The sequence below is a fragment of the Theobroma cacao genome, chromosome 3 (genome assembly GCF_053813885.1).
Source record: "Theobroma cacao isolate CCN51 chromosome 3, ASM5381388v1, whole genome shotgun sequence".
Classification (NCBI taxonomy): Eukaryota; Viridiplantae; Streptophyta; class Magnoliopsida; order Malvales; family Malvaceae; genus Theobroma; species Theobroma cacao.
Genome location: NC_142641.1, coordinates 38,454,141 through 38,507,638, shown reverse-complemented (window position 1 = coordinate 38,507,638; position 53,498 = coordinate 38,454,141). Strand labels below are relative to the sequence as shown.

Sequence of the window (53,498 nt, the reverse complement as noted above, 5' to 3'; positions counted from 1 at the left end):
ATTTTTATTATTATATTTGTTGTTAAGTTTATCTATAAATTAGAATTATTGTCATTATTAAATTATTTGTGATTATATTAGTTAATTCTTTTAAATAAATTATTAAGATTGATTCTTTTGAATAATTTTTAAAATTTATTTATATAATTTTCATATGACTTTTTTTCATCTAAATTGCTTTATATTTTTGTCAACTATTGAACTTTTAGTATGAACATTTTATAGACATTATTTTTAACTTTTCGTCTCCTAAACACGAAATTTTAAGGGACATTTTTAAAAATAACCCTTAAAGATAAGATGTTTTCAAAAATAGCACTTTTTATAATTTTAACTATTTTTAATTAAGTTGGACAAAATTACCCTTAATGAAATTACATGCTATGATGTTACACGCCATGTACAAAAACATGTGACACGCCATGGTTAGATTGTTACACGTTACATTAAAAAAATATTGTTGTTACACACCATGTGCAAAAACATATTACACTTCATGGTTTAAAAAGATTGTTACACGTCATGTTGAAAAAAAAATACTGTTGTTACACGCCATGTTGAAAAAATATTATTGTTACACACCATATTCAAAAATATTTTGTTACACTTTAATGTCTAAAATATTGTTGTTACTTACGAACCAAAACTTCAAATCTTTTTAATGACAAAGACAAGGAGACGAACTCTCAACAACATAGAACATGTAAATGGGGAGTTCCAAGAGAAAGAAAACTGAATATGGATGCAACTATATTTGAGATAGCAGGTGAAAAGTGGCTAGGAGCTGGCTTTGTTGTTCGTAATGCAGCAAGGGAAGTCGAATTAGCTGGCACGGGAAGAATGCTCACGGGTCAAACGGTGGAGGAAGCTGAATTAGCTGCCTTAGTTTGGTCTCTAAGTTGCTGCCAAAAGGAGAATATTATGATAAAGGAGATTGAAATGGATTGCAAGGTGGTGGTTGATTGGATTAAAGGAAGACATTTGTCAGGTATCTTGGGCCATATTGTAGAAGACTGCCTTAATCTAATGGTGAGCATTGATTATGATGCTATTCTCCATTGTCCAAGAAAAGTTAATGAAATGGCACATTTGTTGGCTAAAAGGGCAAAAAACATGAGTGAAGAAGTGGTGGCATGGTGTGATTTATCACACATGCCTGATGATATTCAACTTGTTATTGTTAGAGAAGCCAGAAGTTCATTTGAAGATGGTTAGGTTGAGGATGAATGTTGTAATCCCAATGATTATATGGTTCAAAGGGTACTTTTTTCCTTTACTCATGGTTTTTGTCCCTTAGGGTTTTTCTATGAGAAGGTTTTTAATAAGGCTCTTTAACCATGTAAAGAGAAGATTTCCTAAGTATAGTGAGTATTAGTGATTGTCTCTTTATATATTTATATGTCAGATGTAATTTTAATTTGATGAGGTAATGAAATCATATTTCACTCAAAAAAAAAAAAAACTTCAAATCTTCTCAACTCTCTTCATTTTTTTTTTTGACAATTTGGCACCTATTAAAGTGTTTCTAATATATTTTCATAAATTAAAACATAAATTTCCTTATCTAAAACACCTATTTCAACTAAAATTTTTTTTTTCTTTGAAAACCTAGGTTTATAAATTTCAATTTTTTGAGTTTATTGGTGTCTAGGTCCTAAATTGATTCAATTAAAAGCTATTTTAAACATTTGTAATCATTTCTACTGTTTTAGTTTTACCCAAAATACCTAAAAATCAAATTTTCCAAATAGCCACTTACCCAAGCACATCAAAACTATTGCTTGATGTCTTGAAAGCGCAAGAAACATAAATCTGAAAATGCAGGAGAGAGAAATCGAAAGTATAGCAGATGAATGCTGAAGAGAGAAATCGATAAAATTTGAGAGACTGGGATGGTGAGAGAGAGAAATCAGAAACACAAATGGGGAGAAATTGTGATGAATGGTTTAATTTATTTAAAATAGTTTTAAGGGCATTTTTGTTAAGTTATGGCTAAATATGGTTAAAAACAGTTAAACTTATCTTGATGGTTATTTTTAAAATGTCCTTATCAAGAAATATTATTCCTCATAATTTTCTCTTTTTTTTTTAATATTGAACGATTAAATTTCATGACTTATACGTGTGACACTTGACAATTGTTTTTTTATCTCTCGAATGTTTTCTATATGTAACAAACAGGAGATGAAGACCCCGACCTTTGTAACAAGTTCAAGGTCCAGTCCTAATCAGTTGCATGCTTCTTGCAAGATTGCCTTCATGGATATAATCATTATTAAAAAAAATAATTTTCTTACTCTTTTCATTATTGAAGACAATTGCAAATGGAATTTATTTTAGATTAAATTCACAGTTAAAGTGATATAACTTGAATGAGTGATCCATAATAATATATATTATAAAAATTGATCAATAATTATTAAATGCTGACTATTATTTCAAATTAATTTTTCTTTTATATCCAAATTTATATTAAAGTAAAAATTTAAAACTTGTTAAGTTTTATTTTAATTTTTACGTAATCAATTCAATGATACGAGTTCTATTAATTATTGAATCTAATTTAATTTTTTGTTTTGAAAAGGATAGTTTCCACTTTCATTTAGCAAACACATTTCCAGTAAATGAAGATGAAAAATATTTTGTCAAACCAAATAAACAATTAGTTTTCAAAGGTACAATATCCTTACTCTCTTAAGTTTTAATCGAAATTTCAAGCGAACTCATTAATTTTCAAAATGGACACTTCGCTTCAAAAAAATCTCTTCCGTTGTGTCGTAACGTGCGGGTCCGGGAACCCGACCGCTAGACGCGAGTGAAAACTCTATAACTAGGAGTCGCCACCAATTTTTTTTACTAAGTGTGATTGATCACCTATTGACTTGATTCTAATCGACGAAGTCTTTAAATTAATTTTAAGCTCGCCGAAAGAATCTTAAACTGGTCTACGTTTTTCTAGATCTAGGTTCGGGAGTACGGTTACGCCCGGGGAAGGATTAGCACCCTCGGAACGCCCGTTCCATAAACGGTACCATTTTTAGATTATCCTATTAGGCTTTATTTTTAAGTTCATTTTATTTTCTTAGCTATTATTCACTTATTTTTTTTCTATTCAACCTAAAATGGAATGCAAGTGTGAAGCAATATGAAATGCATGGTGTGAGATAAAAATATGTCAAACGAATAACCTTTTATCGAGGACGTTCTCCAGGATTCGCCCATCATACTGGTAGGATTTGGGGTGTTCTCTCACCTAGGGAATTATCCGAGAAATTCGCCTTTGCAAATTCGATGAATAAATCCCATCATCGGGGTTATCGTACGTTTTTCTTTAAAAATAATATTTTCGTGAATATGAACCTATTACAAGCAAAAGCCTTTTTATTAAAGATGTTTCCCGAGCCCTCCCATCATACTGGTGAGATCCGGGGACATCCTTTCACCTAAGGAGTTTTTCGAGAGAAACTCGCCTTCACAAGATCTTCGAAAAATGCTATCATCGGGACTTATGCTCGCAAACAAAAAATATCTATATACAATGATATGCATGATGCAATAGAAATATATGATATGCTTTTGAAGTTTATTTTTTATTTTATTGTATTTTTTTATTATTATATTATTTATTTTTTCATTATATTTTTTATTTATTTAAACTTAAAAATCTTGAAACCCCAAAATCGAGGCCATCCCATCATACTGGTGGAACCTTATTTCGGATTTCGATCCTAGGGAAAATTAGCTCGGGATTATGACTTCTCGCTTCCCGACCGATCATCCCATCATTGGCATATTATACCTGTAGTTAATATTATGATATATTCATTTTAGAGTTAATTTTCTAAAGTCGATTCTCATACCTACCTTATTATAATTGTCTAACTAATTATACCATTAGAATTAATTATTATTATTCTCATCTTTGCATCTTTGTTTACACTAATATTCCAAATCCTAAAATGTTATTTAAAAATTTCAAAGCATTATACTATGATGATTGAGCCTTGTTGCATATCATCAAATAACATATCAAACCCAATCAATCTAATACATAACCAATTGTAAGAAAGAGATTAAAGTTCTACCTAGCTTGGGCTTATGAGGCAACCCAAGTGATTTGTTGCAATCTGCCAACGTCCTTCTTTCTACTTACATGGTTAGAAGATCAAAGAGTGGTTTTACTCCCTTTAAAACTGCACCGTTTAGAGTTTTTCTGTTCCAAAGATAAAGCTTTCTGCCTGCCCCCTTTACTCCTCTTTTTCCTACTCTTTCAAAAGCCGCCGAACCCCCTTTCTTTTTCTTTCTAATCCCCAAACAACATAATATCTTCCCTCTCCCTACTTGTACCGCCAACCAGATCTTCTCTCTCTCTCTCTCTCTTTCCTTTCGCTGGCCACCCGAACCAACTCTCCTTTCATCGACCGCCTAAAACAAACCTTCCCTCACCGCCCAAATCGAGCTTCGTACTCTCCACCGAACTTTCCCTCTTCACTTGCCCAAATTGGCAACGCTGACGATCAGCTTCCTACCCTCCAAACAGCGGCACAAACCCAAGGCTCTTTACCCTCCAGTTACCATAATCCCCTCCAAATCTCCCTAAAAACAAACTAAAAAGTCCCCTCAAAAACACAGTAATTGCTTACTTTCATTGTGTATTTTTTTGATGTTTTCTGATTTTTTGGTATTTCTTTGGTTGTGGATTGGTTGTTTTTGGTTGCTAGAAGGTCTAGGGTATTTTGATTACTCGATTCTTTTCTGAGGTTTTTGGCTGCCGAATCCCCCTTATTTGTGTGCTACAGTGCCCCCTTTACACCTGGTTTTGGCTTTTGCTGGGCTTCGTTCCACTACCCTGCCAGACGCGAGTTTTTCGTGTCTGGCACTGTAGTGGTGGTACTGGTATGGGCGTCCGCGCTCTGCCAGTACTTTTTTTTTCCTTTTTTTTAATTATTTTTTTTTCTTCTTTTTTTTTTAGTTTTTTTTAATTATTCAGTTAATTAATTTTTAATTAATATTTAACTTTTGTTTATTATTTGTCAAAATTTAAGTGTCTATATGTTGGACATATAAATTCAACCATTAGCAATCGTTAATGTTTTCATGAGTTTGATGATATGGCAATATTGAAATGATAAGTTTACCCTTTATTAATTTTAAAAATTACTATTATATAATTTTTATTATTTTTTATTAATTTTAAAAAAATAATGCTCCCATTTCTTAGGGAGCTAGGAGTACCGATCGGTGCTCTCTTTTTTTTTTTTAATTTTTTCAAAAAAAATAATTTTTTAAATTAATAAAAAAAATATTTTAGTCTTTTCATAATCTTTGTTAACGATATTTATACTTTTGGGACGAAGTGTCTATTTTAAAAACTAATAAATCCGTTTAAAATTTTGATTAAAATTTAAAAATGTAGGAATATTTTACTCAAAAATAAGATTTTTTCACATGCAGTTAACTTCTAACATTAAAGATAATAGATAAGAATATTGATTCTTTCAAGAAACAATATATAAGAGACAAACAGCACCCAAGTATTTGACTTGTTAATTGGTGCATGATCTCCTACCTAAAGAGCAGGATTCGAATCTTCTTCCTTTCAATTATAAAATATATATATATAAGAGACAAAGAGTGTTCTAGGCAGGGGATCTTGGGGTTGATCCGATGGTCTTGGAATGACTAGTGGAATGTATAGTGGTTGTTTTCTGACTTTCTTGAATTTCTTGTAGGATCATCATGGGTGGTTTTGAGTTGAATACTTCACTTGTAAGTCCCGTTTTTGTTCTAAAGGTGTTGCATTATGGGTGCATAGGTTGTTGATGATTAGTGCTGTCAAAATATTTTGAAGTGGCAGTGAACTTTTCTAATTGTACATATTCTCAGAACCCTTACCATCTTTTTATCTCATGAAAAGTTTTAGGTAGAGTATGCTAGAGACTTGATGATGATGTAATGGTAAAGAAGACTAATAAAATCAATACCTTTCAAAAAAAAAAAAAAAAGAAGAGACGAAGAGTGTTATTGCTCATTGAATGATGAGCTGGATTTTGTAAGAATATATTATGCATAATAATGAAGTCATAAATAACACTAGTGTTTTTAGTTACTGCTGCCAAATTCTTGTTTTAGTATAGTCACATGAAGAAATAAAATGAATTAAAGAGCAAGTACATGCAGTAGACACGGGGCCAAGTGACATGTCATCTTGCCCTATATGTATATGATTGATAATATGCACGATAGTAGCACTACCATAACCTAATTAAGAGACCCATGTGCAATTATTACTTCTGATCAAATCCGTATGACTATGTAGTTGAAATGAACAAAAACTGCAATGGCACGTTGAATTGATAATTAGCCAAATTATAAATGACTTGAAATAATTAGGTATATTGATATTAACTTGCACCAATTAAGAAAAAGAAAATGCTCGGCTAATTCTCAAGAAGGACCTTGTGGAAAATTCAACTTCCTCAGAATCAACTATTTCCATATGGTTCGAAAATACTTTGATAAGCCACTGGCTTAGCTCAAAGTAGTAGCCATGATGCATATTAACCTTGATAAAGTTTCGGTAATGGTCCACATTCATCAAAACGACTGCACATGCTTATTCTCAGTTTAAATTAATAATTGAAACTTTAAAATTTTCATCTTATTTTATGTGATGGAATATTTGTATATTTATGTTTGAGATGAATTCTCATTTTATGTTGTTGTTTGAGATGTTTATGTTTGTTATGTGTATGAGGTTCGCTTGGGTTGAGCGAGCTTGCCTACTTGGGTCTTTGTATCGATCATAACTCACGATTGGGTCGTAACACGTAACATGTTGATATGTTATAATAAATAATAATATGACATGTTGATATGGAATGATAACATGATCATGTAGCATTTTTCACTTTTCATATCAACGTCATGTCAACGTCACATGGTTTAAATATAACAAGTGACATTTTAACTAATGATAATTAATCGATTATTAACTATAAAGATTTATTTAACTTAAAATAAAAATATAAGAATTTAATTGAATGTAATAGAATAATAAATACTTAATTGAGTTAAAGAGCAAGTACAGGCGGTAAACATGAGGCCACATGACATGCCAACTTGTTATATATATATATATATATATATATATATATATATATATATATATATATATATATGTGGTTAATAATATGCATGATAATGGTACTACCATAACCTAAATGACCCATGTGTAATTACTTCTAATCAAATACTAATGACTAAGTAGTTGGAATGAACAAAACTTCAATGGCACGTTGAATTAATAATTAAGCAAATTATAAGTGACTTGAAATAATTAGGTATAGTGATGTTAACTTGCACCAATTAAGAACACGTGATGGATACATGATAGAATACATTACAAAGTATGTGACAAAACTTGTGGCAGAGAACATGAGAGAACATGTGGCAGAACACGACCCAAGCGGTTGACCTACAAATAATATGGCAGAATATTTTATAACTGATGTGTCAGATAAGCTATCGTGACATCAATACATGGACAATTGGAATGTGACACAGGAAAAGAGAAATCTTATGTTCTGAATTGTGGGTTTTACAAAGAGACTAATGAAGTATACATATACAAGGGTTTCTCAATGATTTAGTAGAGAATCAAACTAACAGTATGGTAATCATAATCTAAGAATTTCGTATTTTAATAGAATCACATTGATTTAACCTATAATATGTACAATTGCTATTTGTTAAACATCTTATTCGTATCCTTCTTTTGTGTTGGTCTTTTCTTCCAAAACGGAATTTGGGATTAAATCTAGCTATATTAACTCCAATCTTGTGATAAAAAAGCCATAGGATATTTCATACTGCCGTTTAGTTTTTGTTATACTAGCAAATCTGATAAATCCAAAATTTCTATCTCTTTTAGATCTTCTTCGTGCAATGGAAACATCTAAGACATTACTAAACTTTTGACAAATTGTCCTAAGCCATCCAATAAACTCTTTGAAGAAGATTATTGATAAATCTGGTTACTAGATCTTTTTAAAAATTTGCCTGACCTTTCATCTTTACTTCTTCAAGAGTTGCATCCTTTGTATTAGTTTAGTTTTATAAATTAAGGGTTACAATCTGAGTGAAAAGTCATGAATACCACATCAAGTTAAGATGTTGTGGTCTCAAAAAAAAGTCATAAATCTTACATTGATTGTCTATTAAAGTGAGATTAGATATTTAAGAGTTCATATTATCTTCAATTTCAACTTATAAAGTGTTTTTTGTAAAATAAAATCGTGAGACTAGCGAGCTTAAACGGACAATACTTTAAATGTTAATATAGAACGTAATACCAACTATATATTAATTATATAATTAATAATGCTTGTTATCCAATTTGCTAGGGAGGTAGAGCGTTGCCATATGGTTACGAGTCTTTAAGAGTAATAATTGATGCCACACATTATTCATTTATTTAACTAGAACGGCATTGAATGAAGGCATTAGTTTAGTCAGTCTGACGACGTTGATATATATACTATAGTATTATTATCATGATAAGATAACGGGCAATTCATCAAGCACTAATTTGACAACGTTAAACTTGTGGGTAAAGAAAATAAGCTGCATGTTGGATTTGAAAAAGATTAGAAGAGAGGAAATGGATTTTAGTTGTTTCATCCATGAGCTCTTTGGAAGTAAAGTTGGGAAATGCTATGTGCATTTGGAATCATGGAGGTATCCCACGGTTTTCCTTGTTGCTGTTTTTGCTTTGAACCACTTTTGTCACGCAGAGACAGGTATGAGACTGTCTTTTTCATCCTTTACACTGTAATCCTTATCCGATTATTATTTTATGCAGCAACTGTTGAATTCAAATTTAAACTTCAAAATATAGATGCTATTTTCATGGTTTGTTTTGTTTTCTCTTTCATGAATATTAATTATTTTTTTATATTTTAATCGAATTAACATGATTATGAAATGAACATATATAATTATACAAAATTAAAACCTTTCAACTATATATTGTGTTCATGTTATATCAAAAGATTGTATGCAAAATTATAAAGTATGTCGTCACCAGCTATATTTTTTGTGAATATTGACTTATTGAGGAATATACTACCACAAAGAGGACCACTTAATTTTGATTTGACAAGCCCTTAAACTCATCCATTTGATCTGTTTGATTTTTTTGGGCTAAAGTACTGAAAGAGATGGCAAATGGATGAAAATCAACCCTGTTCCAAGGCTATTACTTTGGATCTATGCCAGTTTTGTTAACACCGAACCCCGACATAAGGAGTTAAGGACCGTCAGTTTAGTTTGATGCATTATATTTAAGATTTGCATTTGTTCATGTACGTTGTCTTTGAAGCAAATGTTACTACTTCATTTATGTGACAACTTCCACATCAATAGATGGATGAATCTTAAGTTTAGAAGTAAAAATTTTTGTCTACCTAATAAGTATGTTTTTTGAATTGAAAATGTATGCTCATGACAAGTAATATAAGAATTTATTCAAATTTTTACTGATGCGAGACTCTCATTCGATATGAGATACCAGAGTAGATTCAGATTGAGGTGTGTCATTGTGAGACCTCTATAAGAGATACTAGAGTAGACTCGGACCAAGGTGTGTCATTTTTCTTTATGGGTGAAACAGTCAACGTTGAACATTGTACAATTAACTGAGGTAAAATATTACAAATCTCATAACTATAAAAGATGAGATAAATCTTAGGTTTATAGGTAAATATCTACTTCCACCAATAAATATATCTTTTAAATTGAAAACGTGGACTCGTTACAATTTCGAATTTATCTATAAATGATAAGTCAATATCTTATTCACTAACAATATTTAAAATCAATACAGTGATAGTACATCAAATATAAAATTTTATATTTATATTATTTATTTATTTAAGAAATTAAAGTTTTTACATTTTTAGCTCAGCAAAAAAAAATGATGAATTAGTGCCTTTGTTATGATTAGTTTTACAACATTTTATGGTGCCTCCACCTCTATAAAAGTCTTTACTTCTTACCTAATTTTGTAGCTTAATAATCCCTCAAATGTTATTAATTGTGTAATTAAGATTTCAGACTTTATTATATCAAATTTGATCACTTGAAAAAAAAAACTCGAACAATAACTCAGGAAAAAGAAGTGAATTGTTCTTTTTCCATCCGATCATTTATTTCATAAAAAGAAAAAGGAACTAAGTTCTACTAAAAAGGTTATCAAAACTCTAGACAAATTTAATTTCTTAAAATTTTCCAACGACCATCCACTAACTAACTATTGTGTTGAGCCAGCTGTGGTCCCCATATGGGCTTGCCAGCGCACGAGCTCTGTTTTGTCAATTTTAGCGCAAAAACATGGGCCACGTAGCTTGAATTATGACAAACTTGCCATAATCAAGATCGCCTGAAAGGGTAGATGAGGGGGCGGGACCCGGAAGGGTTTAGGTAGGTAACACTGTTCGAAGAGGTTACAATCGAAAACTTACTTTTTTGTTTTTTAAATTAAGAAAGGAGATTTGAATTCTATAATTATAATTATAAGGTGATTACGACATATATATAACAATTTGGATTTTTTTAAGAATTTCTTTAAATGTTTAATTTTTACAATCAAGTTTTTAAGAAATCATGGTTCATAGACCAAAAACTGCAATAATATAATATTTCTCTATAAATATTAAATTTAAATTTTTTTATTTTTTTGAGCCTATGAAAATTAAATGGATCATCTACCATACAAAAGAATTGTTCTCCTTATTTTCCCCCTAAATTAACATCACCACTTCATCAACATTTAAATTTGAGCTTTTCAAATTTAAAACCTTAGAACTCATTGAGCTTTATATTATATTATATTATATTATATATAGATAATACATACATTTTCTATATTTCAAACAAAATAAGTATACCTATTGGATTTTTTTTCTTTTATTTTTCATTTAAAAAAATTTGAACTTTACTTTTTGAATAAAATTTCTTTCGATTAGTAAGGAAAGAAAATTAATATAATGCTTCAAAAAACCCTTAAATTAGGTAAAAAAATTCAAATAAATTATTATTCTTTTAGTACATTTAATTAAGCTCATATACTTTTATTTGATTCAAATAAGCTATTCTAATTAATGTTGATTAATTGTCATTAGTCATTTTTGTTCATATAGTGTTGATGTTGAAAATGAAAAATATTAAATGATCATATCATCATATTATATTATCATCTATTATGACATATCAATATATTACATCAACATCATGTGACATCGAATATTAAGTGACATTTTAACTAAATTAATCATTAATAATGAAAGTTTATTTGACTCAAAATAAAATTAAGTATAAGGGTTTATTTGGTTTAAAATAAAAATATAAAAACTTAATTAAAAATAATAAAAAAATAAAGACTTATTTAAATTTTTTAAAATAATTTAGAAATTTTTTAAATATTATGTCAAGAAATTTTTATTGATCCATAAATAATAAAGTGAATTACAAGCTTTACAGCCAAATGTTCGAGTTTTGCATTCTTATGTCATGAAGAGGTGCGATACGATCCGATCCAAAGAATATATATTACTAGTAGCTAAAAGCAGATCAGTTTAACCTACCGATGATGAAAAAAAAGGAAAGAATTAATTGACTTGGCCACAACTGGTTGCTTTACTCCTTTGAAAATTGAAAAACGATAGTAGAACCTAATTAATTCTTTGTCTTTAACAGAGGCAAATTAATTAATTTAAGGAATTAAGAATCATGCAGTTGGAACGGGCCCGCCAATACGTACCTCTTTTTATTTGATAAAGCATGCCGCACCAATCTACCATAGATACCAAGATATTCGATCATAGTCAGGAGCAAGCAAATCAGTGCATAGTCTCTGTCAGGTAGGCTTTTAGCTCCCTTGATTACTATTACTTATTGACCCCCAATTTTCGTCGAGTGCTTCGCAGCCTGGCGTAAGGGTAGGGAGTTACAAGTTCGGGTCCGTATATGTATGGAAATGGCTATGAGACAGTGCCGGTCATGTCACACCTCGTTCCTGCATTTTGACAAAGTTGAAATGGGCACTGAATCTTTGAATGAGTGAGGTAGTGTAGATATTAATTGTTGTTGAACTAGAACTTCTATTTCTGCGAGTTAGACACCGGGGATTCTTTGTACCTAAAGAAAGTTAGGATTGCAGTAAGAGAAAATGACAGGGTCGAGCTTTCTTCTTCCATTGGGGATTTTTAAAAGGACAGCCGGATTGTCGGATATCTGCCATCTTTGATGAGTTCCTTGGCAGAAAAAGCTTGGCAAAACATGGGTTTGGGATCGTCGATGTTTCTTGCAGTACTGGTTTTTGTTGCTCATTTTCATTTCTGTTACGCAGTGAAAGGTAGTAATATTATTTTTTCATGCCATTCCCTCTCCCACACTAGCAGTATTATAGTACATAAATGTAGAACTTGGAAAAAAAATAGAAGAAAGAAACACAATCTTAACACGTACAGAATTCTCTTTTGCAGCTCCTTATTACAGCTTTGTCCAAGAATCAACCTCAGCTCCACAAGTGTCATTTTATGACTACATAATCATTGGTGGAGGAACCGCTGGTTGTCCCTTGGCTGCAACCCTCTCCGCAAGCGCAAATATTTTAGTCCTGGAAAGAGGAGGATCTCCCTACGCCAACCCTGGCAAGTCGGACAAAGAGAATTTCTTCCCAAATCTTTTAGACCACTCTCCCGGATCATATTCTCAAACATTCATCTCGGAGGATGGAGTCTACAACAGCCGAGCACGCGTTCTTGGTGGCGGATCAGTCATTAATGCAGGGTTTTACTCACATGCTGAAGCTGATTTCTTGAAGCAAGCTGGTTTGAATGAAGCTTTAGTTAATCATTCCTACCAGTGGGTTGAAAAAAAGGTAGCTTTTAAGCCACCTTTGTTGCAGTGGCAATCTGCTCTTAGAAATGGGTTGCTTGAAGCTGGAGTTTTGCCGAATAATGGATTCACCTATGATCATGTTTATGGGACCAAAGTTGGTGGAACTATATTTGATACGGATGGTCATAGACATACAGCAGCTGATTTGCTTGAGTATGCTAATCCATTGAATATTAAGGTTTACTTGTATGCTACGGTACAAAAGATCATATTTTCAACAAAAGGTAAAGAGTATATTTTTGTTGAATCAGTGAATTTGTTGCACCACCAAAAAACCATAGGTATGCATGCATAATTTGTTTAAGTTGCAACCCAAATATTGAATACAACTTAAGAAGTAAGGAGTAAGGTAGTAAAATAGTAACAATGAATTTTTTGCTTTGAGCAAAAACCTTTGAAATTTTACTTGTTCGCTGTTTCCTGATTCATCAAACATACTGTGTTGAGGCAGTTTTTTCAAGACCAAGAGCGGATGGGGTGATTTTTGAAGATGCAATGGGAGTAAGACATTCGGCATTCTTGACAAGAGACTCCAAAAGCGAGGTGATCTTAGCAGCAGGTGCCCTTGGAAGCCCACAAATACTAATGTTAAGTGGTGTTGGCCCTGCTCATCAACTTGAAGCATTGGGCATCAAAGTGGTGATGGACCAGCCCTTGGTTGGCCAGGGGATGGTCGATAATCCATTGAACGTTCTGTTTATTCCATCTCCTCTGCCTGTCGAGCTGTCACTCGTTTCCATTGTGGGCATCACCCGATTTGATAGCTATATAGAAGCCTGCAGCGGTGTGAGTTTTGCTCCCACTTGGACTCAAAGGGTTGCTAAAGAGTTGGCGTCCATCTTAAATCAGGTTGTTTTTCCCTCCTTTGAAGGTTTGCGGTGCTTGAGTTTAAATTATACTATACATGAGAAATTCATCCACCATCAATGAATCTCTAACACTATAACTCTGGCGGTATGTGTAGACTGAGGAGAGCTCTATGAGTATATTTCAGGAAGCAATAGCTAACTCTCGCTCCTTCCTTAACACAAGAATAAAAGGTGGCATTGTTTTTGAGAAAGTGAAAAACCCAACGTCGAGAGGCCATCTTGAGCTTCGGAGTACGAATCCTCATGACAACCCCAAGGTCACCTTTAACTACTTCCAGGCACCAGAGGACTTGAGGAAGTGTGTGCAAGCCATGAAAACTGTTATAAATGCTATCAATTCCGAAGCATTCTCAAATTTCCGTTACAAAATTTTATCAACAGAGGCTCTGCTAAACCTGATAGTAAGGCTGCCCCTTAACCTGAGACCAAAACATCTTACTTCAGCATTTTCCTTGGAACAATTCTGCATCGACACAGTCATGACCATTTGGCATTACCATGGAGGCTGCCTAGTTGGCAGTGTTGTCGATAAGGATTACAAGGTTCATGGTGTGGATGCCCTAAGGATTATAGATGGGTCTACATTTACTCGCTCGCCTGGGACTAATCCTCAAGCTACTGTTATGATGCTTGGAAGGTAACAATAACGCATTAATTTTGCAAAATTTATTATTTTTTCTTCCGGTGTAATTCAAAATTTTTATTTGGAATATTGTTGAGGATTATTAGCATAGATAATTGTTTAGAATAGGAGTTTTCTAATAAACTTATGATATGCAGATATATGGGACTGAGGATTCTGGAAGAGAGACATTTCTTGAAGAAGTAGAATAAATATTTGTACACGAATTCTTTAGCAGCTTGTCCTGCTGATTTCCTGGAAAAAGGGACCAAGGGGCTGCCTGGTAGCAGCTTAGCAGGCAATAAACTGAGTCCTGATGGGCTTGTAGCCGTTGTGGCTCATATGTTCTTTCTTTGGTTGCTTGGTTCAGTTAGACGCAAGACTGACAAAAAAATAATATTAGGGAAAGAGTTTAAGACGTATATCTATATCACTTTTTTTTTAACATTCTATTCGTTCATTGATTATTTATTTAAGTACGTGAAAGGATTACACATGATAAAGTTCAAGAAGATAATGAAACTTAATGATTTGCATTGGTGAAATTAATTTATTGAATATTTATCGATATATGATAAGATTATCAAACTTTTATAATTCTTTTTTACAACAAAACAACATAAAAGTAAGTTAAGAAGAATTTGGAGAGAATTTGCGAGAGTGATTGCAAATTTTTCGTGTTGATGTATTTTCAAAAATTTATAAAGTCTTTTTTATAGATAAAGATATGTCACTTTATGCAGATATATTATAACCTTTTGAATAAATATAACTGTTTGGAACAGATATAATTATTTAAAGGACTTTCTTCTCTTTGTTCTTTCATTATTATTGTTGAAAATATCCAACAATCTCTCACTATTTTCAACATAATCTAAATTTTTAATAATCTTGAAAATCAATTGCATAAATGAAGGTGCCATCCGATTGAACCTACTTAGTGAAAACATATTAAAATTAATCGAAATTATATAGTAGACTATATTTCAAAAAAATTATTCCATTCAATTAACCGAATACATCTCACACAATGATTTCAACACTTAATAAATACGTAGTATCCGAGGATACTTTTATTGCTTTGCATCAGTATCCTTCTTTCATGAGTGCTACTAGAGCCAAGCTCTTGAGCTGGTAGTAGCTACCACATTTCACACTTACATAGGTAGACCTAATCATGAATGCCCTCATAATTATAGCACTCAAATAAATTTATATTATGGATCTATTAAGATTATATTATTCATCATTTTCTTACCATTACGGGTACCTAACACTTTACTTGAGATAAAATATTAGATATCATATTTACAGTGCTAGTAGCCACATTAATTGTGTAATTAAGATTTCAGATTTAATTATATCAAATTGGATCATGTGAAAAAAACTCCAACAATAACTCAGGAAAAAGAAGTGAATTGTTCTTTTTCCATCCAATCATTTATTTCATAAAAAGAAAAATGAACTAAATTCTACAAATAAGGTTATCAAAGCTCTAGACAAATTTAATTTCTTAGAATTTACCGAGAACCATCCACTAACTAGCTAACTAGCATATTGAGCTAGCTTAGCAGGCAATACACAGAGTCCTGATGGGCTTGTAGCCATTCTGGCTCATATGTTACTCTTTGGTTGCCTTTTTCTTTAATGCTATAATAAGCATTTTGCTTTGTACTCAGCTACCATTTCTAAAGGGCAAGACAGGTTGAAATTTTTGTTTGCTGAACTGGTGCACTTTCTTTTGCTATTGCAAATTGACCTTAATTATATGGTGGTCTACACCTTCGGATATGTTATGCATAAACTTTTAGTGATGTTCAGCAATATTAAGATTCATAACAAAAAAAACTGAGAATCAATATTATGCAGAAACAATTTGGCACTAAAAGGACAGGGGAAAAATGAATCAAGCCAACCAAGGCCATCGAACGAGCAGGCAGCAAAATGAAAAGAATAATTCAGAAGAGAAAACATAGAAGAAACTTTCTAAAGCAGCCTTAACTTATTCACCTTGATTACATGGTGGAGAATCTCCACACTCAACTACCTTTTTCCTTTTCTCACCTTAAAGGCATGGACTAGGAGACCGGAACAATCTATTATGCTGCTACTGGAAAGAGATTTTACAAACCCTTGGATATGGGTAAGAAAAAGAAGCCTAGGATGGAATTTAGGCCTTCCAAAAGTCCTATCAAAGGCGCCCGTGCCGTAAAGTATATCCACTGTATAACCCATAAACATATGCCATCTCTTCGATCATTCAATGGCTTATTCTGTCCCTTCCAGACAGAGTGCTTATAAAAGAAGTTCAGAGGTCACCTGCAGAACCTAGAAGCTATTCCAGACAACTATCCAGCCAGAGGAAGTTGCTAGTAAGCAAACCAGTCATAGGGCACCTCTCACGTGTCTAGTAATGGTAATTATTACTGCATTAATTTTATGGGTGAAACCGCATTTGTTCCCACGACTTGCCAAAGGAGAGTTGCCCTGTGACTGCTTCAGCTTAGTATCCTCTACTGCTACATCTACAACTATCAATATACAGAGGAATTTGGTAGGGATCTTTTGACAATTGAAATGCTTTTAATTAGCATATTTCGGCCCAACTCATGCAAGTTTCCCTAGAAGGCATGGTGTGTAAGGATTCCAGCTCTTTATGTACATCACTGGCTTAATAGTCAGTTTAATGCCAGCATATGTAGCATCTGTCGCTGTTTATGGCATACGGTTCCTTATGTCAAGTTTTTATCAGCTTGGGTCAATCTTTGGCCGAACATTGATTTCAAATTGGATCATCATCAATTCATATGTATTCGGGTTGATGATCGAAGGCAAACAGCTATTCGAGAGAAACCCTCCTATAGAAATGCTTCCATCTTCCACAAAAACAAGACTCAATTTTTCAAATTGTGAGTTAAGAAATTTATTCAATACTAATATTTATTGTTACACGTAAATAATTGATTTTATTTTTAAATAGTAAGTATATATAAAATATAAAATATAAAATATAAAATTAATTGTCTCTCATTAAATTAAAAAATAATTATTATATAAAAAAAGATGATTAATATTTCAATTATATATAATTGAAAATTTTAGTAATATTAATTAATATATAAGATTTTCAACAATTAAGAAAATGTTATTTAATAAAAGTCAGTACAAATTAGTTAAATTTTATTAATATTCAAGATTAATTGTATATCCTTGTTGGCTCCGGTAGTTTCGAGTAAGGACCTAACTAAGAAGGGGAAGCCCTAAATTGTAAAATTACCACGCAAGTATCATTGTCAGATTGTGAGAGAATATTTTTCATTCAACTGCCTAATTTCCAAAAGGCAATACATGCTACTTTTGAATCCTAACTCTTGATCGTAGCTCCCTAAGCAAGTGAAAAAGTGATTTCCTACTTAGGGAAGAAAAAATTGAAATCGCAAACCAAATTCTCTTTTGCTCTCTTTGAACTTAAACACACGAAAAAGGACTAAATTAAAGCAGATGAAAAGGTAAAAGAATAGTATGACACGAGGATCATATGCTGCCCTTCATATATAACTCGTTATAAGGTTACTGTTGCTCAGCCATCTTCATTGTGGAGGAGCATCTTCCCTCAACTCTACTTTTTAGTCTTCTCGCCTACCACAACCGGACTAGCTAGAAAGAAGAGTAGAAGAAGATATATTCTCCTATCCTTACATTGAACGCTTATGAGACCAGAGGCAAAGGGCAGAGAAGCAAAAAGGCAAAAAAAAAGCAGCCTCAAGAGGATATCCATAGCATAACCCTTCAAGCATATGCTATTCTTCGATGGTTTATTCTGTTTCTTTAACCCATTGGAAGTGCTTATAAAGATCCTGATGATCAGATAGCGGTAAAATTCAGAGTGATTTCAAAATTAACCAAGAATATTGCGCTGCAAGACCTGGAATGGGGAGGCTTTAGTCAATAAGCAAACCAGTCAAAGGGCACCTCTCCATTGGCAGGTAATATTGTGATTACTGCTGTAATTAATTATGCAAAGTGGGACTCCCCGGCCCTGCACTTCATTTCACAGACTTGCCAAAGGAGAGTTGCCCTGTGACTGATTCAGCTTAATGCCATCTGTGCCTTTCTGTAGATTATTGTGCCCACGGTTCATGCCACAGGTAAGATGTCGAAACCTCTTACAGAAATGCAATTAGGCTTATTTCTTCCAACCATTACAGATCTCCCAATAAGCCATGGAAGCATTGCTTCAAACAGGAAAAAAACAAAGCGACAAAGTTGGCTTCTCATCATCATTTAGGTCGAGTTTGACGCCAGAAGGCCAGCTTCAGCAATCAACGCACAGGAGTCCTTTTTTTTTGCACTCCCATCTCTTGTAGTTGTTTGGAAACTAGACCGCACAGTCAAGAAGTAGATCCTTTATCCTTATACAAATATTTGTGTAGCTAAAACTAAAAGGGACGTGAAGATAGAGGGTAAATCAATCAGTTTGTTTTATATATATAGATATCTATATAATCAGTGTTTTTTTGTGTGGATAATATAAATAGTTTTACCGTGCTTGATTTCATGGTAGCAAGTTGAAAATTTGGAGATTGGGAATGAATTTCCTCTCTTCTTTGTTAATGGTGGGAACGTCGACATAGTCGTTCTGGATGCAATAATATACATACCATGCAGCTCTCGAATCTTCATCTTAGCCTTGGATTAGAGAAGACAAGTTCCCTTATTGGTCGTACCTTCCACCTGGTGCATGAGTTAGACCAATATAAATGGCGCGGTATTAATCAGGTAATCTTGGCAAATGGCAACGCTTGCGCGGAACTGAGTTAAACCGGAGATGGTAGCTCGTCGGTCTTCAAATGGTGTGCAGTGCGTATTGACCGACTGAGGTGTTTATTGACGGTAGCACAGAAAGCCGGTATGAGAAATGGGCTTGATGCGTAGATGTTCGTTTCTGGAACAATTACAGAAATGGGCCTGATTCGTAGGGGTAAATGGCAAGGACTATTGGATCAAGTTTCTAATGGGCTGAGGCTTATACATGGACCACAGTTTCCAGAAGAAAAAGACACAACTGAAGAAGTGAAAATGGGAGATTATCAAATTCCCAAGATTTCAACATTGGATTTTGACCTAAAACTCATGAAATCTTATCAATGGAGTATAATCCAAGAAATTACTTCTTTTTTCTTTTGTACAACAAAAAAGTCTGCTTTTAATTTGTTCCAGCCCCTCGATTGGTTCCACAATCCCATATTCCACATCAAACAATCGCTTTCCTTCCAGATAGCACTTTCAAATTTCTTGGTCCCAATTCTAAATATACGTTATGGGGTATTCGGCTAATAAGATATGCACCTGTACATAAAAGACAAAAATATTTTGGAAGCAAGCACTTTGGCTTTTATTTTGCCTTCTGTTTTTGGAGTATTGATGCATTGAAATTTGAAGTTTAGGCATCGAACCCTGTTTTACTTCTTCCTTCTCTACCACGCAGAGCAATCAAAATAAAGGGCAACTAATTTGTAAGACAATCCTTAGGCTTTTCTGCTGTAAAAAAGATGTAAACATAAATGCACAACCCTAATGATGAAATCCATCTATAAGACTTGTATCAATATGGAAATTCATAAACCTTCTTTTGGTGCTCCTAGGTAAAGGAAGTTTTTGTGTCCTTGAAAAGGTTAAGAAACACATAATAACTCCTTGAGTTGAAGTGATGAATCTCCGATAATAATTCCTTTCAGAAAATGGTACGTTCTTCACCACAAGAGGAAGAGTTCGGTAAAAAAATACTTTATATAATGCTCTATTTACTTTGTTTGGAAATCTGCAACCCTTGAATTTACTCTCTATAGTCGCTTGCTTCTTCTCTTCATTTGGCGTGGTTGTTCTTGGATTTGTAGACACTAAATTATAAACAAAAAAATGAATTAAAAAATATATAATAAAAATTAAAAAAAAAGAAATGAAAAAGAAAGGAGAGAGGTACGACTGGCAGGGTGCGGACGCACCCTGCCAGGCACCACTCTCACCTGCCAGACGCGAATTTTTCGCGTCTGGCAGGGTAGTGGAACTTGCCCCCTGGTGCCCAGGGATAAAGTAGTGGAGCGTGCCCCCTCTAGAGCCCAGGAACCGGGTATAAAGGGGAGGGGGCACTGTAGCATCCAGGGGGAAAACCTGCAAGCAAAAACAACCAGAAACCAAAAAAATAGCAACAAGGCATAACCTGCAAATCAAATCCCTAGTCTAATAGCCAAAACAAAATCCACAATCCAGAAATCAAAAAAATTGATACCAAGCAATACCAAAAGGAATCAGAAAATATGGGCACAAAAGAGTAGAAAACCCTGGGTTTTGGGGGTGGGAGTGATGCCGGCTCTAGACAAAGATAGAGAGAGAAGGAAGTCGGCAGAATAGAGAGAGAGAGAGAACTGATCGACGGTGAAGGGAGAGCTTGGGCTTTGAGTGCCGCTAACGGAGAAAGAGGCAGATCCGGTTGCGTAAAGGAACCGACGACAACGTAAAAAAGGGGGGTTTTGTTTGGGTAAAAGCAGGCGGTGCTGCCGGTCTTGGGTGCGACGTCGACAATGGCGGAGTGAACAAAGAGAGGAAGCTCGACCGTCGCGCCACCAAATCCGACGCAGGGAAGAGAGCGGAGGTACCCGATCGATGCCAAGGGGGTTGGCTATCGGTTAGAGGAGAGAAAGAGAGGGTTAGCCGGTGGCATAGCTGGCTTTGGATGTTTGCCGATCAGAAGGGAAGCCGGTGAAAGAACAGAGAGAAGGGAGAAAGAGCCGGCGGGTAGAGAGAGAAAGTAAAAAAGGAAAATGAAAGAGAAGAAAGGAAATGAGGTTTTTATAGCTAGGGCTCAAAGGGCTTAAACAACGTCGTCCAGTAACTCACCCAAAGCCCGCTTTATTCCCTCTAAACGGCGTCGTTTTGGGCGCACCAAGGGCTGCTGAACAAGACACCGAAACGGTGCGTTTTGGGAGTGGTTTGAAGGCCTTGGGAAGCAGATCAGTTGGAGTGATCCGGTTATCTTGGGCCACTTTAGCCCATAAAAGGTAAATTTTTCTTCTAATTTGGTTTTTGTGGTTGTGTTTGGCCCAATGTTTGATAAAATGGTAAAATTAGTTTTAGTATGTTATTAGGTAAAATAAAAAGATAAAATACTTTTAAAATGATTAGATGTAAAGAGAAAATAGAAATAATAATACAAAAAAACAAAGAAGGAAAATATAAAAATCAAGGAGGATAAAAATAGAATGTTTAACGATATATATAAAAAAAAAAGACGATATATAAAAAAAATAAGAATATACCTATATATTTGTTTATATAACAAATAATAATAAATCAAGTGAAATAGCTATTTAACTAAAAAAATACCCAAGCATAATATATATAAAGAAATAAATAAACATTTAATTATTTAAAGAGTAATGAATTTATTTAAGTAGTAAATATGGGGAAAAGTAAACATTTAATGATAAAAATAGATTTATTTAGATTGATAATATATGCACATAATTGGATTTAGAATGTTTGTTTAAAAAATATACAAACGTGGGAAAAGATGAAATGTGGAACATATTTACGAGATACATAGTCATGAAAATTTATGTAGAGATAATAAGAGTGAAAATAAATTAGGAAGAATTAGAATTAAAATATGATGAAACAAAATATGGAAAAATCAAATTAGGTGAAAAAGGTAGTTCTATATAAATGGAGAGAGAATGAAAATAGGATAAGATAAAGAACTATTTAATATAAATAAGATAACTGCTTAATTTGATGCCGATGATGGGATGATTGGTCTGGACGCGAGAAGTCGCAATCTCGGGCTTATATTCCCTAGGTTCGAAATCCGAATCAAGGCTCCACCAGTACGATGGGAGAGCCTCGATTTCAAGATCCCGAAATTTTAATAAATAAAGAATTTGACTATACAAAAATTATTAAATACAACAATAATAATAAAATATAAAATAATAATAAAATTCTTGTTCACTAAAAATAACACGGAATCATAAATAATTTATCTAATTATAAAAGGAAAACATAGGAGAAATCTAGAACAAAAAATGTAAGGTATAAAAAATAATAATAAGGAATAGAATAGAAAAACATGATAATATAAAAAATAATAATAAAATAAAATGAAAATAACAATTAAACAATAATAAATCAAAAATAGATAATTGCATTAGCATAGCATATATATGTTACATCATGCATATCATCGCATATAAATATTTCTGTATTCGAGTTTAAGCCCCGATGATGGGATCTTCCGGGGATCCTGCGAAGGCGGGTATTTCTCGAAAAGTTCCTTATGTGAAAAGATGTCCTCGGGTCCCACCAGTATGATGGGAGGGCTCGAGAACCATCTTTAATATAAGGCTTTTGCCCGAATTAGGTTCATTATGCACAAAAATATTGTTTTAAAAAGAAAACGTACGATGACCCTGATGACGGGAATTATCCGTCGAATTTGTGAAGGCGAGTTTCTCGGATAATTCCCTAGGTGAGAGAATATCTCGAGTCCCACCAGTATGATGGGCGGATTCGAGAAAATATCCTCGATAAAAGGTTATTCGTCCGGCATTTTTATCTCACGTCATGCATTCCATCTTGCCACCCATTTGCATTCCATTTTAAGTTAAATAGGAGATAAAATAAAAAAATAATAATTAAGAAAATATAGTGAAATTAAAAATTAAAGCCTAATAGGATAATCTAAAAATGGTACCGTTCATGGAACGGGCATCCCGAGGGTACTAATCCTTCCTCGGGTGTAACCGTACTCCCGAACCTAGATCTAAAAAAAAAAAATCGTAGACCAGTTTAAGGTTCTTTTCGGTGGGTTTAAAATTAATTTAAGTTTTCATCGATTAGAATTGAGTCAATAGGTGGCCAATCGCACCTAGTAAAAAAGATTGGTGGCGATTCCTAGTTTAATTTTTTTTAGTGAGTTTAATTTATCTTCACTTTCGCGTCTGGCGGTCGGGTTCCCGGACCCGCACGTTACGACAGCTGGCGACTCCACTGGGGACCGTCGAGAGTCGAACCATTAAATAATAATAAGTTATCCAAGGCTTTAAATAATTCAATATTTCCTTAGTGTTAATGATTTGTTCTGCATATTTTGTTTGGTGCATTAGTTTATTTCCCATTTATTACTTTATTGCTTTTAATAATTGTAGGGATTTAGGATAGAGGGATGTGAGATTATTACTTTGAACTCATGATTTCCTTCACACACACAGCACATTTTGCATTCATGCATAAACCCTTCACCCGGGTTATGTCCTTTTTAAGAGGGAGTTTAGTAGCTACGCTCTCGTGAGGTGATAACCTCCGCACGGGCTAGTGAAGACTCCCACTCAAATCGAACCTAGTCCGTTTGAAGCCTGTAATGGGTGAGAACCGGGGTGCCTTACTAGTCCGTGTGGACGACAGTGAGGAACGATTTGGGAACCTTAGCTCTATTTATAAACCCCGCTCAGCATATAGAGTACCGAGAGCAACTTAACCCTAGAAAGGGCCATACCCGTGAGAATATACCTTATAAATAGGTACACATGAAGGAATTTCTTTCACTCCCTCTATTTTAAATCATGCCACGAGATAATAAAGTATCGTGGAGTAGACAATAATACCCATGATATTGCTTGTTATTCTCTCATTATTTTTAACATTCCATTCTTTCTTTTTACCATACTAACTTAAGTTTATTTTGCTTGTCATGCACATGTTACATGTTCATTTGCATGCATCGTAATTGCATATAGGAGAAATATTGGCTACACAACATTCAACCTAAGAGATCCCGATTATATCCATGGCATCGTCATCAGCAGGTCCGCTCAACATATACAGAAATGACTATGAGATAGAGTTACAGATGGGGCAGATCCAACAAGAAAAAGGAGACTGTTTGACCCAAGGACATGTCCCAATTTTACCCGAGAGAGTTCACTTGGACCTTCAGCAGAATGACTTTACAGAGATGGTAGGAATTTGGGAACAGTGGAGATGTGCTCACCGAGACAATTTTCAGAACAAGTATGGACACATTGCATGGCTCCTATATGTGCCTGTCGATGACCAGATGCTCCGAGCCATTGTCCAGTTTCGGGATCCCTCATACCGTTGCTTTGTCTTTAACAAGGTGGACATGACCCCTACCATAGAAGAGTACTCCTCTCTGCTCCGGATAGACCACATGCAGCCTGACAAGATCTATTGGAGGGCCCAGAAGACGGGACATCGACGAAAGTTGGCCAAGTTGTTAGGAATGACTACGGTAGAAGTGGATCAGCATTTGAAGAAGAAAGGAGACACAGAATGCCTTCCGTGGAGTTTCTTAAACGGATATATTAAAAAACACATGGAGGATGAACAAGGTTTCTTGGCTTTTGCGATGGCAATTTACGGCTTAGTGGTCTTCCCGAAGGTTCTAGGTCATGTGGAGGTGTCAGTCATAGACTTTTTTGATCAGGTGACAAGGAGCATTAACCCGGCCCCATCCATCTTAGCTGAAACCTTTAGATCCTTGAATTTCTGTCGATGCAAAGGTGAAGGACGATTCATCGGATGTGCTCAACTCCTAACCATATGGATAAAAAGCCACTTCGAATGCAAAGAGAGCAAATTTCGAAAACTTTATCTATCTGCGAGTTGTCCTATCCTTGAGTTCTGCGAAAGTGAATGGCCCGACTGTAAAAGGAAAGAAGAGTGGGTCGTAAGGCTCCGGAGGTTAATGAGCATTGAAGTGACTTGGAGAGCTCCATGGATGCCACGAATGCAAGTAATGTATAAATGTGGGGATAAGTCGTGGGTACCACTGATGGGACCATGGGGAGCCATTAGCTATGCCCCGATAATGGTACGGAGACAGTTCGGATCTGAGCAATTCGTGCCCATGACTCACCAGCTCGACCAGTTAGAGTTTACATATGGAGAGCCGAAAACGCTAAAGAGAATTGAGGAAATTGCACAAGACTGGAAGAAAACTTGCCGAGTAGATCAGGGAAGGGTTACCGATGAAGTCACCACAGGATATCATACTTGGCACGACCAAAGGGTGAAAAATGTCATACGCCCCCCGAAAAATCCATCAAAACATCCCATAAACCCAGAACCTCAAGACGTCCTGCTGGAGAGTGAGTTGACGAGAAGAAGACTTGAAAATGAGATGATGAATTTGAAGCGAAGACACGAGGATGAGCTAGAAGAAGTGAAGAAAGAGACTGCAAGAAAGGTACGGGTGGCTTTGAAAGAGCAGGATGAGTGGCAAAGCAAGTTTGAGAAAGTGAGCATGGCAAATTCTTCTCTGTTAGCCAGAATACAAGAACTCCGAAGTGTCAATAATGCTTTGCAGCACGAGGTACGAAGACAAGGACAAACCATACAAGAGTTGAAAAATGACTGTGACTTGTTGGAAACTGCCATGGAGGGCTACAAGGCACAGTACGAAGCAATAAGGCAAGAATATTTCCAAATGAGGGAAAGAAACGATTCATGCACACAAAGCCTTCAAAGGAAAGAAGCTGAGATGCAATGGATACTGAGACAGATGAGAGAAGTGGCATTTATAGCTCGAGTAATGGCAGACAAGACCGAAGAACTCAGGCGAGAGATTCTTCCCAAGGATGAATTGAGTGAGCGGTTGATCGATCACCTCAAGATGGTTAGGGACCAATATGACAAAGTCGGTTTTTCTTTTTAGTTATGTATGGTTTTAGACAATGATGTAATCAGATATTTAAGTTTTATGGATGCGGATTTTCTTATGGTAAATGTTGGATGGCCAATATTTTTCCTATTCAAATACATTTCATTTGCATCATAATGCATGATTCAAATAAAAGTAATAAATAATAATGCACTCAACATAAAATTCTAACTTATTCCTTGAACTAATAGAACAAAATTCCAGAAAAACAAATTCTCCACAGATACAATACAAGAGCCCGTTCTAAGATCATGGGGGACGAGCATTCAGAGAGGATGGATAAGATTGAGAAGAAGCAAGAAGAAATCATGGGTCAGTTATCAAAAATTTTGGAGTTAATATCTACAGATAAAGGAAAGAAAGCGACAGGGAGTTCTGGTACCCCAGAAGACGTTCAACAGATAGAAACCAATACAGACCCCGTGCATCCACCAGGATTTACACCTCCACCTGCAAGGAATGCGTCTATTCCCATGCCATCCGTGGGTCAATATCCATTTTTTAGGATGCCAATAGGACCACCACCGATTTATGCTCAACAAAGGCCAATTGGAGGGGCAAGTCCTTCAGATCCCATCTCTGTACCTGATCTGGATGATTCAAAGGAACAAGAAAAGCTCAAATGTGGATCCGTTGAATCGAAAAATAATCCCGATACCCATAAAAAATTTAACCTTTTTGAGGAAAGACTGCGCATGGTAGAAGGAATTGGAATGTATTGTTCTATGGATGCAATTGAGCTTTGTCTGGTTCCAGATGTGGTTATACCCCCAAAATTCAAAGTTCCAGACTTTGAGAAGTATGATGGAACCAAGTGCCCGGTCACACATATCACCATGTATTGTAGAAGGATGGCCGCATATGCTCATGATGACAAACTCTTGATACATTGCTTCCAAGATAGCCTTACTGGAGTTTGTAGCTCAGTATAAGCACGTTACAGATATGGCTCCGGATCGCCTTTCTTTACAAAATATGGAGAAGAAAATCACTGAAAGCTTCAAAGAATACGCTCATAGATGGAGGAATGTGGCCTCTCAAGTTCAGCCACCATTGACTGAGAAAGAAACCACTGTAATGTTTGTTAACACCTTGCGAGCCCCTTACTATGAACGATTAGTTGGTAGTGCCATAAAGAACTTTGCTGATATGGTGATTTCAGGAGAAATGATAGAAACTGCCATTAAGCAAGGGAAGATAGAAGGAGGTGATACAGCAAACACAAGGAAAGGGGGAACTTTCAAGAGGAAAGAGGGAGAAGCCCAAGCCATCACTTCAGGACAACACCAATGAGGAACATACAACCCTTACCAGCCATACCTACCATACCCCTATTACCCAGCTGTGAACAACACTTCACAAAGCCCATACCTATACCCGCCTATGCCAAATGCCTTCCCTAACCCATACCCATATAATCCCATCCAACGGACACTTTACCCCACAAATATTCACCCACCTACTTCCACACCTGTTACAGCTTCAACCACACAACAAACAACACCTTCAAACAACCATACACCAGTGAATCAAGAGGATGGCAAAACAAGCAAGAGAAAGTGCAGTTTGACCCAATCCCAATCCCTTATGCTGAACTCTTCACTCAGTTAGTTGCAAACCATATAGTAGCACCCTTATACATAGAGCCATTAAAACCTCCGTTTCCGAGATGGTATGACACTTTCGCCCACTGTGATTATCATTATGGAATCGAAGGTCACTCGATCGAGAATTGCACGACATTCAAGCATAAGGTGTAAGGGTTGATCAAGGCAGGAATCCTGAACTTTGAAAAAAAGCCAGAACAGAATGTTAACAACAACCCACTGCCAAATCATGCTAGGGCAGGGGTAAATGCAATCGAAAGGGAGGTGTATGTCAAAAGGAACATTCGGGAAGTGGAAACCTCCATGGAGAAAATATTTGAAGCCTTGGTAAAAGCTGATATGCTCGAGGTGTGGCCTGAATGTCCTAATGTGAATGACTCAGGAGATATCCAAAGACTATGTTGCTTGTATCACAAAGGATGTGTGGGGCATTCAATCCAGGATTGTAGTTCTTTCCGGAAGAAAGTGCAAAGAATGATGGACGAATCAAAGATCGAGTTTTATGCGGAAGCTTCAAAGTCAGCAGTAAACATGATATCCAAGGAGTCCACTCACCCAATGAAGATAAAACCTTTAACCATTTTCTACGAACCAAAAGGAGAGTTTGTGGAGGACAAAACCCATGCCAAGATGATCATCGAAGTCCCTAAACCCTTCCCCTACAAAGATGACAAAGCTGTCCCATGGAACTACAACTGCAGTGTACAAGTTTCAAAAGCGGAAAAATGGATAGCTGAATCTCAAGATGATGCTGCAAATATAACTGGTGTTGGAGGGATTACCCGCAGCGGACGTTGCTATTCACTGGAAGCATTCGAGAATCTCAAGAATGAAAAAGGAAAGGAAAAAACGCGAAGTCCGAGAGAAGAAAAGGTACAACCTCCAAAATCGACAGATGACTCAAAAGGATCGGTGACGGAAAAAGAAGCTGCCGAGTTCCTTAAGTTCATCAAACATAGTGAGTACAATGTAGTTGAGCAATTGAACCGGTTGCCCGCTCGTATTTCACTATTATCTTTGCTCCTCAGCTCAGAACCACATAAGAACTCTCTGATGAAGATTTTGAACCAAGCATATGTGGATCATGACATCTCAGTTGAAAATTTAGACTACATCGTTGGGAACATTTCAGTGGGTAACATAATATCCTTTAGCGATGAAGAAATTCCTTCTGAAGGTAGAGGAAATTACAAAGCCTTGCATATCACTACCAAGTGTAAAGGTTGTACTGTCGCAAAGGTACTGCTTGACAACGGATCATCCTTAAATGTGATGCCCATGAGGACCTTGGCCCGTTTACCCATCAACATGTCCTACATGCGAAAGAGTCAGATGATCGTGAGAGCTTTCGATGGAACAAGAAGAGAAGCAGTAGGGGACATTGAGATACCGGTAGAAATTGGCCCATGTACCTTTACCATTGAATTCCAAGTTATGGATATTGCTCCTTCATACAATTATTTGTTGGGAAGACCTTGGATACACATGGCTGGGGCCATACCTTCATCTCTTCATCAAAAGGTCAAGTTCATCGTGGAAGGGAAAATTGTCTGTGTTAACGGGGAAGAGGACTTACTCATAAGCAAGCCAGTAGATACGCCTTACGTGGAAGCGGCGGAAGAAGTGCCTGAATGTTCCTTCCGATCCTTCGAGTTTGTTAACACCACGTATGTTATAGAAGGAACCACACCGCCTATTCTGAGGTTTTCCAAAATCACCAAGATGGTTGTCAATCAGATATTCGGAAAAGGATACCGAACAGGGGCAGGATTGGGAAAAGAACTATAAGGCATTAGAAGTCCCATACGTACTACCAAAAATGAAGAAAGGTTTGGCTTGGGGTACAAGCCAACTAAGAAGGAAAGAGAAGAAATGATAGCCGAAAGAAGAAAGGAAAGGTTGGCTCGCTTTAAGGGGCATGAGTTGGAAATCCAAGGAATGACATATCCTCATCTTTACGAGACATTCCGATCTGGAGGTTGCATCTTTCCTGAATTACTCACCGTTGGAAACCGAGAATCAGTGTCAGCTTTAGGGGAAGCCTTTTCTGATTTATCAATATGTGCAACGGAGGAAGGTGAAGAACAGTCAAGAAATGTGGATGGGATTCCTACTACATACCTCGGGCCACCGAATCTAAAGTTGAGCAGCTGGACCACCATGAGTTTACCAGTCACTTGTGATTCAATTTCAAAGTAATGCAAACTAAACATCCATGCTTATGCCCAAGAGCATTGGAATTTTATGTATCAGGCTTTTTATCATTTATCATTTTAATAAATTGACATGCGTAGTGCATTTCTCATATCTCTTCTCATAATTAATCATTTCCATTCGTGTCATTTCATCCCTTTATTTTAACTATTTACCTATACAATAGCTCTACATATTTCAATTCCCTTTACCTTCCAGGATTCCAAATAATGAATGCGAAGATGATAACGACAGTGGTTTTGAAGTTAATTTTGAAAAAGGTACAAGTGTCAGTGAACTTGACAATACAGAAAACATGAAAGATTATGATTTAACTCCGGACTTGTTAAGACTAGTAGAACAGGAGGGGAGACAAATTGTCCCATATCAAGAGACACTTGAAACGATTAATTTGGGAAATGAAGAAAATAAGAAAGAAGTTAGAATTGGTATGACGTTGGTGTCAATGGAAAAAGAAAAACTAATAAAGCTACTCCATGAATATGTAGATGTGTTTGCATGGTCTTATCAAGATATGCCAAGACTCAATACAGACATTGTAGCCCATAAACTGCCTTTGAAACCTGAATGCAAACCGATTAAGCAAAAGTTGAGAAGAATGAAACCTGAAATGTTGTTGAAAATTAAAGAAGAGGTGAAAAAGCAGTTCGATGCAGGATTCTTGGAAGTAGCTAAGTACCCTGAATGGGTTGCAAATATTGTCCCAGTACCTAAGAAAGACGGGAAAGTGAGAATGTGTGTGGATTATCGGGACTTGAATAGAGCTAGCCCAAAAGATAATTTTTCTTTTCCCCACATTGACACCCTTGTTGACAATATTGCCCGTCATTCCATGTTTTCCTTTATGGATGGCTTTTCAGGGTATAACCAAATTAAGATGGCACCAGAGGATAGAGAGAAAACTACCTTCATAACTATGTAGGGGACCTTTTGTTATAAGATAATGTCATTTGGTTTGAAGAATGCCGGGGCAACTTATCAGCGAGCTATGGTGACTCTCTTCCATGATGTGATGCACAAAGAGGTTGAGGTGTATGTAGACGATATGATTGTAAAAGCTCGTAAAACAGAGGACCATGCGACCAATCTTGAAAGATTATTTAAGAGGTTACGAAAATTTCAACTCAGATTAAATCCGGCAAAGTGCACTTTTGGAGTCACTTCAGGAAAGCTACTGGGTTTCATCGTCAGTGAAAGAGGAATAGAAGTTGACCCGGATAAGGTTCAAGCAATCCGTAATTTGCCTCCTCCTAAAACGCAAAAAGAAGTTAGAGGATTTTTGGGGAGATTAAATTATATAGCCCAGTTCATATCACAGCTCACACTCAAATGTGACCCGATCTTCAAACTCCTTCGCAAACATAATCCGGGGGTGTGGAATGAGGAGTGCCAAGTTGCTTTTAACAAGGTTAAAGAATATTTGTTGAGTCCGCCAGTATTGGTACCACTTGTGGTCGGGAGACCCCTCCTCTTATACTTGACGGTAAATGAAGGATCCATGGGATGTGTGTTAGGACAACATGATGAAACTGGTAAGAAAGAAAAGGCAGTTTACTACTTGAGTAAAAAGTTCACTGAATACGAGTCCAAGTATTCCTCGTTGGAAAAGATGTGTTGTGCTTTAGCATGGACGGCTCATCGACTCAGGCAGTACATGCTATATCATACCATTTGGCTCATTGCGAAGTTGGATCCGATTAAATACATCTTCGATAAACCTTCCTTATCAGGTAGAGTGGCAAGATGGCAAGTGTTATTGTCCGAATATGATATTGTATATGTGTCCCAAAAAGCTATCAAAGGAAGCGCAATCCCAGATTTTCTTGCAGAAAGGGTGGAAGAGGATTATGAACCAATGGAGTTTGAGTTTCCAGATGAGGACTTGATGTCAATATGCCAAACAAGTGGGGAGGAATCGAAGAAAAAGAATTGGAAGATGTTTTTCGACGGAGCTTCGAATGCCTTGGGGCATGGCATAGGGGTCGTGTTAGTGTCACCAGAAGGAGATCATTATCCCGTCATAACTAAACTTAACTTCTATTGCACCAATAATGTAGCTGAATATGAAGCTTGTGTCATGGGTCTTCAGGCAGCAATCGAGAGGAAAATTCACATTTTGGAAGTGTATGGGGACTCGGCTTTAGTTATTTATCAGTTGCGAGGAGAATGGGAAACACGTGACTTGAAGTTAGTTCGGTATCACAAGTATGTTTCAAAGCTGATTGAAAATTTTGATAAAATTTGCTTCACCCATTTGCCCCAAGAAGATAACCAAATGGCCGATGCATTAGCCACGCTGGCGGCAATGTTCAAAGTTGGTACCAATGTCAAGATCCAACCCATCATGATTAATCTTCGAGAGTGCCCCGCACACTGCTCTAGTGTAGAAGAAGAAATAGACGGGAAACCGTGGTACCATGATATTGTGCATTATCTCAAATTTCAGCAGTACCCAAATCAAAGCTCAGAAAATGATAAGAAAACCATTAGAAGGTTGGCAATGAATTTCTTCTTGGATGAGAACATCTTATACAAGAGAAGTAGGGATCAAACGCTTTTGAGATGCGTGGATTCAACCGAAGCTCGGAGAATAGTGGAGGAAGTTCACGAAGGAGTTTGTGGAGCACATGCAAGTGGACATAAGTTGGCAAGACAGGTCATGAGGGCAGGGTATTACTGGCTCACGTTGGAAACGGATTGTATAGACTTCGCTCGAAAGTGTCACAAGTGTCAGATATATGCGAACAGAATCCACACCCCTGCTAATTCACTGCATGTATTGACATCACCATGGCCATTATCAATGTGAGGCATGGATGTGATTGGGTTGATAACCCCGAGGGCATCAAATGGGCATCGGTTTATTCTGGTGGCAATTGACTACTTCACTAAGTGGGTAGAAGCAGCATCTTATGCCAATGTGACCCAGAAAGTGGTTTGTAAGTTCATCCAAAAGGAAATAATATGCCGCTATGGTCTCCTGGAAAGGATCATCACGGATAACGCTAGTAACCTCAATGGTTCGATGATGAAAGAGGTTTGTGCCAAGTTCAAGATCAAGCATCACAATTCAACGCCTTATCGCCCAAAGATGAATGGAGCGGTGGAAGCAGCCAACAAGAACATCAAAAGGATAATTGAAAAGATGACAGATATATATAAAGATTGGCATGAGAAGTTACCTTTTGCTTTGCATGCTTATCGCACAACAGTCCGAACTTCCACGGGGGCTACACCGTTCTCTTTGGTATATGGGATGAAAGCAGTTTTGCCAATTGAAGTAGAAATTCTTTCCCTTCGGGTCCTTAAAGAAGTACAGTTGGAAAAAGCCGAATGGATTAATACTCGTTATGAGCAATTGAATCTCATAGAAGAAAAAAGGTTGACAACACTTTGCCATGGGCAGTTATATCAAAAGAGAATGATGAGGGCATATGGCAAGAAGGCACATTCTCGACAGTTCCGAGAAGGAGAATTAGTATTGAAAAGAATTCTCCCGAACCAGCATGATCCTCGAGGGAAATGGACACCGAATTGGGAAGGACCATTTGTGGTGAAGAAAGCTTTTTTCAGGAGGAGCACCAATTTTGGCGGAGATGGACGGAAGGGAGTTTTCCAACCCGGTGAATGCCGATGCTGTCAAGAAATATTTTGCATAAAAAAAAAGAAGAAAAAGAAAATTTTCAAGTTGAAAACCTGAAAAGGCGGCTTGAATCTGGGAGATGTGTTTAGGGCGAAAACCCGAAAGAGCGGTCTAGACACGGAAGAGGTCCAAGTACTACAAAAGCTTAACACAGAAAGGGTGAAGATCATGATCCGAGATGTTCATACAAAAGACAAGGGAGCTGACAAATGTGCCTATTTCGGGATAAAATTTTGAGACTACTGTTAATATCTATCGAAACAGTCATTAAGAAAGGACTGTATCCCTTTTGTATTAATCAACTTTCCCCTGTTCCTAGTCATTATACTTGATTGTAAAAACTTCACTTTTTTCTAATGAAAAGTAGCCTTTCTGCTCCCAACAATGCCATCATTTTCATTCTGCCAAAAGAGGAGATATGAGTACATTGCATTGCATTTGTCATAAAATTGGAATGATACTTAATAAAGAGCATGATAAAGTAAGAAATATTTGCAATATTTTGAAAAAGGATCGTAATTGACAGGGAATGAAATGGAGTCTGGTAATGTAAAAAAGGAAAGAGAAAAGACTAAGAAGAGAAAGAAAGAAATGGAATTAGCAATAGAATGGAGCACAGTAAAAATGTGAAGAATGATTAGACCATGCATATGATAGAGGAAGAAAATAGTTATGAGCAATGAATTGGGGAAGACGAGAGATCGAAAGCGTAATCGATTCATCCCCCATTGATCAAAGAGAAGGCTCTAAAAACACAAAAAAAAAAGGGAAACTGATGAAGATGAATTGACATGTTCAAAATTTTAAAACAATTGAAAAAGAGGGAAATTCATCTTTAAAATCATATGAATTTCAGATGAGGAATTGATTATTTTTCACCACACCAAAAAAAGAAAAAAAAGTTTCGTTGCCTCAGTTTTGAGGGGTTCACTTTTTTAAAGTCTCGTTGCCTCAGTTTTGAGAAGTTCATTTTTAAAGTCTCGTCGCCTCAGTTTTGAGGAGTTCATTTTTAAAGTCTCATTGCCTCAACTTTGAGGAGCTCACTTTTAAAAGTTCTCATTGCCTCAGTTTTGAGGAGTTCATTTTAAAAGTCTCGTGGCCTCAGTTTTGAGAAATTTATTTTTAAAAAATATATATATATATATAAATAAAATAATAATAAAAATTTGGTAAGAGAATTAAAGAATTTAGTCAAATACAGTGTCTACGTCTTTGCACTATTTCGAATTTTCGAAATGCTCAAAGAGGGGCAGCTGTAGACACTAAATTATAAACAAAAAAAATGAATTAAAAAATATATAATAAAAATTAAAAAAAAAAAATGAAAAAGAAAGGAGAGAGGTACGACTGGCAGGGTGCGGACGCACCTTGCCAGGCACCTCTCTCACTTGCCAGACACGAAAAATTCGCGTCTGGCAGGGTAGTGGAACTTGCCCCCTGGTGCCCAGGGATAAAGCAGTGGAGCGTGCCCCCTCAAGAGCCTAGGAACCGGGTATAAAGGGGAGGGGGCACTGTAGCATCCAGGGGGAAAACCTGCAAGCAAAAACAACCAGAAACCAAAAAAATAGCAACAAGGCATAACCTGCAAATCAAACCCCTAGTCTAACAGCCAAAACTAAATCCACAATCCAGAAATCAAAAAAATTGATACCAAGCAATACCAAAAGGAATCAGAAAATATGGGCACAAAAGAGTAGAAAGCCCTGAGTTTTGGGGGTGGGAGTGATGCCAGCTCTAGACAAAGATAGAGAGAGAAGGAAGTCGGCAGAATAGAGAGAGAGAGAGAGAACTGATCGGCGGTGAAGGGAGAGCTTGGGCTTTGAGTGCCGCTAACGGAGAAAGAGGCAGATCCGGTCGCGTAAAGGAATCGGCGACAGCGTAAAAAAGGGGGTTTTGTTTGGGTAAAAGTAGGCGGTGCTGCCGATCTTGGGTGCGACGCTGGCGACAGCGGAGTGAACAAAGAGAGGAAGCTCGACCGTCGCGCCACCAAATCCGGCGTAGGGAAGAGAGCGGAGGTACCCGATCGATGCCAAGGGGGTTGGCTGTCGGTCAGAGGAGAGAAAGAGAGGGTTAGCCGGTGGCATAGCTGGCTTTGGATGTTCGCCGGTCAGAAGGGAAGCCGGTGAAAGAACAAAGAGAAGGGAGAAAGAGCCGACGGGTAGAGAGAGAAAGTAAAAAAGGAAAATGAAAGAGAAGAAAGGAAATGAGGTTTTTATAGCTAGGGCTCAGAGGGCTTAAACGACGTCGTCCAGTAACTCACCCAAAGCCCGCTTTATTCCCTCTAAACGGCGTCGTTTTGGGCGCACCAAGGGCTGCTGAACAAGACACCGAAACGTTGCGTTTTGGGAGTGGTTTGAAGGCCTTGGGAAGCAGATCAGTTGGAGTGATCCGGTTATCTTGGGCCACTTTAGCCCATAAAAGGTAAATTTTTCTTCTGATTTGGTCTTTGTGGTTGTGTTTGGCCCAATGTTTGATAGAAGGGTAAAATTAGTTTTAGTATGTTATTAGGTAAAATAAAAAGATAAAATACTTTTAAAATGATTAGATGTAAAGAGAAAATAGAAATAATAATAAAAAAAAAACAAAGAAGGAAAATATAAAAATCAAGGAGGATAAAAATAGAATGTTTAACGATATATATAAAAAAAAGACGATATATAAAAAAAAATATAAGAATATACCTATATATTTGTTTATATAACAAATAATAATAAATCAAGTGAAATAGCTATTTAACTAAAAAACATACCCAAGCATAATATATATGAAGAAATAAATAAACATTTAATTATTTAAAGAGTAATGAATTTATTTAAGTAGTAAATATGGGGAAAAGTAAACATTTAATGATAAAAATAGATTTATTTAGATTGATAATATATGCACATAATTAGATTTAGAATGTTTGTTTAAAAAATATATAAACGTGGGAAAAGATGAAATGTGGAACATATTTACGAGATACATAGTCATGAAAATTTATGTAGAGATAATAAGAGTGAAAATAAATTAGGAAGAATTAGAATTAAAATATGATGAAACAAAATATGAAAAAATCAAATTAGGTGAAAAAGGTAGTTCTATATAAATGGAGAGAGAATGAAAATAGGATAAGATAAAGAACTATTTAATATAAATAAGATAACTGCTTAATTTGATGCCGATGATGGGATGATCGGTCAGGACGCGAGAAGTCGCAATCTCGGGCTTATATTCCCTAGGTTCGGAATCCGAATCAAGGCTCCACCAGTACGATGGGAGAGCCTCGATTTCAAGATCCCGAAATTTTAATAAATAAAGAATTTGACTATACAAAAATTATTAAATACAATAATTATAAAATATAAAAAATAAAAAATAAAAAAATAATAATAAAATTCTTGTTCACTAAAAATAACACGGAATCATAAATAATTTATCTAATTATAAAAGGAAAACATAGGAGAAATCTAGAACAAAAAATGTAAGGTATAAAAAATAATAATAAGGAATAGAATAGAAAAACATGATAATATAAAAAATAATAATAAAATAAAATGAAAATAACAATTAAACAATAATAAATCAAAAATAGGTAATTGCATTAGCATAGCATATATATGTTACATCATGCATATCATCGCATATAAATATTTCTGTATTCGAGTTTAAGCCCCGATGATGAGATCTTCCGGGGATCCTGCGAAGGCGGGTATTTCTCGAAAAGTTTCTTAGGTGAAAAGATGTCCTCGGGTCCCACCAGTATGATGGGAGGGCTCGAGAACCATCTTTAATATAAGGCTTTTGCCCGAATTAGGTTCATTATGCACAAAAATATTGTTTTAAAAAGAAAACGTACGATGACCCCGATGACGGGAATTATCCGTCGAATTTGTGAAGGCGAGTTTCTCGGATAATTCCCTAGGTGAGAGAATATCTCGAGTCCCACCAGTATGATGGGCGGATTCGAGAAAATATCCTCGATAAAAGGTTATTCGTCCGGCATTTTTATCTCACGTCATGCATTCCATCTTGCCACCCATTTGCATTCCATTTTAAGTTAAATAGGAGATCAAATAAAAGAATAATAATTAAGGAAATATAGTAAAATTAAAAATTAAAGCCTAATAGGATAATCTAAAAATGGTACCGTTCATGGAACGGGCATCCCGAGGGTGCTAATCCTTCCTCGGGTGTAACCGTACTCCCGAATCTAGATCTAAAAAAAAAAAATCGTAGACCAGTTTAAGGTTCTTTTCGGTGGGTTTAAAATTAATTTAAGTTTTCATCGATTAGAATTGAGTCAATAGATGACCAATCGCACCTAGTAAAAAAGATTGGTGGCGACTCCTAGTTTAATTTTTTTTAGTGAGTTTAATTTATCTTCACTTTCGCGTCTGGCGGTCGAGTTCCCGGACCCGCACGTTACGACAGGATTAATATGAAGAAACATTTAAAGGACAAGTTGATCTTCGGCTTATTTTTCTAGACCAAGTCGCTTTGCCATTTTCCACTTTGCATCAAGAGTTTTAACGGTTTCTCTCTTGTAAGCATACCACGGCAGCCGAAGCAGCGCATGTTCCACCAATTAGTGTTTGTCATCTTATCTAAAGAGAGAACAATTTCATAACATATCTGAAATATCGATCCGAATAGTTTGAATAAAAGGGTATTTATTATATTTTTATCTTTAAAATATGTGTTATTTTTATCTCTCATTTTTTAATTTGGAATGTAGCACATCCAGATATAAACTTAAGCATATATTTCTGGTTCATTTATTACTCGAAAAGTTATGTGGTTACGTTTTATTTTTCTTTTTTTTTTTAAAAAAAGAAACACAAATATGATAAGTTCCCATATGGCTTTTATCATTTCTATTTTCCTTTTTTTTTTGGTTTTAGTCCAAGTAGAAAAGGAGTCAAAATTTAACACGGTTTCAATTATATTAATCCTATGAATCACATTGATTGAAAACTTTGAAAATCATAAGATTATAAGCTCCACATCGTAAAGTGGAAAAAAGTGTGGCTTCCAACAAATTTAATGGTGAAGCCATGAGCAGGAAAAAATTTCAACTAGTACCCTCCTTTCCATTTTCTCGGTTTACCTTTTCTTAACTTTTGCTTTTAATCATTGCCTAAGACCAATGATGTTCTTTTTCCCACTTTCCCTGGCTGATAAAGGATTTGTGCCCATCATTCCTTGGACAAACTTTGGCTCTCGCACGCTAAATTTCCAAGTTTAATACCTCAAGAAAACTATGGACCACAAAGGGACTTGACTCTAAATGCAAGAAACCAAAAGCTAATTGATTGAATATAATTAACTCAAGGTCAGGAGGGACAAAAATAGAAGTTTGATATGTTTTTCTGATAAGAATTAGATAAGATTTGGTTGAATGGGTTTTTGGGGATGGGCGTTTTTATGTTGTTTTTGTACAATAATGACCCCGTAGTCACAATCCGTCAAGAAACTCACTTGGACTGAATCAGAGAGCGATGCTAAGAAATGGGGCCAAAACCCCTTTGGACCTCAAAAGCCTTCAGCTTGAAGCAACTTAGAAGCATTCTAAAGAGGCTTTTTCCTCTAACAATAAGCATCAATAATGCTGGCAGAATTAAAGGCGGTTCTGTCGTCCACTAACAGTTGTTGCTTTCAGTTTCCCACCTCTACCGTTCAAGGAAGTAATGAAAGATACCGAAATCCCTGTTGGGAGGATGGGCATCATCATGTGACAACTACCTTTGGTTCTATTTGTTTCAGTGATATGATCTTGTATGAACATGACCACCCTGTTTCATTTTTTGGGCACCCGTGAATTTCCTCCATGGTTGATCTTTTTCAATGAATTGCTGATTGATTTGTAGCATTTAACTGATAATGATGATGATGATGATGATCAAGGGGCTGATAGGGGTGGTGTAAATGAGGATAACGACCTTCAAGTAGGGACATGTGGAAGTCAACTTCAAAACAGAGGGGAGACGAGGTCAACTTGATCAAGTGACTTGGTCTATGACTTCATTCACACTGACTCATCGGCCACCCCCGTCTATTATAAAACAAGTAGCACATAAAACAAATTAAAACATCCATTTGTAGAGTGTAAATAGTGCTTATAAAACCATGAAAGCTGATTTGAAAGAAGCCAACAATGAAGAAAAGGGTGGAGAAAGAGAAACCAATGAAAAAATATCAAGATCAATGATGGAAGAGAACAGAAAAACGCAATCCGCTTGCCTAAAAGAGGAATCGCAAGTATGCCTCCATGGCTGCTGCCCATTCCCTTTCCTCAGCGCACATGAGCCTCAGAGCAGAGCCTCCAAACCCACAAGCACTTCCGCAGCTTGTCGCCGTGACTTTGCATCGAAAACTACTTCCTCCATTTTCCCAAACACCCAATTCACCAATCATGAATCTCTTCCATCTGTGCAAGAATCGCTTGCTGAATTCACCAAAGCTTATCCACAGTACTCTGACACCTATCAAGTTGACCAAATACGAGCCCAAGAATATTATCATCTCTCGCTCTCCAACCGTACCTGCCTTGATTATCTTGGCATCGGCCTCTTTTCCTATTCCCAACCACAAAAACACCAGTCTCCAACATGTCGAATTGCCTCTTCTTCCTACCCTGTGCCACCACAATCACCTCCTCCAATTTTGGATATTCCCTTCTTTGGTGTGTCTTACAAGACAGGGAATCTCAAGACACAGCTACTTCATGGTGGACCAGCATCAGAGCTGGAATCTGCGATCAGGAAGAGGATCATGACTTTTCTTAATGTTTCAGAAAATGATTACTGCATGGTTTTCACCGCGAATAAGACATCAGCTTTCAAACTTCTTGCAGAATCTTACCCCTTCCAGTCTAATAGGAAGCTTTTAACAGTCTATGATTATGAAAGTGAGGCAATTGAAGCCATGAACAATAGCTCCGAGAAAAAGGGGGCTAGAGTGATGTCAGCAGAATTCTCATGGCCAAGACTGAGAATTCAGTCATCAAAACTGAGAAAAATGGTTGAGAGCAAGGAAAAGAAGAAGAAAAAAAGAGGTCTTTTTGTCTTCCCGCTTCATTCAAGGATGACTGGAGCCAGATATCCCTACCTCTGGATGAGCATCGCACAGGAAAATGGGTGGCATGTGTTGATTGATGCGTGTGCATTGGGACCAAAAGACATGGACAGCTTTGGCCTCTCACTCTTTCGTCCAGACTTCCTCATTTGTTCTTTCTACAAGGTTTTTGGAGAAAACCCTTCAGGATTTGCATGCCTCTTTGCCAAGAAATCAACCGTTTCGGTATTAGAAACTTCCACAAGTTCAGGGATGGTAGGTCTTATTCCCGCTGAGAAGCTGTTTCGTTCAGTAACTGAATCTTCCGGCACCGACTCTGAAGTTGAACAGACATCTAAGCCCAACTTACTAGTAGATAAACCAGCTACACCAAGCTCCATCTCAGGCCCTATTCCTGTCCAAGCTTCACAATCTGGAAGATTTGAAGTGGGGAAAACTTATGAGATTCAACATGCAGATATTGCTGAAAAACTGAAAGGCTTGGAAACGACTGAAATTTCAGAATCAGAGAAGGCTATTGATATAATTCAAGAGGATTATCTGAAACAGGAAGGAGAGGTTGAATGTAGGGGCTTGGATCAGGTGGATTCATTAGGACTGGTAACAATTAGTAATAGAGCAAGGTGCCTCATCAATTGGCTTGTTAATGCTCTGTTGAAACTCCAGCATCCTAACACAAAGGGGATTCCCCTAGTTAGAATATATGGCCCAAAAATAAAATTTGATCGGGGACCAGCAATCGCATTCAATGTATTTGATTGGAAGGGAGAAAAAGTTGAACCCGTTCTTGTACAGAAACTCGCGGATCGTAGCAACATTTCTCTCAGCTATGGGTTCCTACACCATATATGTTTTACAGACAAGTATCAAGAAGAGAAGGACAAAGTCATTGAGAGAAGAAGTAATGAAGCCAAGGGTCTGGATGGAAACAAGGGAAAAGATAAAAATGATATGGGAATATCTGTAGTTACAGCTGCATTGGGGTTCCTAGCCAATTTTGAGGACATTTATAAGCTTTGGGCCTTCATTGCTCAGTTTCTGGATGCAGACTTTGTGGAGAAGGAGCGGTGGAGATACACAGCTCTAAATCAGAAAACTTTTGAAGTGTAAGCTCTAAAATTCAAAAAAAACTGCAGTCAACTCAACATTGAAGCCAAAGGTTTAACTACAGAATCGGAATTGCCAGATGAACAGAGGTACATACCCTGAATTTTTTTTTCAAGGTTATATGGTCAGAATCGCCACCAGATGATGTTACATTAAATATGCATTTTCATTTCATTATTGTATTCTTGTATGCACATTTCAATGAGAGAAAAGCTATACTTGATAAGAACAATGTAAGAAACTTGACATACATGATTGCCGTTGCAGTCCCAAAATCTGTCCTCTGCTCACTTCCTTTTGTTCTGTTTTTGTGCCATTCAGCTTTGAACTCCTTCACTCAGGAGTAAAGCACGAAATCCAGATTAATGACAGTTCGTACATTATAGTTCTACTTCAGAAAACAGTAGGAAACAACTGCATCCTCCTCATTACATTATTGGTTGATTTATTGAAGAAAAATTTGACTCACTATAGAAGAAGACTATTTTAAAACCTCATACCTCCAAAATCTCCAGAATCTAAATTACTTTCCCATCCTAGCTCATATTAGACTTGTCCGAGTAGTTTATCAGATGTGTGTGTAAGATTGGCATCAACACCTGGAACTAATTAATTAAAAAAAATATTGCTGTCTGATAAATCAAATCAACCGTCCAAAACATTGTTGTTTTTAAATGAATGTGGAAACAACTTTCATACAAGAGTGAAAGTCTGCATCAGCTTAGCTACCTTCACAAGCAGGACTGCTGCACTTGATTTCTGATGCTAAAAGAGGCAGGCTTAAAGAATTTGAAGTATTGCATCTCTATTTTCAGATACAAAAAGTCAGTAGAAAACTGTAATCTTCTTTAGTACTACTATATATTTTGAAATGCGACCATAAATTGTAAGAAATGCAGAAGCCTATTAAATGGATTCTGTTCAGAGGGTTAGCGGATGCTTAACCTATTTATCAACTGTATCTTACATCTAGACTTAAAGTTGATCATCGTTTTTTGATTTGAGAAAATCCTAGATGCCTTGCCAATGAAGTAAAAATGGCAGGAAGACTTTATTAGTAACAGGTGAAGAAGCTGCACTCTTGCTAAACAGAAGGCTCAGTCTTCAGCTTAACCACAAGGAACGTATTTTCTTCACCAGGTACTAGTCAACAATCACTGCCACAAAACTCTCATTAGACTCAGGTTGTAGGAAATTGTCTAGTAAGGTTTATTGGGAGAAAGCTACAAACCTGCTGCTGGTTTTTATTTCAAGCATAGTTTTATCAGCACCAGAGGACCAAAGTTTCATCATAGAGTTTAGTCCTGCAGAGCAAGTCAAGGATGCACCCATATTTCATTGTGCTTTGTACTCTGGGAGGGATTGAAAAGTGGATCTATTATGAGTAATTGATTTGCCTTACTCAAATACTCATTCTCGACATAACTGTCCATGGGAGCAAAACTAGCCTCCAAACACATCAAAACGCTTGCCTTACAGTCAATCCATTTCCAATTATGTATTGTATGCCCCTTTCCCAAAATTAAATACTCCCCGGCGTCTAAGGCTTGACTAGAGTGATTGATAAAAAAAATCCTTGTTTCTCCTGTTTTTGGGTCAACAAGTCCACATCCATTCTCTAAACAAATCTATAGTCATACATAAACAACCCCCAACCCTGACGAACCCAGATATAATACCAATAATGAAGTCATATCAACACTACCAAGCTTGTATGTATGTCACTTGGTGTCGACATGATACATGAGCTTAATGCTTGCATCTATTAATGAACACTAGTTCTAGTCAATGTCAATCACGTACGGCCTAGCTTTAGGATATTTTTATTATATCAGCTACTTATTAGTATGATAAACTACTATCCCATGTTAGATCACAATAAATGGACTGCTAGCAGTTTATACTCCAATTCTTTCGGTCATTGCTAGCAAGGCAAATTCCTTAGGCTAATGAGGTTTGTTCCGATTATAAAATGGCATGGTCAGCCAACGGCAGCGACGCTAGGAAAACAAAGTTAGGTTACTAGTATTCGCTTTGCTTTAAATTCTAAAAAAATGGATCAGCAACTTAGAGCGAGAGAGAGAGAAAGAGAGCTTAGAGCGAGAGAGGGAGTGGGGGCGAGACAGAGTGGTCTAGGTAGAGATGTTTGGCATGCTCAGAGGATCGCGAACCCAAACCAGGCTAAGGGCGATAGGGATCAGGAGCATCGAAATACAGTTGGAGGTAGGAAAAGGGATCCTTGGGAGTGGAGAGATGGAGAAGAACTCTGTTCACGGCCTTTGTAGGAAATCTTCAACAGAACGTGGAATGGAGGCAACTAAAAGGTTCTTTGATGAATTTGGAGTGGTGGTTGATATCTTTCTTCCTCACCCTAAGAGAAGCACGGCAACCAGGTATGCTTTTGTGCGGTACAAGGAGGAACGGGAACTGGCAAGAGCAATCTTCTTGGGCATGGTTGAAAGATAAATGGGAGGCGGATAAGGGTACTGAAGCCGAAAAGCCAAAAGATCTGAAAGCGAACAGAGATGGTGATGTGCTGGAGAATAGAATCTTAAAGGGGAAGGGAGAGAACAGCAGAACCTTTAAGGAAACACTGGTAGCAAATACTCCGATGGGTAACAAAGGGGATCAAGAGGAACAGTCGGGAAATGAAATTGTTAACAGAAAAATCACCAGTGTGGTCATAAAGGAGGAAGATCTTGAGTGGTTGGGGAGAAGTGCTTTGGGACAACTAAGAAGCCCAATAAATTGTGGTTCAGTGGAATGTTCGTTGTTCAGGGAAGGAATTTTGGTACAGGTCCGTCCAGTAGGAGGGCTCTTCGTCTTGGTAACGTTCAGAGACAGACAGAAAATGTAGGATTACTTGGACAGATGCATGGATTTGTTTGAACCGTGGTTTGCTTCCCTGTCACCGTATTGTGTTGGTCAAGATGAAAGGAGTGTCAGTGTCTGGGTCAAACTTGAAGAGATTCCACTTCATGTATGGCATGAAAGTAGTTTCAAAGCTATAGGGGGCACGTGGGGAAAATTCATAAAGGCCGACAAGGACACCAAGGAAAGCTGGAGACTTGATCAAGCTTTAATTTGTATGGAGGTTAAATCTTTGAAGCAGATAACGATGTACACTCATCTCAAGGTTAATGGAAGAGACTATTTCATCATAGCTACGATAGTGAACGTTATTAAAAGTGAACCAAGGGTGAGAGCTTCCAGCTATGGTGAAAAGACATCAAACTCTAAGCCGCAAGTCGATGGTCGGAGGAAGGCCAACATGTAGATTGGGTTGAGTCCGGTGGTTGCACACCAATCGAGGAAAATTGTATAAGGACTGTTGCAAGAATGAGAGAGGAAGAAAGTTTGCAAAGCCTACTAGCTAGGCCTATGAAAAATGGCCACTTTAGTGAGGAAAGGTCTGACGAAAGAGAGTCAGAGATAGAAAGGAGGTCAATGTTTGAAATGAATTGGGCGAAAAAAGAGCATATTTCAAATTCAAACGGAGAATGGATAGGCAAGGAGGAGGACACGAGTCCAAGTGAAAAAGAGGCAGAGGAGAAAGATGGGGCTAAAAAAGTGACCCAAGAAGGAGTCAAAGCAAGTGAGACGGGCCAACAGCTGGGGTCAAATAAAAGCAGTAAGAGAAAAAAGGCGATTAAAGAAAAGAAATGTCCTGGTCAGCGGGGGTACAGCCCAGCGAATAGTCGGGGAAGCGAGAATGGATTGAATGGATTTGAAAAAAGGGCCCAAAATGCTCATGAGAAGTGTAAAGGCATAGATGGAAACACTAGTGCTAAAGAATTATTTGTAAGTGGGGAAAATTTGGGCAGTTGTGATGAGGCTACCCAAATGGAGAGAAAAAGAACGAAGGGAGAGTCCATCCTGGCAGAAGGCAACAGAGGCTCGGTGAACATAATGGGTGAAGATTTGCTAAAGGAAAAATGAAGTACAATTATGCTTGACAGCAATGTGACACAAAGTACATCAATGCTGAAAAATCTAATCAGGAAAGGAAGGAGCAAGATTGGGGGTAAGTCAATAGCAGAGAAACAGAAGTGGATCAGAGAAGGAGATGTGGTGAGTTATAAAAACAGAGGAAGGAGCTGCAAAATTGAGGGAGAATCAGAAGAAACCATTTTCGATATTTATCGAAGGAACAAGTCCAAGGTAGGACGGGAAAGGAAAACAGTAAGTCAGAAAAATAAGAGTGCAGAGCAAAATAGGGGCTTTGGTCACACGGAGGAAAGGTTTTGAGATCGGGGGAGGCAAGTGAAAGAAGGAGAATTAGAAAAAAAAAAAGAGGGATCGGTTATAATACGGGCTAGGTGACCCCCAAGACTCACATGATGGAGGCGAAACAAAAGGAGAACAGCAGGAGGTCAGGAAGAGAATGGAAATAGAGGCAAAGAAAAATTGGGAAATGGGCAAAAGATTAGGCATGCATTTCCAAAAGAAACGGGAAGACGTTTTCAAGATTTTGTCTGAAATTGAAGCTCAAGATCATAAACTGAAACGAAACAAAAATTGATAAATCGATGGAAGCCATGTATGTGTGAGACTTTGTGTTTTTTAGTGATAGTCATTTCTTAGAATGTTAGAGGATTAGGGAGAACAGAAAAAAAAAGGATGGTTAAGAAATTAGTGGCAAAGAATAGTCCAAATGTGTTATTTTTTCAGGAGACAAAGTTGCAACAAGAACAAATTGAAATTTACAAGAGGTTGTGGGGGAGAGGTAACATCAGAGGTAAATTAGTTTGTTCAATGGGCAGATTAGGAGGACTCATAAGTATATGGAGGGAAGACTTCATAGAGATTGATGAATGTATTGAGAATAAAAATTTCATAATAATAATCGAAAAGGTTAATCAATTCAATAGAAAATGTGGGTTTGTGAATGTTTATGCACCAAATGAAGAAAGGGCAAGAAGAAGTCTGTGGTGTGAATTGATTGATATAATGATAGGGAGGAAGCTGATGTGGTGCTTAGGAGGGGATTTTAATACTGTTCGAAATGAGTATGAGAGAATTGGAAATGGTGAAATTGGCAAATCAATAAAGGCGTTTGGTGATTTTATTGATTCAATGGCTCTTGTGGATTTACCACTAATGGGGGATAAGTACACATGGTGTGGGTATCGTGAGGGATGGGTCTTCAGTTGCCTTGATCGTTTCCTTTTGACAGTTGAATGGGTGGAATACGTCCAAGAAATCATACAGGAATGTCTCCCTAGTTCACTTTCTGATCATAGCCCTATCATTTCGAAGTTTAAAAATATGGATTGGGTACCTAAGCCGTTCAAGCTTTTTAATTACTGGATGAAGGAAAAAGGCTTCAAAGAGCTAGTGGTAGGAGCTTGGGGGAAGCAGAATTTTTCAGGGATGGGAAGAAGGGGGATCTGGCATAAACTCAGGGAAATGAAAGCTGAAATAAAGGATTTGAAGGAGAAAAGTTTAGGGAACACTCAGCTTAAAATTCAGTGGGCTGAAGAGGACTTGAAAAATTTACAGATGCAAGCGCAAGAACAAGATTTCGATCAAAGAGTGAAGGAAGAGACTGTTGCAAAGAAAGCATAGTTATGGGCTCTTTACCGTAGGGATGAAAGAGAATGGCTTAAAAAATCAAGGGTCAAATAGGTGACTGATGGTGATCAAAATACAAGGTATTTCCATGCGATGGCATCAGCTAGAAGAAGAATTAATCTTATTGAGAAAATTCAGATCGATAAGGAGATGAGAGTAGATCCTAACAGTATTAAAAATGAGATTGCAAATCATTTTGAAAGTTTGTATTGTCAAAAACAGGTAATTGAATTAGAGGACATGGATTGGCGTTTTAACAAGCTCAACTATGACTCAACGCATAGGTTAGAGACTCCGTTTGGGGAAGAAGAGGTGTGGGAGATGATTCAAGGATGTGATGGCAACAAAGCTCCAGGTCCCGATGGTTTCAATTTGAACTTCTTCAAAAATCATTGGGAAGTTGTGAAGGCTGATGTGATGAATTTCATGGAAGATTTTTATAAGAATGGACAGTTAGGAAGAGGGATAAATTCTTCATTTATTGCACTTATTCCAAAGGTGCAAAATCCTACAAATTTGGGTGAATACAAGCCAATCAGCTTGGTGGGTAGTTTGTATAAGATAGTGTCCAAGACTTTAGCCAACCGCCTACGAAGGATAATTGGTGAGGTCATTGGTAGAAATCAATTTGCTTTTATGAGTGGAAGACAGTTAATGGATTGTTCGTTAATAGCAAATGAAGTAGTGGATTGGCTGAAAAAGGAAAGGTCGGGAGGGTTGATTCTCAAAGTTGATTTCGAAAAAGCTTATGATAGTGTGTGCTGGAATTTTTAGATCTCATAATGAGAAAAATGGGGTTTGGAGAGAAATTGAGAGGATGAATCAAGGAATGCATTACCACAGCGAAGATCTCAGTTCTTGTCAATGGTTCACCGACGAAACAATTTGGTATGGAAAGGGGATTAAGGCAAGGATGCCCGTTGTCCCCCTTTCTCTTTAATATGGTGGCGGAAGCTTTGAGTTGTATGATGAATAAAGCAGCAGAGTTGGATTTATGTAAAGGGGTAGAGATAGGCAACAATGGTTTTATGATTACTCATCTCCAATATGCCGATGACACAATAATTTTTAGTGAGTCGTCTCTTGAAAACATTTCAGTTATTAAAAGAATTTTAAGGTGCTTCCAAAAAGTGTCTAGGCTGAAGATAAATTTTCTCAAGAGTCACTTGATCTGACTTGGGGTCGAACGTGACATGGTGTTGAGTTGGGCAGACCATATTGACTGCCAAGTGGGGTCCATTTCGACAACTTATTTAGGACTACCATTAGGTGTCAATCATAATTCGACTAAGTACTAGAAACCAGTGATTGATAGAATGGAGGCAAGGTTAGCGGGTTGGAAAGCCAAAATTCTGTCTATGGGAGGGAGAGTCACGGTTTTGAAGTCAGTTTTGGCAAGTCTACCAATTTTCTACATGTCCCTATTCCAATTGCCTAAGAAAGTGAAATATGAGCTCGAGAAATTACAAAGAAAATTTTTATGGGGATGAGCGGAATAGAAGAGAGGTATTCATTATGTGAAGTGGGAAAACGTTTGTAATTATAAGGAGTGTGGTGGGATTGGGCTTGTGGACTTGGAGGTCAAAAATAGGGCACTTCTCAACAAGTGGATTTAGAGGTACGAGAAGGAAAAAGATAGCTTATGGAGATAAATTCTGGTCCAGAAAATAGGTTGCGATTCTAATGAGCTTTTGCCAAACACGAGTGCAAATAGGAGAGTGTCAACTTTGTGGAAAAAATTATTAGCCCTCTTTCCCCTTCTAACAAATTCTTTTTGCAGGTACATTCAAATTTTGGGCTTATTGTAGGGAATGGTGAAAACTTGAATTTTTGGCAAGACGAATGGATTGAAGGTGTTGTATTGGCTGATGTTTTCCTAAGGATGTATGCTCTAGCAGTGAAAAAAAGTGGAAAGGTTGCTGAATTTGGCATTTGGGAGGATGGGAGGTGGGCATGGAATGTTCAATTTCGGAGGCAACTCTTTGACTGGGAGGTGGAGCAGTGGGAGCAGTTTCACGACAACTTTAAAGAATTCCACTTTTGTAAGGATTTCAAAGATGAACTTGTGTGGAAGAGAGAAACGAGCGGCAACTACACAACAAAGTCTTTTTGCAGGTACGTCCATGTATCGAATGAGAATGTTGATAGAGTATGGAATTATGTGTGGGCTAATTTGGCTCATTTTAGAATTAAGGTCTTTATGTGGCAACTGTTGCAAGGAAAAATCGGGGTCAAAGATGAATTAGCCAAAAGGGGTGTGAATTTGAAAAATATGCTTCAATGTGCTTTATGCAATGTTGTAAGGGAAATATGCGATCATCTATTTATTACATGTAGAAAGTCTTGGAAGGTTTGGATGGGCTGGTGTAGAATGTGGGGTATGGGTTGGGTTTTGCCAAGCAATGTTAAGGATTTGTTTGCTATGTGGAATGAGTGGCAATTAGGAGGTTTGGATGGCAGGATTTAGAGAATGGGGTTTTTTGCGATTGCTTGGTCTGTGTGGAAAAGCAGGAACGAAACTGTGTTTCAAGGCAAAGAATGGAATACTGATCAAGTGCTGGAGCTTGCAAGGATTCGAGTGGCAACTTGGGTGAATGCAAAATGGCCAAGGGAGTATCCATCAGCTCTTAATGTTTATAGACAACCCACGATTCAATGTCAGCTGCCTAAAAAGGGACAAGAAAGGAAGGGAATACAATGGGACAAACCAAGGTACGGGCAAATGAAGTTTAATGTGGATGGTGCAGCTCGAGGTTGTCCGAGACCGATAGGGATTGGGGGAATATTAAGGGACCATAGAGGAGAAGTCAAAATTATTTTTTCTAAACCGATTAGTGAGACCGATTCTAATTTTGCTGAGATGATGGCAATTAAGGAAGCCTTTTTAATCTTTTCAGTTTCAAGATGGAAGAACAATCATAAGCTTCTCATCGAAAGTGATTCCAGCAATGCTGTAAAATGGATTAAGCATCCAGATGGGGCACCATGGAGAATGAGAAAGCTGATTTTGCAAACGGAAAGATTGAAAAGAGAAGTTGAGGGGTGGGAGATCCAACATGTAAGAAGAGAGGCTAACCAGAGAGCAGATGCCTTAGTAAAGGAGGGACTTCAACTTCAGTCTTCTGTTTTGAGAACTTTTAGTTAATAGGGAGATGCATGGGAGATGGGTCACTTGTATTAAGCTGCGGTGATGGAGGGGTATTTCAAGCAACGTGGAGAACTTTGAAAGGATCCTGGATGTGTACAGGGGAGTTTTTCAACCTTTTGATTGTATTTCTGGTTTTGTTGGATTCTTCTGTGAATGATTGTGTTGATGTATAGGGGCCCTGCTTTTATTTTTGTTCCTAGTTTCCTCTGTGGGTGTGTGGCTAAGGTTGTGCTAACCTTACTACTGGTTGGGGAGTGTAATGTGTTGTTTTTGGGGACACCTTGAGGTTGCTAGGACCTGTAGACTGTTTTTTGATGTTATCTGCAGGGTGTTATTTTTTTAGGGAGGAGGATGTTTCTTCCCTTCGTTTGGTTGACAATTTAGCATGAATTGAATAAAATCCAGCTTTTCAAAAAAATAAAATAAAATGGCATGGTCATATGAACAATGAACAACACTGATTTTACAAAATTTTCATACATAATGCCCCGTTTTGAAAAAAAAATAAATAAGGGTGTTATTGACAAGAAACTTCATGTAAATTCACAAGAAATTGAGTTCACATACGCCATTGACGAAGACCATAGGTGAGACGACTTTTGCTTTGAAGAAAAACTCAAATAAAGCTCACAAGGATCAAAGATAAATTTTTAGAGAGAGAAACCGAGGAACAAAGCAAGAACAAAGAAATTGGAATCAACCAGCCAACGATTCCTTTTTCATTTTTTGAATTTATACTAACTCTTGCCTCGTGATTATAATCACTCCGCAAAGCTCGGATCAGTAACAAGCACAAAAAAACAAGAGAAAATACAGTTGAGAACAAAAAAGCATTGAATTTTGTGCTAGCAACTGTTTACAATGGCTATTACAGAAAACCAAAAAAGAAAAACATTTGACCTTTGATGGCTTAACAAACAAACACATGCAACGACAACTAGATAAGTTGTATAACTAAGCAGCAAGTAATATATCTAAAAATAAACAACACTACAGGCTGCGTTCCAACATAAAAGAAAAAGAGCAAAACGATGCCGTATAAACACCCTTCAATCTTTTCCTTAAGAGATGTTGATTCGCACCCTTATTTGAAATTTCGACTACTAGAATCACAAAATTCAACAAACCTCCTTGATTCCAGTAGGATAGATCCCCAACTTGTCTCTAAGAAACTCAAATCGATCAACACTTAATCCCTTAGTAAAAATGTATGCCGCTTGATCATTAATGTGATAGTATTCAAGTTGAATTGCACCTTCTTTAACAACATCTCTCAATGCATGAAACTTTACCCTTATGTGCTTTGTTCTGCCATGCTGAACAGGGTTTCTTGCAATGGCCATAGCTGATTGATTATCAACTCTTATCAAAGTACCTTTGACTTGAGGAAAATTCAAGTCGGCAAGAACTTTTCTTAACCACAATGCTTGATTAACTGCTGCAGCAGTGGCTATGTACTCAACTTCAGCTAATGATTGAGCAACAACTTCCTGCTTCCTTGAACTCCATGTAAACACACCACTACCAAAGGCAAAACAATATCTTCCAGCACTTTTAGAGTCTTCAATTGATCTAGCCTAGTCACTCTCAATGAAACCTTGCAATTCACAACTTACTGACTTCAGAAACCTCAATCCATAATTTGCAATACTTTTCACATACCTCAAGATACATTTGCTGCATAAAATGTTGAACTAATGGAGCTTACATGAATATGGATAGAAGGCTTGTGGCAAACATCACATTTGGGCTAGTAGTAGTTAAGTAAAACAAAGAGCCAATGATACTTTTGTAAAGAGTTTCATTTGCCTTTTTTGCACCATCATCAATACAAAATCTACTTCCAATTGCTAATGGTGTTCTGACAACCTTACAATAATCCATGCGAAATTTCTTCAACAAGTTTTAAGCATACTTAGACTGATGAACCATAATTTGACCTATAGATTGCATAAACTCCATCCCCAAAAAATAAGTCATAAGCCCTAAATCAGTCATCTCAAATACCTTCAACATATCAGCCTTGAACTCTGTTCAGCAATCATTGTCAGGTTCAATTATCAGTAAGCCATCCACATAAACGGCCATAACAAGCTTCACTAAATCATTATCCGTGTTAACATAAAGAGTAGATCCATTTATACTTTTATCAAAAACATGAATCCTTAAATGGTTATCCATTCTCTCATACCAGGCCCTGAGAGCCTGTTTGAGACCATACAATGCCTTTATTAACTTATAAACTTTTCCTTCAACACTTTTTTCTTCATACTCCTCTAGTTGTTCAACATAGATGTCGTTCTTTAGAAAGCCATTCATGAAAGCAAACTTGATATCCAAATTAAAAATCTTTCACTTTTCTTTAGCTGACAAGATAGCCAGCAATCTAATTGGATTGTGTGTTGCAACTAGTGCAAAAGTCTCCATGTAATCTACCCCATACACTTGTGCAAGCCCCTTCACAATCAGTCTAGCCTTATACTTGTTCACTGAGCCATGAAGATTTAGCTTGGTCCTGAAAATCCACTTTACTCCTATCACATTTTAATTTGAAAGTTTGTCAACCAGTATCCATGTATTGTTTTTCTTAATCATCCCAATTTCAGCCTTCATTTTTTTTCTCTAATGATCATCTTTAGCTATTTCAATGAAGTTAGAGGACTCTGCCATAGCAACATTGCATCTATTGTAGATATCCTACAATGAACGAGTGCCTCTGACAGCCAACCTTTCATCCTCTATGTGAATAGAGTCATCATCATGATCACTTACTTGAGGATTAGCAGAAACAACTACTTTATCAATTCTATCAGCAGACTCAATTTCTCAATTTCAAAAATGCCCTTCATCAATGAAAAATCTTTACTGATGAAAACCTTTTTAGATTTTACATCATAGAGCCTATATCCCTTTATTACTTCACTATAGCCAATGAAAACCACAATAGTAGACTTAGCA

At 36.8% G+C, this 53,498-nt stretch overlaps 2 protein-coding genes and 1 long non-coding RNA gene across 3 annotated transcripts; all 3 read left to right on the top strand.

The window, feature by feature from the left end:
- Positions 1-12,339: 12,339 nt before the first annotated feature.
- Positions 12,340-14,851, top strand: LOC18605475 (protein HOTHEAD-like). Its single transcript, XM_018117446.2, has 5 exons — positions 12,340-12,415; positions 12,546-13,187; positions 13,415-13,812; positions 13,928-14,469; positions 14,613-14,851. The coding sequence occupies exons 1-5, from the start codon at positions 12,340-12,342 to the stop codon at positions 14,659-14,661; spliced, it is 1,707 nt and encodes a 568-aa protein (XP_017972935.2). The 3' UTR covers positions 14,662-14,851.
- Positions 14,852-18,209: 3,358 nt separating this feature from the next.
- On the top strand, positions 18,210-18,939 carry LOC148763797 (uncharacterized). The gene is made up of 2 exons (XR_016025422.1): positions 18,210-18,602; positions 18,700-18,939. It is a non-coding gene; the product is annotated as an uncharacterized LOC148763797 (long non-coding RNA).
- Positions 18,940-39,690: 20,751 nt separating this feature from the next.
- LOC18605473 (Pyridoxal phosphate (PLP)-dependent transferases superfamily protein) lies at positions 39,691-50,882 on the top strand. The gene has a single exon (XM_088804506.1). The coding sequence runs from the start codon at positions 39,764-39,766 to the stop codon at positions 41,819-41,821; it is 2,058 nt and encodes a 685-aa protein (XP_088660632.1). The 5' UTR covers positions 39,691-39,763; the 3' UTR covers positions 41,822-50,882.
- The last annotated feature ends 2,616 nt before the right edge of the window (positions 50,883-53,498 follow it).

Bases quoted from the DNA above. Each gene is read 5' to 3' on its own strand.
- LOC18605475 (XM_018117446.2), top strand. From the start codon at position 12,340: ATGGGTTTGGGATCGTCGATGTTTCTTGCAGTACTGGTTTTTGTTGCT. The intron at 13,813-13,927 runs GTTGTTTTTCCC...CGGTATGTGTAG, and splicing joins TGGCGTCCATCTTAAATCAG to ACTGAGGAGAGCTCTATGAG. The intron at 14,470-14,612 runs GTAACAATAACG...TATGATATGCAG, and splicing joins ACTGTTATGATGCTTGGAAG to ATATATGGGACTGAGGATTC.
- LOC18605473 (XM_088804506.1), top strand. From the start codon at position 39,764: ATGAAAGCTGATTTGAAAGAAGCCAACAATGAAGAAAAGGGTGGAGAA.